This window comes from Parasteatoda tepidariorum, chromosome 2 (genome assembly GCF_043381705.1).
Source record: "Parasteatoda tepidariorum isolate YZ-2023 chromosome 2, CAS_Ptep_4.0, whole genome shotgun sequence".
Taxonomy (NCBI): domain Eukaryota; kingdom Metazoa; phylum Arthropoda; class Arachnida; order Araneae; family Theridiidae; genus Parasteatoda; species Parasteatoda tepidariorum.
The window spans coordinates 48,051,535-48,123,623 of NC_092205.1; the positions used below are offsets into that span (position 1 = coordinate 48,051,535).

A 72,089-nucleotide genomic window follows, 5' to 3' on the forward strand; every position below is an offset into this window, starting at 1 on the left:
TTTATTATGGGAACATGGAGGACTTTGCGACTCGACAGATTTAACGTACATCAGTCACCATTTACTACACGGAGAGTCTTCGGCCGGGGGGGATCGAATCCACGAAGTCTTGGACATGGGTCCAATGCCCTACCAACCAGGCTATCCCGGTCCAGAGTATACTATAAGAGTATAAATTATACTTTAAAGGTATATTATAAAAATTTATAGCATCATTTGAAACTAACATATTGTAGCCGCAGTGGCTCAGGGGATAGAAAGTTCACTTTCTAATGAGTTGAACTGGATTCGAATTCCCAGCGATAGTTGGTCGATACGAATTTCGCTTCCAGCTTGCACTGACCACAGAAATGACGTAAAACATCATCACTGGTAGACGGATCATGAGTTAAAGTTCCTTTGCCTTCAAGCAAACCATGGGAGTTTTCCGTGCTTTTCCTCTCCGTGCAACGCAAATGAGGGTAAGTTCTATGAAAAAGTCCTCCACGAAGGCTACTTTTTCACTCTAATTGATTCAGGAGTTCCCTTGTCTTTTGGATTGTGCTTGAAATTACGTGGCTATGGGAGAAGTTACAGAGGACAGCAAAAAATCACCATACTATTATTAAAGTCAATGGATGGCTTAATTTTGGCAACCGATACAACTGGGTATTTCTTCTTTTGAGACTTATCCAACCCTGCTCTTCCTTAAAATATACAATTTCAATTATTAATCTGCCTCTAGAGACAAATTACGAGTCTAAATCAAAATTTAACATCCAGCAGCAATATGATACAATGCTTTTAAAATTAGTTTCGCAGTCAAAAACTTTATTGAACCATATAAACCACCATAGAAAATAATTAAGAACTGTGAATCAACTATAGAATCATGGTTTTTAATATTAATTTTTAAATTATATTCTTCGTCAAAATTTGGTATCGCTTATTTATTTAATTTCTTATTATTATATTTAATTATATATTAATTATTATTATATTAATTATTATATTTCTTATTATTATATTAATTATTATATTTAATTTCTTAGATTCACCCTTTTGGTAAATTAATTTCGCATGTTTTCTTGATTAAATTTCTTTTAATTTAATAATGTATTTTTAAAGCAATATTTTCTAATTCTTTTCATATTGTATAAATTTAGTAGTATTGCACGTAAAGGATATCTTAAAAAATTTTTTTAGATAATTTAAATTTGCTCTTATTTTGAGATAAGAATACATAAATTTTTATCCAAGTTAATGTTTTATTCAGTTCGAATTTAAGATTACACATTTTAAACACAAATTTTTACGATTAAAACATTTTTATAATATTTAACAGGAAATTTTGCTACATGCTTTTAAAATTATGAATACAATAACTCTAAGCATCATGCGGCCTCAATACTGTCATTCAAGTAGATTCAAATATGATATATGAAATGTGTTTATGTGCATTTTCACTTGTTTGCTATATAGTAAGTTGATTGTGAAACCAGCTCAACTCGTTTTTTTAATTTTAAGAAAAAACTCACTAATGTGCTAGAATATCGATAATTTTTTTTCTCCTTTTTTTACTGATATTATTGAACTGAAGTTTATATTTGCGCAAAATTTTATAAGGAAAAGAATTTTAATTTCCAATTGAGCTCATAAAATTTGATTTTTCTTTTAAATGGTACTTGTTTAACTTTACGTTTGAGCCGCACACCAGAAAAAAAAGCTTAAATTACTTTTGTTATTTGAAAAAAATGTTCCTTCTTTAAAAGGAAAAATAATACATTTTTATGCATTTTATTTAATTTTTCAAATAATTATTAAAAAATATTTTTAAAAAGGATCAGTTTCAGCGAAATGGTAAGAACGAAGAAATAAAAACGCAATGTGTATTTTTTCTCAAGGCAAAATACCGACTAGAAGGCATGAGTCATGACATAATTGACAGAGCAGAGATGACAATAAATAAATAAATACTTTTAAAAAACGTGAATTCAACTGACTTTCAAAACAAACGCCCCAAGAATGAAATCATAGAGAAGAGAAAAAAAATCAGGAATATCGTAAATGTTTCAAAATGTTTATTGATAAATACAACATTGATTAAACTTATGGAACAATACATGAACATTTAACATGTCATTATTACTCTCCCAAATAACGCTTCTAAGAAAAAGCTAGTCATCTCACTATCTTGTCTGAGAAGCGTATCTAAGAAAGCTCTATCACACGAAATAAAATAACGAATGTACGTTACACCAAAGCCGAGATTTGAAAGACAAGGTAAACATGTTCACCAAGAACTGAAATTGACTCGTAACATGGCCAACGCGGCGACACACGTCTCCCACCCAAACATCAATCGATGAACAGAAGAAAGAAAAAAAATATACCCTTTTTGTCACCGCGAAACTACATCGATGAAAACAAATAAAAAATGAAATAAATCTTCATCGGCTTTCATGCTCAAGCATGCCTGATGGTGTTGAGGTTGTTTCGAATGGAATAAAGTCCTTGCTCCATGGCAGCAAGACCTTCTTTCAAGTATGCTTCTACGCATGGTTCTTCAACGCAGATTTCTGGATTGCTGCGCTTGTAAAATACTCGCCTCTGCCTCAGAGGTACCACCAACAAGCTGGCCGTACTTTCACATGGTGCATCTCCTCGACAGATGGTTTGTGTCTGTTCAATGAAACTACCGTCACAGCTTTCTGATGTCAACCCGTAGGCCTTGCCCTGAAACAAGAATACAAAATAAAAGGAAAATTTACAATTTACTTACTCTGATACACTTTTCGTTCTTTTTCTGATACAAAATTCGTTCAACGTTAAACGGCGAGAATTCACCGCAACCTCGAGAATGTGTTAAATTGAATCTTAATTTACATTCAAAGTGAACCACAGTATCGTGTACTCAAGGTTAAGAAATACAATAATATGGTTCAATATGGTATTATACACTGAAGAGCCATTACATTATGACCATACTCCATCTATAACAATGGGCTCGCCCAGGTTTTCATGGTTTCTCGTCCAAGAACAATGTTTTCATGGGGCATATTAGGACCCATAATCCTCATAGAACAATCCCTGACGTCTGTAAGCTACTTGGACATAGCTGCAGACCAGGTTCACCCACTCATGGCAACAGCTTTTCCTGCTGGGGAAGGTGTTTACCAACAGGATAATGCACCATGTCATAAGGGTCGAATCGTCATGGATTGGTTCGAGGAACATTCCAGTGATTTTCAAGTCATGTCTTGGCCCCAAATTCACCTGACCTTAATCCAATAGAGCATTTGTAATCCTACTTGGAAAACCAAATTCGTGCTGCCACGCTACCCCCTCGCAATGTGAGGGAATTGAAGGACCAGTTGGTGAGCGCTTGGTGCCTGATACCTCGGACTACCTATCAGCATCTTGTGGAATCAATGCCACGGCGGGTGCTAATAGTTTTGAGGGCTAAAGGTGGTCCTACATGTTATTAGCAGGATGGTCATAGTGTAATGGCTCTTCGGTGCATATCTACCAATACATGGGTACATATATAATGCCATATTAAACCATATTATCGTACAAACTTTCGGAAAAATTCGTTCAATCTTGAACGAGTCAAATTCTTTGCAATCTAAATAAAATTTAATTTTAATTGTGTTTTACGCTCAAAATGAATCATAGTTTCGCGTACTCAACGCAGTCACGGGACAGATTTAATTTTACATTAAATATTTTTTGAAATTACGTTTTTAAATTGCCTCTTTGTTGCAATTGTTTTGGGAAACCACACTGCTTTAAAGATGACTTTCTCACTTTTAACACATTTGAAACTCAGATATTGAATTTACCCTTAAACAGTCGATTACAATCGCTTAATTAATATCTAGTCTCCTAAAAAGGACAATTTTTTGTCTGAAATTTCAAACAGCGAAAAAGAAGAGAGTGTTATTAAGTCAGATTGTCACCCATGACACTCCCCTGATCAATATTCTTTAAAATCACTTAAGTGCGAAGTCATGTTCTAGAACTTGGACTTAAATTGAAGCAGAAAGACTACTAGGGAACCTCACTAATGTTTTTACAAGTTGAACTAAATTAAAATGTCTCCTGACGGCGCATTTTTCATAACTCCAATTCATTAGGTAAATCCAAGATCAAATCTGAACTATTTTGATTTTCAAATAAGTAATTGAGTACAAAAGATCAAAGATCATAAAACAGAAAACCGGTCATTGCAGCTGCAGGCTTTCCACTGACAGGAAAATATGCTATCATTTTCTTTTTCTCAGAAAATGCTTAAATCACTTTGAAAATCATATTTTCCGAGACAAGAGTCATCTGAATAGTCGTGTTGAGGCTTCAAGAAACAGAATTAGGAAATTTCGAATTAAATTGAGTGTGAAACTGAATTCAAAGTCACTCGAAACTGATGTCCTTAATTTACAGAGTCCACTTTATTTCTCTTCTTTTTTTTTCTTAAAAAAAGTTTAGTAAGAATTATCCTAAAATGTTCCCCCACTCTTTCTTCTAAATAGGAATTTTGTACTAAAACCAAATCAGTTTTAGATCGAATACTACGGTTCCAATATCAGTACTTTTTTAACGGAATCTCATTTGATAACAAAAGAGATGCCTACATAGAAAAATGTTCACAGACAGATGCAAAAATAACTTACAAACATTGCGAAGTGGGCAATATATAATATAATCAAGAACAAAATTATTTTTAAAATTAATAAAATTGTTTCAAAATCTTTTTCGGTGAAAGAATCTTTCGGTCATTTCGAAATTTTTCGGTCAGAAAGAATAAACATTTAATTGCAAAACATGTTTTTTTGATTTTGAGAAATTCTTAATTTTCTTACAGCAGAAAACCTTTATCAAAAAAATAATATATTTATTTTTAACCTAAACCTAGGTAAATCTATATTGATCAAATTTATTACCATCTTCCAAACTAATCATTTCCTAATAGCTCTACTTTATCAGCCATTTTTATTAATATTCACTCCTCATTTTAACAGTTATTAACATCCACCCGAAGAATTTTTATCAGATTTTAACTCAGTAAGAAAAATAAAAACAGCCGAAGTTTTAATATCAGCGGTCCATCATCAACCGAACTGCTCATTTCGGAAGAATAATATCTCCCTTATTTCTTCCAGGAATATAATATCCATCATAAAACTACTTGAAGAGAGTGAATGGATGGAAAACGAATGAAAGTTGACCAGTTACCATGGTAACACCGTTAAGAGACCGGAAGCATTTCACTTTTGCCTATCTCGGTCCTAATGCTTCGTTAAATAGCGAAGAAATGGTAACAATGCAACGTCTGAGACCTGTTACTTCGGCAACCGAATCGTTCTGTGATGCCTCAATGGCTTCCATACCATATGGGGAATGGACTTTCCATTAAAGAATTTTCATACCCTTCGGCTGGGGAAAACAATTTAAGTAGTTTCACTTCGAAAGGAGAGCTATGGGAATATTTGACTTACACTCAGTGGGACCCAGATAGAAACTTTATCAAATCTTAGTAAAAACATTGTCTGGAATGTTTCCAGAAAGTTTATCTAGATTGTTTGGAATGAGACATCAGTGAGATTTAATTTATGTGAGTTATTTTCGTTAATTTGATGAATGAAAGATTTATAGATTGTTATTGTTTGGAATGAAACATCACTGAGAATTTAACTACGTAGGTGCTTATTGTTAGCTTGACAAATAAAAAATTATCTCAATTGTTTGGAATGGCATATCAATAGGAATTTAACTACGTGGAAGCTTTTTGTTACTTTTATGAGTAAAAGTTTTTTTAGACTATTTGGAGAGATGCAACATTGACAATTTAGCAACGTAGGTGCTTTTTGTTAGTTTAATGAGAAGAAGTTTCTCTAAATTGTTGAAAAACACGCCATTAAGAATATATGTACATGGGGGGCTCATTGTTAGTTTCATGAATAAAAAATACTCTCACTTGTTTGGAAGGACATATAAATGGGAATTTAAATATGCCGGCTCTTTGTTAATTTGATGAGTAAATTTTTTTCTAGCTTGTTTGAAACGATGCAAAACTGAGAACTTTATTACGTAGGTTCTTTTTGTTAGTTTGACGAGAAAAATACATCTAGATTGTTGGAGAGATTGCTGATTTGTCACTGAGAATTTAATAAGTGCTTTTTGCTAATTAGGTGAATACTAACTTAAATCTTTATAAATATTTCAATATATTAATCCATACTTAAAATACTGAGTAAAACTTTATTACTTTTCCTTTTTACCCAATTTTGAAAGTTGGGAAGCATTTATTTTTATCGGATAAGTACAATTTATTATTACTTAGAATACTTATTTAAACGTAGACAGTTGCAAAAATTGAAAAAAGAAAGTGGAGTTTACCAGGATATCAGGTTTTAAAAGAACTAGGTACTTATACAAAATATGAATTTTAAAATGTTAAGAAATGGGATTGAAACAAAAACAAATATTCTAGTTGGTATATTTTTATAAATATTGTGAAAAAAATTTGATGTTCAATGTTTAAATCCAAATTTTAACAACTAAACCAGGAATTTTTCATACATTTTAAAGATAAATATTTAATACGGAACAAATTCTCCGATTTCGGGGTTGAACTGGCGAAATTCTTTAAAAAAAAATTGAAACTAATGTCAGCAGCAAGAGAAAAAAACAAAGAAATGAAGATCAATATTATTTATTTAATAATGTAGGAAGTAAATAAATTGTACTATACTCTTCATGACTTTAATTTTTTAATCAGTTAAGTTTGCTGAAATATTATATTAATAATATTTTCTTAACTTTTTCAAACTGTTTAAATACTTTCCATTGGCACGATTAAAACTTTAGCCATGTCTGATTTTGTCAACTAGGGGAAAAACGAACAACAAATTCACATTGTGTATTGAAGAATTCTTTAAAGTTATGAATAAATAAAATAAAATGAATATTAATAGCTAAAATATTATAAAAATCATATTACTTATGACAAAATACAGATTTAAAAACAAATATTTTATGTTGTTTCAGTTTTTAAAAAAATTGCTGATTTTTTAACATATTCTCCATAATTAAAAATTTATAATAGATTTTTTTTAAAGAAAAATGGAGCAACCAAAGTTTAAATCTAAATTTTTTAAACTATAACTTCCAAACAAATCATTTTTACTCACACATGTGTAGCACACTTCATGCCAATTGCATGCTCGACGAAGAAGACGTTTTAAAGGACCTTCAGGCATTATATCACTGAGTGCTGAACAGTCGCTAGTTAGCTGATCCAATGGTGGGCATTCACCACCTGTAACACAATAGGAGCACTTACACATCTAAATTTTCAATTTTACCTTAGGATATCGGCAATTAGGGAAAAAATTCTCAAAAAAAATATTTTATAAGTCTTTTAACATTAATTCAAAGTTTAAAATCTCTTTCTTTATCTTTAATTCAGACTCAATTCCCTTATATTTTCATCTTTATTATTTTCTTTTAAGTTAAAAAAAAACTTATTTTTAGATTAAAAAAATAGTATTTCTTGTTGATAATTATTTTAAAAGCTTTTCCTTTATTTCTCACCTTTTAATGAGGAGAACTATCCAAAAGTCTTAATTTTTCTCAACCTCCCCCCCCTGGTTAGGGTTCTTAAAACATCTTCCCTAGATAATTCCTCCAATAAAAAGTGCTTGGATATATATATATATANGGATAATTGGTTCTCTACTGTATATATAAAACGTATATATATATATATATATATATATATATATTAGACAAACATAGAAATTGTTTCCGGTGAGCTTTTTACTCTAATGAAACCAATCTCGAGAAAGTTTCTAGAAAGATTGAAAAAAGTAATTAGGGTTTTACGTACAAAAAGTGCTTCTGATTGCCAAGAATTTAAAAACTTCTGTTCCAAAACAAAATGCGGAACTAAAAGTTTACTTTGCAGATGTAAACCAAAACGTATTCCAATTTATCTCGCAGTTGCAAGAAGAATTAATAAATATATCTGATTATCTTAATTTAAAAGAGTTGATGTGTGTGATAGTAAAAATATTCGTAAAATAACTTTGAACATAAAACTACAGATTATTATGCATGCGGTAACTTTCTAGTTTCCTTTTTAAAATCTCTAATTATTCTAAGTTTTTAATAATCGTGTAAGAGTTGACATTAAAAACATAAGTTGTAAATTTTATTATTAAAGCGTCACATAAACAAATTCTGATTGTTTTAATGCTTCATATTCCATGTTTATGCTAGGAAATACATCTTTTTTCTATAAAAAAAGTTTTTCTTAAGAAAATAGTTGAAAAAATATAGATGATTTTGCAAATTTCCTATCATGACAAATAGTGATTCTTCTCGATTTCCTACGAGGCGCATCCGGAAAGTAAGTTTTCCTAATTTATTAAAAAAAAACGAACTCGCACTTTCAGGAACATATTTATTGGCAACAAGTACACCAATGTTTAAGCTATTTTTCAACATAACCACCACCAGAATTGAGACACTTGCCGTATCGTGGGATCAACTATTGTATCCCTCTGTCATAGAACTCTGCCACCTGTGAATGAAACCAACGTGTGACAGACCTCTTCAGTTCTTCGTCGTTGCCAAAACTCTTACTGGAGGGCAGGAATTTCTTCAGGTGCAAGAAAATGGGAAAATCACTGGGAGCAATACCAGGGCTGTATGGTGGATGATCAAATAACTCCCAGCCAAATTCCGTCAAAACAGCTGTTGTGCGTCATGCCGTATGTGGACAAGCATTGTCATGGAGGAGCGCAACACCTGCAGTAAACATTCCACGATTCTTGTTTTGAATGGCAAGTCACAATTTCCGCAGTGTTTCGCAGTAACGGAAGACGTCTGTCACACGCTGGTTCCATTCACAGACGGTACAGTTCTATGACAGAGGGATACAAAAGTTGATCCCACGATACGGCAAGTGTCTCAATTTTGGTGGTGGTTATGTTGAAAAATAGCTTAAACATTGGTGTACTTGTTGCCAATAAATATGATTCTGAAAGTGTGAGTTCTTTTTTTTAATATATAAATTAAGGAAACTTACTTTCTGGATGCGCCTCGTATATTAATAATTGCAAAATTGTAAAGAAAAGAAATTATTTTTTAGCACTTATGTAAACTATTCATAAAAAGAGCAGGTTTGCAGTTATGAAAAATCTTACAAAGATAATATTTCAAAACAAATACAAATTAAATACTCACTTCTCTTTCTAGTCATATGATACATATCCTCTTCCTCTCCAACCTCTTCATTTTCCATGTTGCTTAAAGTGTCCCTTAGCCGAAAGAAAGCATTTCTCATCGTTTCTAAATCATAAGCGAGATTAAGATCATTACTGATGCGATTCTGGCGCTGGACATCATCCTCGTACTCATCCCCAGAATCCCTCATCACTTGAAGGGCATCCTGAAAAAGCTGATCCTCAATATTGCGAAGGTTGTCGGTGATATCATTAATGCTGGTAGAAGGTTGGATACTTTTCTTTTGTCGTCGAACAGGCAATGCCATTGGATAGCCACCTGATCCATCTCGCTTGCGTCGCATAGTTGCAAAAGACTTGGCCATGTTTCTGTAGTATTCTTTTCGAAGCCATTCCTGAGAATGAAAGGTACTTTTTTTTAAATCTTCTTTTAGGAGTATATTTTAAATGATTATGACAGTTGCAAACATTTTACAACATTTATGCTAGGTTAGGTTTTTCGTTAGGTAAATGTGCATTGGAGTAGTGGTTGAGTTGTGTTGTGTCTAGTAAACCGTGAAATGTGACTTAATTAGATTATTTAGTGAAACTATTTTGTCTTAGCAGTTCTGTGATGCGTGAATGAATAGATAAATGCGTGAATGATAGTTTTGTATTTAATTAGTCCAGAATCAGCGATTGAGAAGTGCCGGACACTGAAAACTCTTCGTGTGTTGAAGGAATGGAGTAAGTATTGGTTTCACCACCGAACCATTCACAACATTCGTGACAGATAAACCTTCTCGGCTAATGTATGTACTTGGCAGCAAGGAACTAAGTGGCTTTATAAGGATTTGATCGCACACTTCTTAGTGAAAACATAAGGAGCTGCAGATTATGACTTACTTATAATGTTATAAGGCGTCCATTAACAAAAATCTATATATCAATTCTTAATCCTTATTACATGGCTCAGCTTCCAGATTTTGAAAAACTTGTTCTCGATTTTCATTGGCTGTGGGACTAGTTGACGCAGATAAAATTCTGGTTCTTTCAAAGTATTAAGTGAAATCCGTCAATAAATTATTTTTTTTTTATCTTTAAAGGTTTGTATAATTTTTTTCTTCGGTTACTTTTGTTTTGATTGAATATGGTAAAATAACAATTAATTAAAATTTATACCAATTAAATAAACTGTTATTTAACCAATTTTTTTCAGAGAACTTTCTAACTGTATAGATCACCACCTACTTGTTAAAAGGCTTTCGAGGCCAGTTTGAATCTTAAAACCATGTGATGTTGTAACAATTTACATAAAAATGTTTTTGTTTCTTTTCTCGTTTGTTGAATTGTTTCATAGTTTTGATATTATACGCATATTGAAAATTTCTATTTCTCAATGCATTCCTATTGAATACTTTTTCTAACAATATCGGCACTTACGTAATGATGAATAAAACTTTGTCTTAACATTATAATTACTATATTGCACGATACTAAACGAGAATTATTTGCTCTGAATTTCTGAATGTAATATAACTTTTAAACAAAAATTAAAATAACTATCGTAAAATTACAATTAGTAAGAAGTGCCAAATTTTTAAATAATGTTCTCTTTTAAAATTCTTCAGAAATCAAATAAATTTAAAAAAAAAAGATTAAAATTGAGTCAGACTTTTTAGTGGAGAAAATGTTTCCTGTGCTAAAAATATAGCAAAATAATCGTATTTTTTATTTATATTTATATTTGTTTATTTATTTAATATTAAAGAGGCTTACTCAACTACTTCCATGTTTGCTTCGCATTCACAATTGATCTTTTTCTTAAAAGTAGATTTCGTCCACAAAAACAAATGATTATAAATTTATTATTTTAATAGTTAATTTTAAATTTCAAGGTTGTATACATACGTTTTCACCACTTTTCTAAGTTATTGTAATAACTTTGAAAAGTTTTAAAAAAGTGCTCAAACACAACATATAAAATTACGTGAGGTTTCCTACAACTGAAATATGAAATTTGCCAGTAAAGTTCAGTAAAACACATTTCATTAATCAAAGGAAGAAAAAAATAATTAAAAATATTTTTTTTTGTCTGAAGGATGCTTAAAAATTATCACATTTAATAATAAAAATGAAAAATTGTCTGATTCCCTCAAACCTTTTAGGAAACTTTTTTAACGTAACACTTCGAAAAAACAAATTAAAGAAAAAAGCTAGGTCTATTTTAGAATTCCCCTATTAATCTTATCGTTATAATAAAAGATAGTAGTTAACTTTAAGGAACGTGTTTCGGATGTTTTTTAATAGCGTTTGTAAACATCCTACTTCAGAATTATTAGAGGTAGAAGTTTTTTGTAACAAATATATCGTAATACTTATAGAATCATACGTAATTCCGAGAGTAACTCATTATTTCAAAAAATCAGAAGCACTTTGGGCAAAGAGTTGCGATTTGTTGGTGATGTCGAAATATTATTTTATGTCAACTTTCTATTTCATTCAAACTGCCTTTTATTAATTCTTAGCAGTTAAAATACAGATGAAATGTAGAAGTAAAATTTTTTCAGGCAATGCTTTGTAAAATACTCTGTATTTTAGGCTATAACAGTCTAATAACAATCAAACCAAAGAAAGCGTAGAAAGAGGATCACGAGATCCTTTTTATCCAATGAGATAAGCTGCAAGTGGTATTTCTGTTACATTTAACTGAGAAACATACAGTGATTGGACAGAATACTGGAGGCACTTCTGTACTAAAACATTTTTTGTTATTTCTCAAAAAATACTTGGAGATAGTAGTTTTCTTACTTTTTCAGAGGGATCTCAAGATTATAAGGGGTTTCCACAAATTTTATTTTGCACTATTAAACAAGATTTATTAATAAATGATAATTCCCCTCTAATGATGATCCGTACAACAAAGTGTGATGGTATTAAAGTAAAACTTGCGAAAGAAAAGATAATTTTTATGAGGGATGATCCCTAACAGTGTCTGTGTCATTTTTTAATAATATAAATTGAAATTTGTGGATAACCCCTTATCATTTTGAGTTTTTTTTTTTTTTTTTTTAAAGGAATAAGAAGATTCAGAGAATTGCTTGAAATTCTTTACATTTTTGAGCTATTCAAATCAGATTTTTTTCATTAGTTGCCAAATATGATTCACTGCAAAATTAATAGAAAAAAAAGTTCTAATTTTTCCCTTGCATGCACATTATAAAAAAACTACTTTAATTGGCTCATATTTTGAGCCGTTTTTAAAAAAAATTTCTCAAATTTTAAAGCAGTAATTTTCAGATTAATTTTAAATTAGTGCAAAGGTTTTGTTTAATTTTATTAAATATTTTCAGAGTTATAGCAAAAAATTCGTTTTTTCATGAAAATGTTCTTATCTCTATGAATACATAAAAACTAGGTTTATGAAAATTTGCGTAATTATTGCGTATAGTAACCAAAATAATAGCTGTAAGTTACAAATTTATTGCTATTTTATTTGGACATAAGGTGTTCATAAGCATTTCTTTCCGTTTGTAATTTATTGACGGTCCCTCAAACCTCAAAAAGCTTTAAACTTCAATGATATGTATGAGAAAGGACACGTTCTAAACACATCTAAATTTACAAACTGATTCTCTGTGTAATTTTTAAGAAATACCAAAAATGTGTGAATATCGAAGTGTTTCCATTATTTTGTCCAACCGTGTATCATTTGCAGCTGTTTCAATTACTACAATTTATTTACACGTTGGTATAAGCTATTTTTTAATTCGAACATCTAATATGATTTTGTATCGTTATATCAATTACATGTTACTTAAAAAAAGGTGTTAATAAGATATCTTATTCCACCATTTTCATATTGATTCGCTCTATAGGAAAAATTTTAGAATTTGCATTAATATGCATTTTAAATGTTGCTATCGGTTCTTAATTAGATTAATTGTCAAGATAAAACTTTTAGCTTTCAGATTTGTCAAGAAATATCCTCGGCGATTTTATAAATAGTGTTTGCTGCCTAAAACCGAGAATTAAATCATGTTCAGTTATGCCAAATGTATCGATTTTGATAATATTGTAGAATTGATTGAAAATTTGAAAGTAAAAATTTAAATAAAGGTTAATGTCTTAGTAAGTGCACGTAACGTCATATTTTGACTGAAACTTTGCGATGCTCCTTTTATAAAAAAAAACATGATGTTCCCGGTCAGTAGAAAAAATATAAACCATACTTTTAAAAATTTTCTTCTTTGTCATAAATCAATCGATTATATAGTTTTGTTTAGACATCCACCAAGCACAATATTTTAAAGCTATTTGAAGCAAATTGCAATTTTGAATTTTGTCTAAAAATTAAGCACTTTTCACAGCAAACAAAGTTTAAACATTCAAGATTTTATACAAATAATACATCACTTACGAAATCCTTGTGAATTGAGTAAAATATAAAATCGTATTTATATAAATTGTTACTATGTGGCATAATATTATTTCTATATTTAATCCATTCTATATTTCTATTCTATATTCTTTCTATATTTAATCTATTTCTCACCTGGAAATTCTCTGTCTTCTTAGGTTCTTCCTGTTCTTGTTCCTCATCGTCTGTTTGTTTGGAATCAGGCTCATCTTCTGATTGTCTCTTCTTCTTGAGGTGTCTCGAGGTGCTGTTCTTCTTGACGCTCTTCTTTTTCTTCTCCTCCTTAGAATCGTCCTCGTCGTCATCCTTAAGAATGTTTGCCAGTTCCTCTTTATCTTTTTCCGATGTCTTAACATCACCACTGTGTTCAGATGCGGCACGTTTGCGAAACATTTTCTTTTCTTGAGTAAAGGGGTATATTGCTTTCCATGTGGGTTTCATTAAATAGGGGGCTATTTGTTCTGAAAGAAAATATAAATCAGCTATTTTGATGATGTTACTGCAGTTATTTATGGGGGCGACATTTAAGAATATTTTGGATAATATTATGTTTTACTGTAGAACGAGTTTCTATTCCCTGTTCCGGCCTATATCTCACCCAGCTACAGATGGATTGGCATCAGTTTGTCAGGGAAGTATAGGGAGCCGGTGTGCATTGCTGCCCACATTGCCAACTTCATGCCATCGGTCATGAAATTGTGGAAATTTAACTTCCTTGACATCCCTGGCTTACACTTGGCTATAGCGGGAATGCTTTTTTTGAAGTTATACTTCTTATGCGACTTCCAACAAGGTTGCGTTAAACGTTTAACGCTACATTTTCATTGGCTGGGAAATCACGTGGTAGGATCCAGTTTTCCCTCATTCATTTACATATTGTTTTGGTTCTCACTAGCATAAAAATAATAAAAGTCATAAAAGTATTGTTTTTCCATAAATATTTTTTTAGTTTGTTTTGATACACATATAATTTAATAGGGTAGTATTTTTTATTTTCAAATTTAGTGGATAACAATTGTAAAAAATGAGTGAAAGCAATCCCACGGACAATGCGACAGATTTAAGGTTATGTCAAGGTACGTCTATTGTGAATATCAATTGTTTGTTACTCTTCTGAAATTACATTATGACGCATTCACATACATTATTAATACAAATACATTTTCCAGGGCGCGACGATGAGGCAACCACAAGCACTGGTTGAAGAGGTCCGCGAGGGAAAAATGCACAATATTACCGTGATTACAGAGCACGGAAGCGAGCGGAGCAGGAAAAAGAGTCGTTGAATAGAACTAGTGATCCTTCTACGACTGCTGATTCTTCTACAATTAACGTCGCAGGTTGCGAAGTTTAACTTCTTCCCCGCGGAGGGACTCCACGCACTATTTTTTTCCTTATTATTATTATATTTTACTTATTTTCTAGTTCTTAACACTCCATGTTCGAAAACATGTTGATGAGATATGTATTCTGACGTCACTAGCCTGAAATAAGTCTCTCGAATTTATACTATTCTGGAACTCGTGAACGTCCTACTATGTAGAATAAAAAAAAATAACCACGTGACGTAAAAAGCCTATCACCACGCGCTCGAATTCCTGACCTGACTGAAAATCATCTTCACCCCGCACGTGACTCTCGTGACGTCACGTGTCTGATGTCAAGACTCATGTATAAAATGAAATAAAAAATGGGGAGTAAGAGGCACAACATAGTGAAACTTCAAAAAAAAAATCCCTTTTAAGATTATTTTTTTCAAAAAACGTGATAAGTAATTCAGAATTCTTTTCCTTGAGTTAAAATTCATGTAAATAAAAGAAATATAGCGTTTTTTATAATGACGTAAAATTTTAACCAGTGTTTTCTTAAAACATAACTTAGGCTTTAAACTCAATTCATTTAATTTGAAACCGTATATAATCTTATTTATCTCGTAAAAAATACACATACAGAAATCTTATGTGTAACATTTGACTGTATTAATAATGATACAAACGCAAACAATGTAAATACAATGACACATATTATTTCAAAACGTTTAGAAAAATGAAATAAAAATTTTATTAATTATTGAATTAGTCTTTTTAAGATTGATTCTAAGAAGCGTTTCATATCGACCAGGCACTGATTTTAATTTCACATGATTTATTTCATAAACTACAAGCTGAATACTCGTTTTTTGATGGAAGTAACAGAAATCGTTGCGTCTTTCATTTTTGAGCAAGATTGAAAGCAATGCTGATTCATTTCATGCTTACGAATTTAATCCATACAAAGAATGGATACTCAACTAGCAATCCGTTTAAAAAATATTATTCTGCACATTTCAAACAACATTGTAATCGAAAAACTCGGTGAAGAAATTTTATACCCTATTTACTCAAAACTTTACCATCATCTTTATCATTGATTTATTTTACGCTGCATATTAATTTCCGAGAAAGTTTTTAATGAACACTATTTTTCTCGAAAAGGTTGCATGACGAAAATAAGACTAAAACTCCAGGATCAACCATTTAATTAGTCAAAATCAAATTAAAAATTAAGGCACCTGATTTTTTTTTTTATATTTTCATCGCATTTTTAAATTTACTTTCTACATATATTAAAGTAAAAAATTTATATTAAGCCATTATTAAAAGCTCGAATCTCAGGAATTATTGCGAAATTTACAAAAACTCTTTTTAAGTTTAAAATACTTTTTCATAATTCAAATTTATTAAATATAGTGGGCTATACTATTCTAATAATTATATAGCTTATCAGAGAACAGAAAATTCCATCATTTATAATATTAAAAGCAATTGAATTTTTGAAATTTCAAATCTCTTGAAATAAATATTGCATTAACTGCTTACGTATTTACATTTGTAGTGAAAATCGACTAACACTATTTATTATTATTATTATTATCATTATTATTATTGCTGCTCCCATAAATTTGAATTAAAATGCTTTTCTGGTTCTGTTGTTCCCGATCGCAGTCTTTTGCCGAATACTGATGTAAAGTGTTTTTGTATTGGACTACTTAATTAAGAAGTCAGGGTATTTTTAATTTCAATCAGACTTCATCGATTTAGTACTATTTTTTTTCAATGTTCTTTAACTTATCTAAAATTTAACTTGAGATTCTAAATTTTTTTATATCAGTTTAACATAAGCACAGACATTTTTAAAATGCAAACTCTCTGTGAAACAATGCAAGGAATTTTTATAATTTAGTTTTTTTTAAGCTATTTTGTAGATTAAAAGATGCTATTATGTCTTGCACGCGCGATAAAAGTAATAAAAATCATGTTAATGACTTAAAACAACTTTTAATGCGCAGCCAAATATGCTTTTTTAAAAACCATTCTAGCTCAAAGAAATTGAAAAATAAAATATATTTTTTAAATTATTTTATTTATTTTAAGTTTATTAAAAAAATTATTTTGACAAAAAAATATTTACCAACATTCTAGTTCTACTATGAATTTACGCAACACGATATACTCAAACCGATAATCAAATTTTAATTTTATAGGTTTATTAGAAGTCGAGTAATCTTACTCGCCAAGTGAAATAAGTTGGAATTGAAAAAACAAATTTAAAACAAAAACTTAAAATAAGCAACTTTATACAAAATACTTTAGTTAACAGACGATTCCAATTTACAAAATGCCTGTGTTGTTTTCAGTGAGTGATTTTCAATATTTTTCTGCATCTTGAAAAGTTTGTGGATTATCTTATACTTGATGTCAAAATGCTCAAAGTAAAACAAAGTAAAAAAAATATAGTTTTTATCAAAAATATAATCGAAGTTTTTATTGGAAAAACCCTTTAGTTTGTTACCTTCGTTAATTATTTATGAATCTTATTGATTTACCTGGCTCTGGCAATAACTTCTTCTTTTCAATGGAGGTATCATATGTATCTACCAAGTCATCGTCTTCTACTCCATCTTCATTAAAACCATCTTTGGAGAGTGGAATATGTCTGGGAAGTCTATCCAACATCAAACCATTACAAACATTACTAATTGCAATAATTAATAAGCAGAGTGTTGTCACCTGTAAAGGAAAAAAGAATACACTATTTATTAAGAAGGCAATGTTTAATAAACATTGTAACCTATACTAAGTGAATTCTCGATCACTCTTTTTTGGGTAAAACGGTTACACACTTTTCGATTCAGGTGTATTATAAAATGTTATTACTAGGACTAGGATGTCGATGTTCTAAAAATTCTTATAAAATGTTATTTAAAGAAATACAGCTTGCAAAAAACTATCAAAAAAGACAATAAAATAAACAATAATATCCAATTAAAGTTTCGAAAATATATTTTGTGTTAGTGTTTTTAAAAACAAAAATTTATAAATCCTAATGATAAATTAATAAATTAGGTGAAAAATAAAGTATTGAAATAAATATTCAAATTATGTATAAAATGAAATATAAATAAATACCTGCAGTAAAAATTAGTATTCATTACAATTATAAACATTTTTGTCCTTACCAGAATTAAGAAATAAAAAAATTCAATAATCTTAATAATAATTTGCATAAAATTATCTCCATAAACCTCTTATTTTATAGATTAGGAATCGGAATCTCTTGGGGGGAAAGGGTAAGCTTCTTCAGAGTAATTACGTTACTGTACCTGATTTTTTGCTTTAAAATATCAAATTACTACGGTACAAATTACTTTATTTAAAACTAGACACTTAAACCATAAAGATAGCATCCTAGTAAGTGAAAATCAACTCATTAGATCAAAAGTTATTCGGGTATTCCATTTTTTATTCTATTTTCCCCACTGAAATTAAAAGGTTAGAAAATAGAAACAAAAAATATAATCATACCCAACGATTACTACTATTTTTCTTGAACGTATATTATTGAGTGGCTCCTCGGATAAACTTTCGTGTTAATGATAGTGCTAATTAATAATGAAAACTCAAAATGCAACGATCAATACCATTTTTTTTGAACGTATATTATTGAGTGGCTCCTCGGATTATCTTCCGTGTTAATAATAATGCTAATGAATAATTAAAACACAAAATGCATCGATCACTACTATTTTTCTTGAGCGTATATTATTGAGTGACTCCTCGGATATCTTCCTTGTTAATAATAATGCTAATTAATAATTAAAACACAAAATGCAACTTTCACTACTATTTTTTTGAACGTATATTATTGAGTGGCTCTTCGGATATCTTCCTTGTTAATAATAATGCTAATTAATAATTAAAACACAAAATGCATCTATCACTACTATTTTTCTTGAACGTATATTATTGAGTGGCTCCTCGGATATCTTCCTTGTTAATAATAATGCTAATTAATAATTAAAACACAAAATGCAACGATTACTACTATTTTTCTTGAACGTATATTATTGAGTGGCTCCTCGGATATCTTCCTTGTTAATAATAATGCTAATTAATAATTAAAACACAAAATGCAACTGTCACTACTATTTTTCTTGAACGTATATTATTGAGTGGCTCCTCGGATAAACTTTCGTGTTAATGATAATGCTAATTAATAATGAAAACTCAAAATGCAACGATCACTACTATTTTTCTTGAACGTATATAATTGAGTGGCTCCTCGGATAAACTTCCGTGTTAATAATAATGCTAATTAATGAAAACTCAAAATGCAACGATTACTACTATCTTTCTTGAACGGATATTATTGAGTGGCTCCTCGGATAAACTTCCTTGTTAATGATAATGCTAATTAATTATTAAAACTCAAAATGCAACGATCACTACTATTTTTCTTGAACGGATATTATTGAGTGGCTCATCGGATAAACTTCCTTGTTAATAATAATGCTAATTAATAATGAAAACTCAAAATGTTTTCGGGTTATATTTAAATCACAACGGGATTGATTTCTCGTTGAAATTACAATCCGTAAAAGAGCAAGAGATCCCAGAATACGTTCCTAAACATTTCATTCGTGAAAACTACTGGAAGTTATGGACGATAATTTTTGATTAATTGAAATCTTTTCAGAAAATAATATGCCTTGAATAATTTAATGTCGAAAGTTTTCTTAAAAGTATTTTGAACTGCTTATAAACTTCTGCTTTCGAGAAATAAAGTATTGCAACAAGTTTCAGTTAGTTATCTTCTGCGGTTGATTTATCAAGTTACACATTTAGATTTTGACGCATATTAATTCATAATGCATGTTATAAACCTCCTAGTAGCATCTAGAGAATTTAAGAAGCACGTCGAAATAGAGTTCGTTAGGCTTTTAAAAACGTTATTTCGATACAAATTTCCAAATCAAAACTACTAAATATTATAGTTCAAAACTTCTATCGTGTTTAATTCAGGAATAGGAAATCTATCTTAAAAAAATTAGAAAAGAACCTGGCGGAAATAAGTTTCTTCCAACCAATGTGAATAGGACAGAAGAATTACTTTTTCAAAAAGATATCAAATATTAAAAATAATTTATTTTTAACTGTTTATAACTATCATCCAGTTTAAGAAGAATATTAATTCTCTAACTATTTAACATACTATAAAATAATTTAATGAATTTCTTAAAAAGTTAAACTAACTGCAGTTTTTTAATATTTTATTTAAATAGTATAGTAAAACCCAATTTAATACTTATATAAGGAGTTGTTAAGATGACATAATCAAGTTGTATTAATACCCCTAAATTTACATATCACATGCTAAACGTAAACAGTACTAAAAATCAGTTATCGAATTAAAATTACAAGTAGCATACTAATTTTACTAATCAAATACTGAATGTATGAACAAAGCAACTCTTAAGTAGCATAGTATGCAGATTTTCATAAAGATTTAAAAAAAAAGTTTCATCCGATAGCGGTAATGGGTTTTTCTTTTCAAATTTAATGAAGAAGAAGATACGAAATTCAAGAGTTTCATGCATTTACAGCAAGAGCTGAATTTTTTCCCATCAGTTAATCAAAGAATTTAATAGTTTTTATGAGAAGAAACATTAATACTACTTTTCATTTTCTGAAACTAACTACACAAATAAGACATTCTCTTAAAAAAATAAAAAACAAGATTTTTTTTACCTTTTTATATTCACAAATATTTAACTATTTAACGCAAATTTCAATCATTTTCCTTTTCGTCTTCAAAGTGACAAAAGAATATTTTCCTTTCAATATAAAAGCGAAGATAATTTCGTGTTTTACACTTCAAAGAAAATTACTTTTTGCAAATTCTTTCGAATCGCAATCAGTCTAAACCTTATGATTTCTTTTTCAAAGATTTCTTGCTGAACGGTCAAACAAAAGTTGTTTTCTTTCCGTTTTTTTTTTGTTAGTTCGAAGGCGATTTGTTTGGAACCAATCAAAAAGTAAAATGTGAAAAGAAAGTCCCATTCCACAGGCTACTTATGTAGTCCCAGACAGGCTTAAGAATCGATGTTTCCCAGGAAATTACCACATCTCGAAGACAAATGAGCCAATAAAAATAAAACCGGTCACGAAAGGCAATGAAAATTACTTTCAGAACTGTCGTTAGTAACGAAAGGATATGTTCAATTGCTGACTTTCTGAATTAAATGTGAGCTGAATCATAAAAGAAAGCATTCCCGCTGCGGCCCATTGTGGATCAGGGAAAGGTTAAGACTCACAATTTCATGTCCAATGGCAGAGTGGTAACAATTTGGTTCGTATTGCGAATAAGCCGCCTTTACTTCAACCAGCTGATACCCATCGATAAAAAGATGGGTGAGAATTAAGCCTCAATTGGGAATAGAACCCTATTACTAGCTGCACTAACGTCAAAAGAGTATCTGATTCATTTTCTTTGCAGATCAAATAGCCCCCCATTTAATAAATAAATGCATTGTGAATCAGCCGCCTTTCGTTCCGCGACAAGCTGATACCCATTGATTTGAAGCTGGCTCGGGTTCAAGTGCCACCTGGCTGATCTCCCTGGAGATCAAATCCTAGTCTTTCATTAAGTGCTTTAATGTACCATCATGCATCAAACGAAATATGTCACGCGACATAGGGTAAAAAGAAGTATGGAAACGGTCTAGTATCTCTAGAAACATATAGCGAACCGAAAAACTTGTAGTGACCCTACCACTACAAAAATATTATTCCAACTCACTAGTATATAAGACATGTTAACTCGATTATATGGTGAGGTACCTTTTCATAGATGAAGGTTGACATGGTAGATGTGACCATCCCCACATTGGTGACCTTCGAAAGTGGTGTGAACATGCCTGCCTTGACAGAAACTCCCACTTCGATATGAACACTCCTATCTTGACAGTAACGCCCACTTCGATCTGAACACGCCTACTTCGATGGATGGTCCACATTAAACAGTTGACTTGTTACACGTGACTGCGACATTATCCACCTCCTCGTACTGTTGCTACTCAGTCTCGATCACATACAACGTCGGCCTGCATACACTAGACTACAAATGGTAACAGGAGCGATCACGGCCCTTAATTTAATCACGATCAGCAAAAGTACGGTGATTTTAATACAGCTCTCCCGGCTTCACACAAAATAGCAATGAATCAACTAGTGGTATCCGTTTGTCGAATTCTATCACAGATATAATTCTGGTAGGGGAGTACTGTAGTGAGCCTACAACTTTAAAAATATTATTCCATCTCACTAGTATATAAGACATATGTTGACTCGATTCTATGGTGGTTTACCTTTTCATAGATGAAGGTTGACATTGTCGATAGCTATCATCCCCACAAACTTTTTGAAATGGAAGTAGGGTAGAAGAATTTTTAAAATCTTAATTATGATCAAATCCTAATTTCCTTAAAATAAAAAAAAAACTAATTTAAATTTTAGGTTTATACATTTTGCATTAACGATGGCTAGCAAGCAACAAAAATTAAAATGGGGTACAAGCTGTATAAAATTATAGCGAGACCTATTGGATTAAAAAAATAGATAAAATTGTTTCGGATTTTTCTTTTAAATTATTAAATAAAATCAGTAAAAAAAAAATTATATAAAATATGGTTATTTTTATGATCTTAATCTGATGGATTTTTGAAATATCGCCATTTTACACGACTTGTATTCAATTTAATTTTTATTAGCTACCAATAATCATAAATCAGTAAATCGAATTGAGCTACTTTTTACTGGAACATCCATATTAACACTAAAAAATAGGGTTTCATATCTAAAATTACAAAGTTGCCCTTCACCCACACACAGGAGTTGGAGGTGGATGATCAAATTCGGTATCATTAAGTAGCTTTTAAAAGATAACGAATGCATCTGTTTTAAGCTATTTGGTTTGATGTATTTTTCTTGAAATATTTAACCGTTTTTATATTAGTTTTACTCAATATGGTGCTTTCTAGACACCATCCTTAACATATATTTTTAGAAACCTTATTTGGCCAATTATAACTGAAGTCATCACGATTGAACTACGAGCATTTATGATGGCAATTCTGTAAGAATATGTTGAACCATAACATCGTTAAAATTTGCTGCAACCTTTATGTGAGGCTATGTTGAAACACATAATAAAAACATAGTTTAATTTAACACCTAATTAATTCTAAAGCAAATTTGAACCGTATTATGGTTCATGATACTGATTTAACTGCTCAACTTATACGTATAGCGCCTAAAATTCAAAAAGACAGATTCAAAGTAAAATTTTATGTGTCAAAATCATTTAAAAAAAATTTCTGTGTATTTTTATTCAAAATTATAACATGTGATTAAAGCACCATATGTCTGTTGTATTATTACGCACTGTAAGAACAAGCACTGTAAGAAAAGGTGTTAAAAATAAGACTAAGAATGAAAAAATTTGAATACACACTGCAATTTTATTTTTAAATATATTTTGCACAGTGTAGTTTTATTTTTGCTTTTCTGTATTGACGTTGTATTTTTGAGTTAACAAATGGATGACTGGAATTTCATTATATTAAAATTAATGAATACGGAAACTTGAAAAAAGAATTGTATCCAAAAGGTAAAAAAAAATATATCCAACAGGAAATTATATGCACCTGTGCAAGTTCACTGAAATACTTAGCTCACAAAATAAATAAATAAATAAATAAAGCCAATGAGATTTCTTTAATAAAAATTAATTTCTATAAGGGTTTTGAAAATATTATAAATGACATTTAAAATACAGGGTTATATGCAGGGGAAACAGGGGAAATTTTACCAATTTTTGCAAAAATATTTTTCTAATTTATTGTGTGCTTGATAAAATTTTTTGACATTATTTGATAGCTTATAAAGTTTATTATCCGTTTACTCATATTTTTTTGCTTATTACTTTATTCATAATAAATTACCCTTTTCACTACTAAAGGGTGTTTTTTGAAAAAATGACCCTTCTTTTAAGAGTGTACAAACTGGTTCAAACATCCCTATTTAGAAGCAGTTTGACCCAGTATGAGGGAAACTTGACCAGCATGGAGTAAAAGAGTTATAAAAACTTGCACAGCTATAATTATTAATAAATATTAAAAATAATTGTTAAAGTCAATAATTGAGTCTTTGGGATGAACTTCCCTCTATAGATGTTATATAAAAAAATTTTAAAAAAAAACCATATTAAAATAGTAAGAGAAAGCAAACAAAAAATTTTAACTGCTTTTAGTATGTTAATCAATGTAAATAAAGAATTTGACTTTTTTTTCTACTGATGTATGTAAATTAGAGTAATATATCACAGAAAAGAAGAACTTGCAACAACACAGTTATTTTTCTTTAGAAAAATTATATGAATGGTGCCTTTCTTCTAAATTTACTTTCAAATGGCTAACAGACAAAAAATACATGTAAATCTGCTTGAGATTACCCCTATATCCTATAATGAGGAAAAAATTCTGATAAAATTACCGTACTGTATGGCAATGACATTTCTAGTGAAACAAAAACCATAATTTTGGCAATAAAACCAAAATTTATGGCATATATAAAACATTTATTTGGTAATTTTTCCATTCATATTACCATATGGTCATATTACCATTCCTATTACCATCAACGGATTACCGTTGATGGTAATTCCTATTACGTTTACGTTTACATTCCAATTACGTTTGAAAAGAGACACCCCATTGGAATATGTTAGGAAGGAGGGGTTTATTGAATTTGAGGTCGTTCCTTCAACCACTCTAAATTGTTTGCCTCCTACGGTGACCCTTAGGGGCATCAGTTTTAATGACAATCTGAGATCTCAAGCCAATAAACAGGTGGACCATCCAGACCTGTTGAAACAGCTGGCCTTAGAGGTTGTCCCCTTCTGGCGCCATGGTCATCTACACTGACGGTAGCAAGTTGGAAGATGGTAGAATCGGGAGTGGTGTTTTTGTCAACAGCAATGATAGTGAAGTCAGGATCAGCATCCGAAACCCTGACAATTGCTCAGTCTTTAGAACTGAGATCATGGCTATTGGAACAGCCCTAAATTATGTCCAGACAACTGATAATAATTGCATTTGGATATTGACCGATAGTAGGAGTTCTATTCAGTATTTCAAGAACTGGCTGGAAATGTTGGATATTCCTGGCCAGAAGATTATGAAGCTTCTATCTGAGATAGGCCAGAAGACACTAATAAGCCTCCAATGGATCCCATCGCATGTCGGGGTACATGGCAATGAGACAGCCGATGTGCTCGCCATGAATGGCTGTGATCTTCCTATGGACTGTTTGAACCGTATTACTCCCACTGAGATCCACTCCCTGGGAAAACATCGTTGGCTTCCAGTGTGGCGCCGTACTCCATCCCATCAGTGGTATGCTGGCAACCGCCCTGGCCTATCATTAACATACAGCGGCCCTCGGCCTATCCAATCGGCCATTGCCAGATTTTGAAGTGGCCATCTTAAGTGCTTAAGGTTTCAAAATGGGGAGAAGACTTTCCAACTAACTGAACTATAAATGAATGAACTATAAATGAATTGTTTTCATAAAAGTAGAAGCAGTATCAAGTTTGATCTAGTTTTAAAATTCTTACATAACATGTTTTGTGATTCCATACAGCCAGAAACACGGTAAAATTTTCCATATTTTTAGTAGAATCGCCCATATTTTTTTCCCAAGTAAGTGCGTGAGTTTGAAAGAGAATTTTCTTAGTTTTTGCCATTAAAATATGTTTTTTGTTTATTTAATTTCAACATATTAGTTTTACATTCTGCTTTCACTTTAATGCTGATATGCAAAGCATTTTACGAATTCAAGCTGTGTACAAAATGTTGATTAACATAAAAATTAATTTTCATACGAATTCTGTAAAAATATTTGGATTTTTTTAAACACAGTAAGTTTCAAATTAAGTTTTACGGTTTGCAACTTTCTGTTCATTATAATGACTATGATTTAGTGCAGGGCTGTCCAACTGCAAAGAGCCCACGGGCCAGAATTCCTGTCACTGATCACCTGGTGGGCCGCAGTTTGAAAAAGTTGAACAATAACATCTTACCTCTTATACAATAACAATTAATAGTTGAATTATGAATTATAAAACAATGGAACAGAAGGATTATAAGACAATTTGCTTACATTTTAATGGGAAAACTGAGGCCGATCAGCCTGAATAAGAAATTGGCGGGCCGCACATTATGTGTTGGGGGGCCGCATGCGGCCCGCGTGCCGCCAGTTGGAGAGCCCTGATTTAGTGTGTCTCAATGTTAACTTCAAATAATATGAGTTTTTCCAACATAAATATAATATTTTATGATCAAATATAATAGATATGCTTTGTGATTCATATTTAAACATAGATTATAAAATATTAAAAAAATGTCTAAAAGGCTAGAAAATATTGAAAAAGTAAACCAAATCGTTTTATGTGAGCAATAATAAGCTAATTTCACAAAAAATTTAAAGGATTTATTTCATTTATAGTTATAAAATTGGTCTTTTTTCAAGTAGAAATGATCATTAAGTAATATTATAAAGTCAATATCACTTAAAAGAAATGCCAAATTAAGTTAATGTCTGCGTTTGCTTGATTTAAAAATTTTCATTTAAAATTTTCATTTTCAAAAAAAGAACTGGAAAGAGCCGGCATCTTTTTTTAAAACCTATATAAAAAGAAATGATAAAAATGCATTAGTTAAAAGATAAAGTAAAAAAAAAAAGACTCAAGTTAAAATGTCTTGAAAACTAATGAAAATTAATGGAATTATATAGTATTCTCTGAAGCCTTAACTTACAACACTTTAATTGAAAATGTCAATTTCATAACATAATATTACAGTTTAAATCATTAATTTTAAGTTAAGTAGACAAATTTGGTTTTTATAGTTTCTTTCTACGATTTTGATGTAAATGTGTCACAATTAAATGTCTATAATATGCTTAAATATTATAAATATTAATATGTTTTATACTGTTAAAATTTTCACTTTAAAATTACAGTAAAATAACATACAAGCGTTTAACTATACAATCAAATCTGAAGGTTACGGTTAGGGGAATTTTTTACCTATATTATTTTTTAACCATTTGCAACTAGTATGGTTTCAAAGCCATAAAAAGAAAATTCAATTAGACATTGGAGTTAGGCTTTTCGTTAGGCAATGGATATTGCGTTCAGGCTGTATTTGAGTTGTGTTTCGTCAAATAAATCGTGGAATTTGGTTTAATTAGTTAATCTGGCGATGCCATAGATCGTGGGAGAGTGAAAATACTATACTTTTTTGTGTTAAGCAGCTTTGTGATGCTTTCATCTGTGCGTGAATGAGACTATTGTGTTCTAATAATCCAGAGTTACCAGTTGGGGATGCAGAATACTGGAAATTCTTCATGTGAAGGAATGAAAGAAATATTGTATCAATACTGGGATTCGAACCCCCGTTCAGCCTTTCAAAAGATAGGCAGATTAATCTTCGTTGCTATAATATGTAACCTGCTGCAAGGATCTAAGTCATATCATAAAGTGGGCCTAGTTAGCGCGAGTAAAATTCTGCTTAACCATATTAGGTGAAAATAGTTCATAAATGATTTTTTTCACGGTTAACAGTTTGAATACCATCTTTCGTGTGGTTATTTGCCTGCTTTGGTTTAATATGGTAAAATTAAAATTAAACAAATTGTTATTTAACCATTTTTTAAGAGAAATTTCTAACAATGTCGTATACATTTACATACTTTATACGAAAAATAAAATACGCTTAAAATGTTCTGTTGCTCGTAACGTTTTTATTTCAAAATAATATTTAATTTTATATTTTAAACATATGCTTTTATGACTTTGATAATTGGATACTTTAAAGCAACGTCACGCGTGGGTCAGCCATTTAGACTTGACGCACAGGCATCACGTCTTTTGCAGTTATCTAACTTAATCTTATCCAAAAATTGATTCAGCTTGATAATAAACCCAAGGCTCAAAGCTGTAATGAAAACAAACCATGCACAAACATGTTATTAGATACAAGTACCCGATTGAACCAAGTTCTTTATTTTTATTAAAAAAAGTATTTAAAAAACATTTAATAGCACATATTTATTAATGGTATGCATAAGATTTTATGTTAAGACATTTATTTGATTTTGATAACAGATTAGTTTGTTATTGCAATGCCTAAATTATTCCTATACTTATATTATTTGAACTCTTTTTAAATGATTTATTCTTTACTCATTCATAAAACATACGTAAAATTTGTTTGAAGTTCGAAACATTCACTGCAAGGAATTTTGTATATCAAAGAAGTAAAGTCACTGGTTATGAAATTTTGCAGTGTAATTTTGTATTTGATTCGAATAATTAATAATATTTTTATGGACTAAAATGATATTATTTATAAAAATGTATTAATTTTTGTAATAAATCGAAATGCTTAATAGACTATAATAATAAGAAATACATTTATTTCAAATTATTTTCGCATAACATAATAACAATTTTTTAAAAAAGAAAAAGTCAACTGAAATAATAATATTTAAGAAAACATTCCGAAAGAGAAACATTCCATAAGAAAACATTCCAAAAAGGATTTATACATTACCACAATGATTTATTCTCCATCTTAATTTTTTGAGAGAATGTAAAAACTATTGTTTTGGAGATTAAAACGTTTATGAAACATAATTAAGGTGAAGGTATTTTTTTTTCCAAATTTGTAACCATTGTAATAAAAATAATCATAAATGTTACTTTTGAAAAATTATATTTTACTTATTGAAGAAATGTAAATTAAATGTCTTTGTTCCATAATGAAAATAACAATTGCAACTAAAAATAATTACTGGCTTACGGTGAAATCTTTTTGAATTTTACGTATCTTGAAATCTTAACTGTTATACAAAATGCCCATAATTGAACAAAAGTCATTGTCAAAATACCAATGTTTTTAATCACAGCCACTATAAAGTTATTTAAAAATAAAATAATGTTTTTCATGTGAACTAAAAAAAGTATATAATTTTATTTTTGTCACATCTAAAACGAAAGCCGTAGTCACATTAATTGTTATAACTGAAAAATTACACTTTTTAGTAAAGAATAGTTTAATAAATAGTACTTATTTTAAGGTATAAAAAGGGAATTAAGATTCTATATTAGTAACGGTAACAAATAACGCTTAAAATATAATATGCCTTGTATATGAATTAAACAATTAGTATCTGCGAAAGTGTTATTTAATAACTATTCACTAAAGAGTTAAAAAACAACTATATCGTTCTTTATTTCTTTTCTTTTCCTTCTTTTTTTTTCTAAAAAGAAAATAGCTTAAGAACAAATTTAAATAGAATTGAAAGAGATGATAAATTCTGCATACTTTTAAAGGCAATTAGTGAAAATAATTAAGTCAAAATCTTATCTTCGAAGATTTAGCGGCACTAATTGATAAAAATTTATCCATGGCATAAGTATAGTACTTTTAATAATTACACCGCTATTTCTTACTTGTTTAAATGTAAAAATCTTAATGGAACCGTCACAGAAATTCATTATGTAATTTGGTAAACTTCTTTTTATTACTTCTTTTATTTTTCGCAGTTAGAGATTGGACATTTTAATTGATTCAACGAATAAGTCCATTAGTCAAGCAAATTTGAGCAAATAGCTAACACCTTACATATAATAATAAAATGAAGAGTTTGTCTGCGTGTGTCTATTTTTACTGTTGCTGAACCCTTTGTTTTATCATACTGAAATTTAATCTGCTCATGAACAGGGTGCGTAGCCGAATCTTTCAACAAAAAATAAGCACCTTTTAAGAACTTTTTCAACACTCAAACACTATTTTTAAGCACTATATACATTAACAAAATACAAAATAATTTTCAAAGGTTTCACGTGATCACAATAAAATAACTAGTTTCTGACAAAGAACTCTTTTCCTGATTATATTAGCCATTATAAAATTATCAAGATATTTTTCGGTTCGATATCAGAGGGCGGAAAATGAAGCCTGACATTGAGAATACCTTGCAAAATGCAGCAGAGTTGCATATGAGAGTGCAATAATCTCACCAAAACCAGCTCAGTCGACGCACATGCGGAATCGCAAGTGCTTCATCAAACATGTAAAATGATTGGCGCCTTCATACTGGACCGACGGTGAGCCGAAATAGATTGCGGCTGAATGAATTGTGAAAACGTTGAATCGAACAATGTGGAAAGCCCGCTTTTGCATAATACATGGCGAAAATCGACATGGTAAAGAACAGAAATCTCATTTTCGAAAAGGGAAAATTAAGCACTTTTTAAAAACACCCAATGAAAAAAGCAACCTTAAGCACTTTTTAAAAACGCTACGCACTGTGGAGAACCTCTGTCCCCGATCCAAAAAATCGTTCAAAAATTTTAATTAGATTGTTTTTAAGAGACGTTTGAAAAATGGATTTTTCTCATTCGCTTAGAACTAGTTACTGATATAAATTAAATTGCAGACGATTATATTTTATCAAATATTTTAAAGATAACATCAGTGATGGTTGCTACCTTATAGCTCCCAGTAATAATAAAAAATTGTTTATTGCACGTTCCTCACCATTTAATTATTTTTTATTCGTTATGTCAGATTAAAAAAAGTCATTATGTTATACTCAATTATCAACGTATATAAAGTAGAGTAAGCGGACAACGTCATCAAATTAGTATTCCTAAATTAATCTGAAACCCTGTGCTTATTTTGTTTATAAACTAAACTCAGCGGCGCGACAGTCCAAGAGGGCCAAGGCCCACTGTGCCCATCTCAGTTTTCTTGACCTTGGACTCTGGGGTGCAGCAGCAGCTGTTCCGGTCAGGTGGTCAGCCGAACGTGGAACCCCTAGTGTTTAGTTCCCAAGCATGCTTGGTACTCATTTATCGACCCACTGAAGGGATGAAAGGCTGAGTCAACCTTGCCCGGCCCGAGGATCGAACCAGGGACCTGTGGTACGACAGCGTGAAGAGCTATCGCTCATATTTTGTTTATAGTTAAGCTTTTAAAACATGTTTATATATTAAACTAAGTAATATAAAATAAACGGTAATTGAAATTAAAATAAGTAATGCACTGATAATCCAAATTATCGGAGAAATATTACTAATTCGTTTAGGAAAAACTCAAAAAGAAATTCCATACTATTATTTACACTAATGAGACTTGGTTAATTGTGGTAATATTTTATATTTGAAACATTAAACAAAAATAATATAGAAGTTTTACAAAGTTGTTTCATTTAGAGAAAAAATAAGAACTCGCCATTCTATTTATGATGCCAATGATGATTAATAAATCTTAGTAATATGTACTAATTGAAACAAAAATAAATTACACACTAAAAAGCAAAATCCACAGAGATATAGTGCTAATTTGTTTAGAAGAAAAATTTAAAATCTCCAATTTATTATTAAAGCCAATGATGCTTAATTAATTTTGATAATAGGTATTAATTGAAATAAAAAATAAGCTATGTACTAAAAAGCAAATTTAATTGTTAAATGGCGTTCAGGCGAAATGTAAAAACTATGCTGTGGAAGGAGGTTTTTATGGCCACTTGAATAAATAAGTACTAGAGAAAATTGCTTGATTGTGGTAAATTTTAATTCTCTTGAGTTGGCTTCAAGCAACACCACCATGCCAAATGATACTGAATGGTGGCTCAGTAGAATGCCGTGGTGGCACAGTGAACGGAGAGCTCACCTCCCGACGAGGTGACCCGGGTTCGATCCCAGCATTGGCTGGGATTCAAATTCCTCTCCCGGCTCGCATCGATCACAGTGCTGACGTAAAATATCCTCAGTAATAGACGGAATATGGCTAGCCGTCAGGCTAATCATTAGAGGTTCTCATGCTCTTCCTCTCCACTTAACGCAAATGCGGGTTTGTTCCATCAAAAAGTCCTCCCAATACTTGATCCAAGAGTTCCTTTGTCTTCTGGATTAGATCCAAAATTAAAAGGAACATTGGTAGTCTTAAACTCAAAATTGGGTCGGCTGTTCACCGACTGTCATAAAATAAAATGATACTGAATACATTTAATATTTATTTTGATGTCAAGAATTATTTCAAATCTATTTTGCTAATTTTAACAATATAAAAACAGCTGGAAAGATAAAATAATAAATAAATATTGGAATTAATTTAGCTTAATTAATGGTCTATGTATATGTCTTTAAGTTTTGAGCATGAATTCGCAGTGTACTGATTTATTGATTATTTTTTTCCTTTTCTTTACTCTGTACGAAAAACGGGTATTCAGTAATAATAATAATAGATCTAAAGCTGTAACTATTTTTAAGCAACCAACTGTAGTAAATATGTTACCTACTATTTAAGACGACGTTGTTGAACTGAGTATTTAAACGATATGTTATATTCAAAATTCTGAATTGTGTAATCGAAAATCGTAATGCAACATCTTTAAAACGTAATTTCATTTGAACCGTATAAAACTTTTCTCTCTGATGCATTCTCGAGTTCAATTATTCATATTAGATGGTTATGTAATACAATTACATGTGAAATGATACTGAAATGACGCATACGAAATAATAGTCTCGTCTTTGCAAATATTAATTTCTGGCTTAAGACTACAATGTACAATGTCATACAAAAGTAAGTTTCCGTTTATCAGAAATAAACTAATTTATGTATAAATAAAAAGCAGACAAAAAATTACAATTATTCACATAACTTATTTTTATTAAAACAAAAATAATGCACACCTCAACTTCAGTAAATTCTTTTCTTAACTGCCGCGCATGCAATTAATCAAAGAATTGAAATGCATTTTATATTTACTAATGTAGAAATTATTGATATTTTTAACGTTTTCTTTACCGGATAATGCCAAATGTTTACAAACTCAAAATTATTTTTCAAACTAATTTCTCAATCCTGGTATAACTAAAGTACATTTACAGTAAAGTTTTATCAATTAATTATTTCTTATAAAAAAAAGGAGCATAGCGTTTTAAACTGTTCACGAGACAATATTTTCTGGAGAGAAAAAAAAAGCATGCACAATGTTTGATGACAACAAATGCTTTAAGTTTTATTTACATGCAATTTATCAACTCAGTTAAAAGTATTTTATATTTCTATATTTAAGACTGATGTTGAAAATAAACAATTCACTTGCCGTTATTTCGTATAATTATAAAAAATTTGCGTGCAAAATAAAATTATTTTTAAAACTAACTTTCTGCATTAATCTATCACGGATCACTACATCAACTAGATATGGTTGTACAATTTTTTTAACTGTATACTATTGTATCACCCATAATCTTTCTTTGAGCCATTATCATTTTAATTTAAGCCATCATCATTGAATGCACACATTTTGCATAGCAGACATTTTTAATCTCCGGTGCTAAGATTAGATTTTAATTCTCAACAAAATACATAATGCAAAATTACACAGAAACAACGGGTCATAACAAGGACGTGCATTTCGTAAGGTCTTAAAGTTTTAAACAAAATTCAAATCCATTCATTTCAATTTAGAATGATTAGTTTCTTCAATATTATACTTACCACTCTGCAGTGTGACATGTTTTATCGTGAAATGTTTTAACTAAACGAAAAGCAGAGAGTATTATGGGGAGATCTTCTTAGGGGATAGACGTTTTAAGTTAGTATATTTACCAATGAGACTTAGTCACTACCTTCGCTATCGATTTTTGAAAGATTGGTGGCTGTGTGGGTGGCACATGCGCAGTAGTGTCAAACTGAATAGCTCAACGACGCAGGAAAAAGCGACTTTTTCGTAAGGACGCGCAAAAGGCTGAAATGCAGAAAATCTCCTTTCTAAAATCTTAAAATTAATCACATCACCTAAACATACTTTTATTAAACTTGAAATATGACCCTAATCTTTGAAAGAAAAGGAAAAAATATTTTTTTCATTTAGTTTGCATGAGGTATTTGAATTTGGATTAAATCTACTTATAGACTTTTAAGATAATCCGTGGTATTTTAAGAGGAGTTTAAACTTTATCTCGTCAGTTAAAAACTCAAGTTCGTCTGATTTATTTTTGTCAGAAGTGAAAGTCTGAGCAAAGTGGCCTATCTAGGGTTTGGAGAATTTTTACAATAACTTTCCAATCAGTTATTGAAAATGTCCTACAATTACAAGTGTCTACTTTCACCGTTTCTCAATGTTTGAATTGTACAACTAAGATTTTAAAAATAATAAAAACCATATAAACTGAAATTTAGTGACTAAGTAATAGAATAAAAAAATAAAGGCACTTTTCTTCGTTTTTTAAAAAAAATATGAAGTCGTCCTACACTTACCAATTTACATGCACAGAATGTTATGTAAATTGGTGCTAAAATATATAAGAACAAAAAAATGAAACAAAAATATCGTTAAATATGAGTTAATAACTTAATGAATAGGAAATTGACATTCCTATAATTCTCCTTTGTTAACATGGGACGTTGGTTATATATGAATGCAGAACAACTTCCTTGAAATGCAAACCAATCATAAAAACATTCCATTACGTTTTAATTCCCGCTGTAGTTTCTACACATATTTTTTAAAAGGCACATGTTAGATTTTTTTTCTCTTTTTTTAAGAAAAATACGAAGTCGTCTTAAACTTATCAATTTGCCAGTACAGAATGTTATGTAAATGGGCGTTAAAATATTAAATATATTAGAATAAACAAAATGAAACAAAAATATTCTTAAGTATGAGTTAAAAACTTAATGAATGGCATTCATATAGTTCCCTTTTTGTTAACATGGGACGTTGGCAAAATATGAATACAGAACACGTTCCTTCAAATGCAAACCAATCGTAAAAGCTTCCCATTACTTTTCAATTCCTGCTGTAGTTACTAAACACATTTTTTTTTATGCCACGCACGTACCAAATTACGAAATCAAATCAAGTCGATAAAAAGTATGCCTTCAAATACCACTGGCTGAAACAAGGCACACGAAGAGTAAAATTTTACGTTTACCAAAAAGTTACATTTTTACACAATATAATAAAAACATATTTTTTATCAATATTACGTCGATAAATGATTAGGTGCTATTGGGGCCCATTTGTATTTTGTTCACTCTAACTTATATTTTTCTCACATCACAACAAATTAACAAATTATGTCATACATATTACATTGCTTTCCATGTTGCAGTTTGACTATAAATGCAAATCTGTTTTGTTTTTTCTCGCTACTTGACGCTATTATAAGAAATGTGTTCAGATTTGATGGCTTTCTAAGTTTGAGTAGATTTGCATAAAGAACTTGTCACCTTGCATAACTTTGCTTTTAATTCGAAAGAAGTGCTCTTGCAAAGCTAATTTGATACATAACTTAATATTTTCGAGCACACACGAATTTCAAAAAAATATACAGGAAAATAAAAAAAAATATATATATATATATAAAAAAATCAAAATATACATATATTTAATTTCATCTCTCTTTTAAAAAATTTGTTTAATTTTTGGGTGGAAATTTAGTGTAAATTTTTAAATGTCTTATTTTCCATTATAAAAATCTAGTTCTTTTATAAAATGCATCTCCAAAATTTAAGTGTTGGCAAAAAGTACACATAAGGAGGCCGTTTATCAATTTTAATGATGGTAAACTTGAATTTCAACGATTAACAAGAAGTGTTGAAAAATTCAATTTATTGCAAGATTTTATTTCTCTTTCATCGAATACAAAAAACCGTATTATATTTAAAATTAATATGCATTTTCCCATTGATGCATAAAAATTTGTATTTTCCATTAACAGCGAAATTTAATAAGAAAGGTGTTGAGTCTCATTATACTACTCATCGCACTACTGTACGAGTTGAATTATTTATATACTGGATGAAGTTAGTGTAAATGTTGTTCAGTGAGTCATAGTGGCTCAGGGATACAGCGTTCGCCTTCCAATGAGGTGAACTGGGTTCAAATCCTAGCAAAAGACATGTCGATACGAATTCCGCACCCGGCTTGTTCCGACTACTGTGCTGACGTAAAATATCCTCAGTAGTAGACGGATCAAGGGTTAAAATCTCATTGTCGTTGAGCTAACCGTGGGAGGTTTTCGTGATTTTCCACTCCATGTAATGGAAATGCGGGTTAGTTCCATCAAAAAGTCTGCCACGATGGCAAATTTCTCCTAAAACTTGAGCCAGAAGTTCAATTGTCTTCTGGATTGGGTTCAAAATTAAAAGGTTACGGGGAGTTGTTGAACGTAAGTAGTCATAAACTCAAAAAAAAAAAATGAGTCGGCTGTTCAACGACGGTTATGAAATATAAAATAAAATGTTGTTTAGCGTTATTTAAGAATAAATTAATAATTTCAGTTCCTGGATAAAAATGAAAAAGTTGCAGAGTTTAACCATAACAGAACAACATATACATAGCATGAAAGAAGCCTTTAAGATGAGATGACAAATTTAATTTTAGTTATTTTCTTTTCCGTCTTTTATTTTCTGAAGCTGAAATGCAGGACTCATTAGCTATGTATAGTCATTTGTTATTCTTTTTATAAATTTAATCGTTAGTTTAAATAATTTTAATCGTTTTCCTACCTTAAAATATTGTTTTTGAATAAAATGCGACAAATCAAAAAACTTTTTGATCAGTAAATAATTTTACAGAGTTTATAAAAATTTCAACACAAATAAGAGCAAACTTCTTACTGAAAATGTGCAAAATAGAGATTTGAATAATACTTCAAAACTAAAAGAACATTAACGATGAAACAAATCAAAGTACCAAATAGTTTTTAAGTAAGAAATTGCGCATCGTTTAAGACGTAAGGAAACCAGATAATTACCTGTGCTGTTAATTCCAATAGTACTGTCTGTTGATTTAAATACTGTAAAATACCGTCTGCTGATTTAATTAAAGTTGTAACATATTGATATTCTAACCATTTACAGCCATACTTAAGTCCTAATTATATAATCAGTAGATTAGACGAGATGCAGACGATTTTATGTATGAATGACGCATGTAATGAAATGACCAGACACGATACGGAAGGAAACAATTATAATGGAATACAAAATGTGAAAATGTTGGGATTCGAATATGCTGTGCAAAGAGCTAAATTTAGCCATATTGGATGCTTTGTTTTAAATACAAAGTGGTACCCCATTTAATTAACTTTGATATAATTTATAACTTCTACATATGTTTTTATGTGAAAATAAGCTTTAGCGATGCATCGGAAATGCAACAAAAAAAAACTGTTTTCGATTTCTATTCACTTTAAGGAGCTCAACGATTTCAAATATCTTAGAAAAATTTAAATAGTTTCGTTTATGAAATAATTTAGATTAAAATCTTTTTGATTCTATTATAATTTGATTTCTAATTTGTGCCAATTGGGTATACTATAGCCTACGTCACAGGTTGTGTTATTCCTACTAAATTTAACCCGTGAACGGCATTTTCTGCGAGCCTAACTTCAAGCCAAAAATAAACAAACGAAGTGTTTGATCGTTTAAATAGCTGCTCGCCAGATTTTATTGCATTATAAAGAAAAGTAATTGATATTCGATTTTTGATTAATAATTGATTTATGTGGATAGTGGCATTTATGTGGATAGTGGCATAGAATTTAGCATTGCGTCATGGTAAATGTTATTCCTACTAAGTGGAAGTAGTTGTGTTTTTTTTTATATATTATATCCAATTGAAGATCATGGGAGAATATGTCGTTTTTCACAAAAGTGACGATCTGTTGCAATTCAAGGATTACTAAGTTTTGACAACTCAATAACGTGAAAAATTCATCCCCCCGAGAGTTATTGTATAATGAAGATGAACTCAACCTTATTCCAAATAGTTCCTCAAATCTTGAAATTGATCTTTTTTTTTCAGAATCAGATTATAAAATTACGAGTACAGTGATGGTTATATTTGTGATACACAGATTAATCACCTAAATTACACATAAATTATCTTATTTATCAATTATTTTTTAATGTTATGTAAATCTTACTAGTAATTTCCTTAAGGTTAGAAGAAATTTTGCTTCCAAGGATAATTCAGTCTATAAAATATATCTTGGTTTTATATTCGAAAAACTTTCAAGTTTTCAAAACTTAAAATGTTTTGTTAATTTTATTAATTTTTTAAAAGGTTGCTAACTAACCACATTTTTGACGTGAACTACACTACCCTACAACAATGGAAGAGACACTTTGATATCTTGCACAGTTTTCAACGATTTTTTTTTTAAATTCTAATTTTAAATTGCTCTAATAATATTGTTTGATTCCATTGAATATTTATAAAATTATAGCAATTTATAAATTATAAAAAAAATTGGATTTTTATAAAAATGTCCATATTTCCATAAATTTTAGGCTTACGGAATTTTATGCATTTCAATGAACAACTGAAGTAATCGATACAAGTTACAAGGTTTGATTTTCTGGCGAAGCGTATTTAAAAATACTTATTTACTCTCATAATTTTCTGTCGGTTACCCAAACTTCTGAAAGCTCTGAATTTTATTGCTAAATATCAAAAATCACATGAACTAAACATTTCTACAGTTATACAATTGTCCTTTAAGTATTTTTTGAGAAATTCGAAAAAAATGACAAAAATTCGAAGGTCCTTTATTGAAGGGTAGTTGCATCTCCAGTAGTAGACGAATTAAAAGTTAGAATCTCCTTACTGTCGGGTTAATAGTGATAGGTTTTCTTTATTTTCTTCTCTCTGTAACAAATATTAATCATCAAAGTCCACAACGAAGGCGAGTTTGTTTCAATGCTTGATCCATGAGTTCCATTGTTTTCTGTGTTTGGTTGAAAATTACAAGACTACGGATTTTAACATTGATAGCTATAAATCCGATATAAATTGACTGCTCATGACGGGGAAAATAAAATTAATGTAAAATTAACAAGAGCAGTTTTATGAATTACTATATTTATGTTAAAATATTTCTCAGAAAGTTTTAAAAGTATAGCAAATCTTAACATTTCATATCTTTTTAAATTCGATAATAGAGTCACAATGTTTAAAATAAAATAAAAATTTAATTTATCGTTGACAGTTGCACAGTTATAATTCAAAAAATTCAATAGTATAATAATATTAAACAAGTATAATATTAATATATTCCAAGTTGATTCTCAAATAATTTAGTTTTCTAGGTCACATAGAGAGTTTCTCTTTAAATTTTAAAAAATGTAATACATTATTCATTGAAGAAAGGAAACTTCTAGTATCAAAAGAATAAGTATCAAGTTTATTCCTTTTATTTGGCACATCTTTAAGAAGTCTGCGAGTTTTCTTTTTCATAGTTTGTCCAATTTTTGAGACATTTTATAAGCCTGACTGTCTTTTGAGCTTTGTGAATTTCCTAAAAAATATTTTTTATATTTAAATTTCGTACTTTCGTTTTTTAATGGCAAGGATTAGGATTGGAATTTAAACTAGCAAATTTTTACTAATTTGAATAGTACAGTATTATTTTAATGAATGGATTATTTAGTTTATATAAAGAAAAATATTACATTACACGACAGAAATCGTGAGATGTTATTTTACACCTAAACTATAACATGATCTGCTTCAACGAACTTTTATAAGTATTCGTGTACGATCAACCACGATGTCATGCATATTTGATTCAACCTTAACCAGGTATGAAGTTCTGCTTACTTTTGGATAAAAATTATCCGCATTTGCGTTGCATGGAGAGGAAAACCAAGAAAACCTCATACGGTTAGGCCGATGGCAAGGGGATTCTAAACCAAGATCCATCTAATACTGAGATTATTTTACGTTAACACTGTGCAAAGCTGGTACAATCCAGAAGCGGAATTCGTGTCTATCGTCTGGGATTTGAACCTGGGTCACCTCATTGGATGGCGAATGCTCTATCTTTTGAGCCACCACGGCTTGATTTAGGAGCTTATTTGTCTTCTGGGTTAAGTTCAAACTTACAAGGCTACGGATTGGAATATTGGTAGCCGTAAATCAAAGGATAGGTTAGCAGTTTAACACCGGTTATAAAATAGAATAAAGTAATTGTGTCCGTTAAAATCATACTCATCCCTGTGGTTTGTATTAATTCAGAAAAACGGATATTGACTACAGAAAAAATATTAGAATAATAATTTTGAAAGGAAACTATTCCTTATGGAGATTTTATTTCTAATTAAAGATACTTTAATTTAAAAGCATTGCTCTTTGCATCAAAATCTTACTGTTTACAAAACTGGTATATTGAATTAAAATTAAATCTTTATTCTAATACAATTGTATTTAAATGTTTTAACTTGTTTGTTCGATTTTTACTTGCTGCTTATAGTAAAAATGGTCACTTATTTGTATGTAAATGCAATGATGTAATAAAATGTATTGTTTTATGATTTGCGATCTTAGTTTTTCATTTTTTTCAACGTATATTGTAACAAAAAATTATGGTCTTTTAGAAATTATTTTATCAAAACAATTTTTAAAATAATTTTTTTAAATTACTCTTTTGATTTTCTGAAAACTTCTTTTACCAAAACTATTTTTAAACTTTTCTTTAAGAAATTTGTAACATCTTTATAAATTAAGTCTTTTAAAGACGAAATGTTGCTAACCGATTACGGCAGCTTAAATATCTTTAAATAGAAGACTTTTTTTTCAAATAGGAAAAGTAAAAGATCTTTTTCCAGTAAATTGCACTAAATTAAGGGTTTAAAGCAATGTTGATGCGAATTTTTCAAACCAACAAGCAGATGTAATTTTTTCTCTTCGTAACTACTTACGCTAAGTATTTATACAATTATTCTCTTCGTAAGTATTTACATTTCAAAAAAATTAAGATTATGTTGTGTTACAAAAGTAAATAAATAAATAAAATAAAAATATAAATAAAAACTTACGTTGTTGGTGTAACTTGAGTATATAACTTGTATCTATACACTAGTAAAAGCAATTAAATGGCTTACTGTTTTTTTTCCCTTCCAATAAAAAAAACTAAAAAAGCAAATAAACCAAACCTGGCCAAAATATCATTCGATATTTGGAAAAACAAAAAACCTAAATGAGAAAACTTGTCCCTTGCCCAGCACAATAAGCTGACTGACACCTTGCCATTAGTGAAAAACACGTGTAATAAGGTGTAAGATGACCTCTAGCACAACTATCGCATCGACGTTTCATACTGTTTACAGAGATCCATATCAATTGCAATGTGACAACCACACCCACTTTTAAACCAAGGTACCTTTTAGCTCATCGATTGTAGTTGGAGCTGGTCTTAAAGCTGCAATTGACCATCCAAGGACATTTCATACGTGTACGATAATACTAAGGTCAGGGAACATCACAGGCCACTCCAGTCGTTGAATGTCCTCCGAATGGAGGTATTTGTCCAACAACTGAGTCCTGCGTGGACGGATGTTATAGTCCACAAAGATGAAATTACGTCCATTTCAACCTCGAAAAAGTCTCACATAGGGTGCAAGAATCTCGTCCCTGTACAGCTGAACTGACAAATTACCTCTATTGAACACATTCCTGTCGGTATTCCCGTCAGCCATGATGCCTAACCAGACCATCAAACCACCTCGGACATAGTGGCCCTTTTCTACAATGTTAGAGGACCCATGTCCACCCTCGGGTTCTCTCCAAGTGAGAACACATCCCAAGTCGCTGTCTTATCTGAATCACGGCTCATCGCTTGAAAAACCTGATTCCAATCATACTCAGTCCAATGTAGGTATAATATATTCTTGCTACCAGCTAGACGATGTTTTTCGGGGTTCGTAGTCAAAGAATACAGACTATAATATGCATTAAGTCTCTGGGCGGCTGTTATCTGTGAAATGGATGCTCCTGTTGTATTTTACAATTTGTTAGATAGTTGTGTCGTAAAACTATTTCTTCTGGCTAGAAGTCTCAAATAACGGTTTTGAGCCGGCGTTGTTGCTCTTTTACGACCTTGACCAAATTGAAGGACCATTCTTTCTGTTTCTGTGAACTGTTTCCACAGAGTGGACACCACATTTCTAGAAACACCGACATCCCTACAACGTCTAGAAGATTAGCTGGAAGATTGGCCCACCCCTATTCTTCCAGCTATTCGCCATTTTGTAACAGACGGTGATTACTGGCCATACTAACGATGGGTAACAAAGAAATTTTTTTTAAAAAAAGGATTAGGCTGACATACAAAAAAATGAGGAACTTTAACACACACAGCGCTGTTGCCCTACGGCGCCATTGTCCTCGAAGAGCTTAGCTATCATCTGATTCTTTATTTAAGTATCGGCGTTACTTACTTTTTTTTTAAATAACCATTCCACCCATTAACTATTTCCATCGGTGTAATAAAATGGCTTTCAGAATTACTTTTTTTAAAATGTTAATTCAAATAATTCTGCTTTTGTCGTATGAAATTATTCAAATATTCCATTTGAAATTCAAATGATTAGTAGGAGAGAAACGACATTTCATTTTTAATGTTGCATTTTAACGAAACTTATGAACACTTATTTTGAGAAGCTAAATAACTTTCACAAATGTCTAGCTTTGAAATGGTATTATACATTAAGCATTCAAGCTGAAACTTTTTTGAAAAATGGTAGTCGAATTTTTAATTTTATAGAAGGTAACGTAACTGAACTGGTAATATTATATTCGGGTCTAAAAATTCTAGCATAATCATGGTCATATTTTAATGGAACTAGACATAAACATGTATGCAAAAAGTTATTTTAAAATAAGAGTCTAATATATATTTTTTTATTTAAATATTTTTCTATATTAATGCTTTTTGCTATGGCTTAATGGTTAACACATTGAACTGTCATTATGAAGAACTGGGGTTCAATCCTCACAGGGGCGGTTTGAAGCCCACCCAATTTCAGATGAATGGACATCAGCTTGTCTGGGAAGTAAAGATGGCTTGCTCGTAATGCTGACCAGATTGTCATAATCAAGCTGTTGGCCACGAAAGCTATTTTAATTAAACGCTGCTTCCTTTTTGTAAAGGCGACTTAAAGTTGCCTTAAAGAAAAAGCAATATATTTTTCCTTGCTTTTATTTTCTTGTCACTACTTCAAATATATTGATCACAATTTAATATCTTAGACAAAACAGAAATTCAAAGGAAAAATTCTTTCAACTTTATAGAAAATAATGACATAAGTTTAGAATTAATTTTGATAAAACTGTCAACGATACGAGAACTAGCGTATTTCAAACTTTGCAGACAAAACCAAACTTTAATGGAACTAATGCACACATCAATCAGCAGACTTTCTTTCAAATACTACAAATTTCATACTAAACAACAAATAAAATCTTGATTTAATCGAGTAATATGTATAATGAATAATGAACGCAAGAAACATATTAGTTATAGTAGTTTAGGTTCTCAAAAATTGATACTAGAACTAAATGTACACATGAAATCAATTACTCCATCTAGAATTCCACCGTGTTATCATTTTTTCTTTCGTCTTTAATGTGAACACACTCTTTTTTCTTTTAAAGTTCAATTTCTTCAAATGACATAAAAAGATAATAGAGTTTAAAACCACTCCTTGACATTGTTGTCAGTGCAATATTATTCGACTGAAAGGTTGGCGATGAAACCATTAAATAATTAAGATTTGAAGATATTATCCTGTCATCAACATAAAATTAATGAAAGTTGGAACTATTAATTAATAAAAGGTAATTCATAAATTAAAAAGTATCTCTAAATTAAAAGTACTTTTGTTCCATTCCAGTTTAATCACAGAGATATTTATTATTCATTTGTTATAGTTATCTTCAACTACTTTTAACTATATTTAACTATATATTGTTTATATTTATCTTATTTTTTTCATTTAAACTGTTTATGTTACATTTTTAATTAAAATGAATAGTGCATCATTGTAGTCTTATTCAAAGTAACAATTTAATTAAAAATTAAAGGCTCGAAACTAAAATGGAGTTCTTTTATTATACGTAAGGAGTTATATGGTGTTAACTTAATGTGCAACACATGAATGAATTTGCGTTAAAATATCTTTAAATAAGTTATAAGTTTTTAATATTTATTACGCATGTGATTTTATGCACGTAATGTCAGTAAATGCATTTAAATAATTATTGCAAAATTATTATTTGAAATTGCATAGAAATACTAAGAATTAACTATCCTGAAAAATGTTTTTGAATAATATATCGGGTGAAAATAAATTAAATAAACAGCTTTTTATGTTACCGCTTTTAAGTTTAAATTTTATCTCAATAAAATCAAGTAACAAATCTGTACTATAAATAAAAAATTTAAAAAAGAAGAGCTTTTTTAGTTAAAATAATTCTTAACTTTGATATAAAACTTTATAACTATGATATAAATATATAAAACTTTGATATATCCTATTGTTAGGAAATAATAATTATTGTGAATCAATTATGGGGTTTGATGATTGTATCCAGTAAGAGGAGAGTTTTAATAGGGTTTGTTAACACAATTCCCCAAATACCTTGATTTGTCTTAAAAGCAGTTTTTTATCAATTGCTAGTCGTCGACGATTTTTCATCAATTGATTCAGCAACTGAGATAAAAAAAAGTATACGAAGATTTGTAACAGAACTGTTAATTGGTCAAGTTGAAAATGGTTATAGTTATCCATTGTTATAATAATTTTAAAATAAATAAGCAAATAGAAAAATAAATAAATAGAAAAAATTTTAATTTATTAAACAATTAAAAACAAGTTTTTCTTCGAAATAAAGAAATTGTTTCAAAAAATAAAAGAATTAATAGCCTTAACTTATCTCCGTAAACTTCGCTTTATAACTAATTGTATTTACAAAAGTTTCATTTAAACTGTATTATACGAAAAAAAAGCGAATAGAGTTTACTAGATGTTCTTTGTTGTTAAAAAAAAATTCCTCATTTTACTTCGTTCTCATTGTTTTAGAAATTTTAAATCTACCTACTACTTAGATTTCTAGAGACTGTTTTTCCGAAATTACGAAAAGAACGTTTATTTTTCGTATTAAACTTTTTTCCAAAGCCACCGTTCCTTCGGATTATTTATGAACCTCTTTTATCTCTATAGTGCTCTCAACTTTCGAAAGTCATTTAAATTCAGCAGGATTTTTTTTTCAATAATTTATGAGAACAATCAGCTACGCCTTGAATTTTCCTCTGAAATATTTATAGGTATATATTTCTCCAGCAAAGCATCCAAGGGAAAATATTAAACAAAATAATTTTTTTAAAGTTAAGCACACTTTTTTTAAATTTCTTTTACTATTACAACATTCTCAATCAATTAAGTTTTGCGTAAAATCCTATTTTAAACTATCATTCTTTATAATTGACTGTTATATTTTAAATATTAGGTTATACAATTACGTGGTTAATAGGAAAATGTAAATTATTAGATAATTATGTATAGTAATGTAATAATATTACTTGGTTAATACAAATTATTAGATTATTGTTTACATGAACCTAATAATATTATTGAGTTAGTATAAATGTTATTATTAATCGACTAGGATTCGTTTTTCAATAATTTATAAAAATAGTCTGCTCCGCTTTATATTTTTCTCTGAAATATTAATAGGTATATATTTCTTCAACAAAACATTCAGGGTTATTTTTCATGGGAAATATTTTACGAAATAATTTAAGTTAAACACTTTTTTCTTAAACTTTTCTTTACTATTACAACATTCTCAGTTAATGGTGGCAAAGTTTTGGTGTGAAATCCTATTTTAAAACACTATTCTTTATAATTGATTGCTATAATGTAAATATTAGGTTTATATATAAGGTTATTTGGATAAAATAAATTATTAGGTAATTATTTATATTAACCTAATAATAATTATTGGGTGAATATAAATTATTAGGTTATTATTAATAGACTGAGATTTGTTTTTCAATAACTTATGAAAGTAATCACTACCGTTTAATATTTTTCTCTAAAATATTTAGAGATATACATAGTTCAGCAATAAAGCAGTCAAGGTTATTTTTATGGGAAATATTTAACGAAATATCTATAGAAGTTCCTTTATCTTTTCTTAAATTTGGCAAAACACATTTTAATATTCATAGTTAATGTTGACCAAACTGATGGGAGCATATCCTGTGTTAAATACTATTTTTTTCATTCTTGTATTTTTGTTTATGTATTGATAAAATTTTTAAAATGTTTGATTTTTTTGTAATAAACAGATGAGAGCAGCGATTGCTCAAGGGATAGAGCGTTCACCTTCCAATAAGGCGAACGGGGTTCGAATCCCAGTCGATACGAATTCCGCATCCGGCTTGCACCGACCACAGTGCTGACGTGGCGTTTCCTCAGTGGTAGATGGATCATGGGTTAGAGTCCCCTTGCCGTAGGCTAACCGTGGGAGGGTCTCGTGATCTTCCTCTCCATATAACGCAAATGCGGGTTAGTTCCATCAAAAAAAGTCCCCCACGAAGGATAATTTCTCCCAATACTCGATCCAGGAGTTCCCTTGTCTTCTGGATAGAGTTCAAAATTACAAGGCTACGGAATTAAACATTAGTAGATGTAAACTCATAAAATTGGTTCGGCTGATCAGCGACGGTTATATATATATAATTAATAGATAATTTTTTTTACTTATATTTGTGTAGAGCTGATTTCATTGTTTTTGGGTAATAGCTATTAAAAGGAAGGAAGGCGTCATGAAGTAGGACGCACATGAAGCTGTGCTGCATCAATCGTTCTATCCACCGAATCAACTAGTAAAAGTGCGTCGTGATGCATAGGGCTAAAATTCAATTTCAATTAAATATTACTGAAGCATTAAATAAATTCACTTAGGCGTATATATTTATATATATTTATAGCTTCAAGTCGCTTCCCAAACTGACTGTTATACGGTTTCTACAGTAGCACCTTCTCCTGAATTTATATATCTATACGCATTTTAAATGCAAATCAAAGGGATAACTGATTGATTGTTTTAATTGATTTATATAAGAAAAAAACATTTGATACTGTAAAAGACAACTAGATCAATAAAAAAAAATAATTATTTCAATATTAATTCAATCGAAAGGCAAGGGGAAAATGTAATGATGAACTACATTTTTTCTAAAGTGACATTTTCTGCATCAAACTGTTCACGTGTATTATTTCCAGATAGGTATTTCACAAGCTTCAGATTTTTCTTTAGATGGCAGCACTAGACACAGAAACATCTTATTATCTATATGGAAATTAAGGTACTTTTCACCAACAATTAAACACTCTCCTGAACAATTTGAAAATGCTTATTTATTGTTTTAATTCCCTAAGCCTTTCAAATCATATGAAATCATCGATGCTCTTTGAGAAGAAATATGGGTTCTTTTTCTTAAACTGCTTAGAGTAAGACAGAAAGACAATTTTTTAAGGCTACAGTATTTAGAGATAAGTTTAGGTAAAAAATTTGCTGTTTTATTTAATTAAAATTTTTCAAAGGCTCAGTAATTCGACAAAAAAAAGAAAATAATAATAATAATTACCTCGTTTGTAATGTAAGCTTTTAAATAAAATTTATGGTAAGTTTTTAAGAAAAAGTACATTTAAAAAAAAGTAATCAGAATGACGTTTAATTTCATGATCAATTTCTTACATATAAAGGAGGAAAAAAAGTGCCAAAATAATGTACATATTTTTAAAAAAAAAATTCTATATTTTTGGTTTAAAGAATGCAAACGCCCTTAAAACAACCATAAAAAGTAAATAGTTAAGGAGACAAATATTTTAGTTTGTTCTCTATAAAAAAAAATAACAGAATCTTTCATAATTTTAACGAAAAAGCTTTTCAATAATTTAAAATTTATTTATATTTCCGTTTTCAAAAAATGAATTACAAATAGATTCATACTAGTAATGATCCAAATAAGTTCTTGATGATTTTAGTTTTAAACATTTCTCACATTAACTTATTCAAATGTAATTATTATTAACACTTAAATTCATTTCATCAATACATCAGGGGAGTACTTTAAGGATTAGAATTCATGATGGTAAATAATTTAGTAATTGAAGTAGCGAAGAAAAACAATTGAAATAAAGATGAATATTTTTTCCAAGCCTGTTGCCGAGGGATAAATCAAATGAGCATACTACTTTTGTTTGAATATTGTTTTTATACTCTCGATAATTAAAAAAAAATATTTCAATTATTAAAATATTTCATTATCATTAAAATATTTGAATTTAGTAAATTTCATATTAAATTTGAAAGATTTTCTCCCATTGTATTCTAATTGTATTTTCTAATTGTATTCCAATTGTATTGAATGCCATGTATTCTAAAATGAAAGTTTTATGAATAAGTATGTTATTTATGATAATTAAATTTTCTTTTTCAGCCAGACACAGACAAAAGCTATCCTAGTCAGTTCTTTTCAATTCCATCAACCATGATAATCTGTCAATAGAATTATCTAATATAATTTTTAAGAAAAATTTAAACATTGACCTATCATACAGCCACAAAACTTGCCACACTTTCTTTTTTTTTTTTAAAAAAAAAAGGTTGCTATTTTTGCTGGGATCGGGTCCCTATAACTGAAAAAATCTTTAAGTCAATTAATGAACAATGACGTGGTTGAAGATATTTGGTTCTCTGAAATTTAAAAGGAATGTCCAAAAAACGGTCAAATATCTTAACAGGGGTGATTGTGAGCCCAAGTCAAAATTCCGGAAAATTTCTTGAGTTACAAAAAAAAATTTTGAATTCAAAAATTAAAAAAAAATTTAAACCAGGTTTTTTTTAATTTTTCTCAATATTTCTTAGTTTACTTAAAACATATTTAAAATTTTACACATACCTATACCATTTACACATACCTATGATAACCTGGAGAAGTAATTAAAATTTACAAATAGGTCTTTCTTTCTTGAGTTTATGATTAGAACAACTACTTACTGATAAAAAATGAATATTAATCATAAATGTAAGCTTATGAAGTATCTCTCTGTCTCTCCCTTACAAACAAATAAAATAAACTGTGTTCTTAAGTTCTACTTTTGAAAATTTGATTTCCGGAAACTTCTGTGATCAATGATTTTTTGAAACGTTTGAACCTTCGATCTCCGGAAACTTCCGGATCACTGTTAGCGAAAAATCCGGAAATCCGGATTTCTTCCGGAGCACAATCAGCCCTGTCTTAAGAAATAAAAATAATAAACAAATAAAAATACGTAAAAAAAAAAAACTTATCAAACGACGCCAATTTTGACCCCTACCCAAAGCTTGCCTCTCCCGAATTGGGAGTCGTCCAAGCCCAAGACCTGATCATCGCCTAGGCCCGATAGGCATGGGCCTAGGGCCCACAATTTCTAAGGGACCTCAAAAATTAGTAAAAAGTCTAATATAAGGTAGGCTAGTTTTGTGTTGATTTAAGTACTAAATAAAAAATAATTACAGCTTACTTTAACAAATAATTCCGCTAATCCGTGACTTTTAGCAAAAATCACTGATTTCAATAGTTTGTTGCCACCAAACTATTTTAATTTTGACATAACATTGTTTTGTTGTTTTATATTTTGCTTAAATTCATAGTTACGTAAATTTTATCTTAGAAAAATAATCTTCAACTGTATGTTTTCAAAATTTCCTACAATCTTTTTCTTGAATCATGCACTTCAATAGATTCTAATTTTTTTTGTTAGGACTACTCTTCAGTAATTTAATTTCAAAATATTTTGTAAGGGGCGTAGAAAATTTGGTTGGTCATGGGCCTGAATTTGTCTTGATCGGACCCTGGCCCTAGATGGTAGGATAAAGTCGAACTTGATATCATTAAGCGGGTTTCATCATGCATCAAACACGACCATTTTTGTTTTTTCGATTGGCATGTATTTCTCGATATATCTTCAGTTTTAAACAAGATTTCCGTTTCATCTGTGAACCTAATTGTCAAAAACGTATATGTCAACAAGTTTTTTCTGGAGTATACTAATCTGAAATTAAAAAAGGAGGGTTCCTAATTGAGGATTGCGAAATTGACCCTCGCAATACTCCCCGAGTGAGGAATGGGTCAAGTTGGAGAATTTTAAACACGTGTTTTATTTTATTTTATAACTGTCGTTGAACAGCCGACCCAATTTTTGTGTTTACGACTACTAATGTTCAAATCCGTAACCTTTTAATTTTGAACCCAATCCAGAACACAAGGGAACTCCTGGATCGAGTATTGGGAGAAATTTGCCTTCGTGGAGGACTTTTTGATGGAGCTAACCCGCATTTGCGTTACATGAAGAGGAAGACCACGAGAACCTCCTACGGTTAGACTGACGGCAAGGGAACTCTAACCCATGATCCGTCTATCACTGAGGATATTTTACGTCAACACTGTGGTCGGTGCAAGCCGGATGTGGAATTCCTATCGACTGGGATTCAAACCCGGTTAGCCGCATTGGAAGGCGAACGCTCTTTCCCTTGAGCCATTGCGGCTCACACGTGCTTTCTCAGTCAAATGTGTATTTCTCCAGTTATTTGACCTGTTTGAGACATCCTGTATTCAATTCAGTATTACAACAGATTCGCCAAATATTAGCATTAACTGCCATATTTTTCTTCAAACATGAGTTTATTTTTCACAGTTTTATACAGTACTTTCTGAATACCCGCTCTTCGTACAGGGTGCAAGAAAACATATCAGCATTGAACAACGCAACGAAATCCTACACAAAACTTAAACTGAAAGACATATACCAACACAATTAATAAATCTAAAATAAATGAATTTTTTAAATTTATTATTTCATTTCTTCTTTCGCGTGGGCTTTATGTTGTTAGATTAAGCAAAACATGTTTCAGTAGTTATCTAAATTAAGATCAAAATTATTTTGAAAATTTTGAATGAAATTTAGGATAGGTGGGAATTTGCCTCTTGCAGGTGCTGTCCAAATTTCAGAATGATAAAGGGTTCTGTAGTTATAAGAAAGAGACATACACAGACAGACAAGCTCTTCATTTTAATATTATAGATAAAGCTTTTAATTCCATACTCACTCACATTTTTAACATATTAATTTTGTTTTATATCTTAAAGTATTATGATTTTTTTTTTTAATTCTTAATCCACAGAAACATTCATTTGCCACATTTAATATATAGTATTAATTGCAATTTTAATATTACTATTTTTTGTAACAATTGAGAAAAGATATTTGAACTGCTTAATATTTATAAAACTGTTATCCTATGGGATCAAGTCTTTGATCAGAATCTTTTTTCATTCAGCTCTTTTCCTCAACATGGTTGTTACACTGTGTGATAGTAAATTGAGAAGGGAGAGCTGATAACGTAATACATTTACTATACATAAACAGTGACTAAATGAAAGCGTATTACAATCCGTGTAAAATTGTAACTACATATGTAAAATTGTGAAATAAATCAAAAACGCATTTCTACGTTTTATAAAAGTAAAGAACTGTTTTCGCTTTTCATCTTTAATTAATTCTAATAGGTTAAATACACCGAAGATTTATCTCAAGTATTAGTGAATTTATCCTTTTTCTCATTTTCTTGATAGTACAGGAAAACTACGCAATAATTACAAAGGGGTAAGTAACAAATATATATTTATATCGTTAACATGATCAATATGGAACAATGGTAAACATTACTACTACTACTACATTACAATGTAGATGTTCTTGTTTTTTAACAAAATCTTTTCTACAGTTACGGTTACAATTTAATTGACAATAAACGCTGCCATCTATCGGTGGTTTAACAAGTATTTCTACAACTGTCTCACAATCCAGAACTAAACGTCACCCATGCTAATCTGTAAATGCTTATGCGATCCCCAATTCTTGATATCCTTTCCGTCCTGGTCAGTATCTAATCCAGCGCCCTTAAATGACCCGCTCTCCTATTTAGTTTTTTTTAAATTCGCGATCGCAACGCTCGAGTACGCCGTCTAGCGGGAGCCTGTAAATATCGGACATTAACTTAATACAATCACATTTTCTGCCATCAAAGTCATTGACTGAATCAGACGCCATTTTTTAGCAGCAAATAAGAAACAAAATTTCCCTAAGGAAAAGGCCGAAGAACTTGAAAAAAATCTCCAGAATATTAGTAAATCTTTCAGGAACAGAACACGCCAAACATTTGAAGAAAAATTCCTCAATAATTTTTAATTTCTATTATCAACAAACTTGCAACTGATGACTTCCGATTTCGGATACTGTTACAGATGTGTGTATTAAGGTAAAATGCATTTCTTCTGTCTTCAATTCATTACGAATTAAAGTGAAGTCAACATTGCTTTCGTCATTCCAGTGAATAAATATGAATTCAGAACATACAGAATTGTAATAGTTATAGCATATTCTTCTTCGTTATAGAATAGTATATATTTCTGTATCCATATAATTCGGAAAACAACAATAAAAAATTATCCAAGTTACTTGAAATAGTGCCATTTGTGCTGATTCTTAATTAATTTAAATCGTTTTCTTGGTAAGTTTTTTTTAATTTTGAAAGAATAAGTTCAACTAGAATTCAGCTATTCTGTTTTTAGCTACATATTCAAATTCATATCAATTATAAAATTTTGCTGTGTAGTATGTTATCTAAAAGTAATGAAGGTATAAACTATGTATCTATTATTTGAGAATAAAGTTTTCAAACAAGGAACTTATCATTTTGGAATTCTCCGGGAATCATAAATCAGGTAAGTGCAATGATTTTTACAATAAAAAATTTGCTTGTAAATATTTTTTTTTCATTTGATGATGGTTCTCTACAGAATGGTTTTTTACGTCTGATTAAGAACTATAAGAATAATAAAAAAAGAAACAATATGAAAGTTTTTATTTCAATGTTAAGAATTCTTAAAATCGTTTTTTTTATCCTAAGAATTCTTTATTTTCCGTTTTTTAGTTTATAATTTTTTGATAAAAATTGTTCTCAAAATACTTTTTTTGAAAAATTAAATGGTATAACATTATGTGTTTATGTATACTTCTTGTATATTCCAATGTTTGAAGTAATATGATTCAGAAAAGTATGGAATAAAAATTCGGTACTTACGTATTAACGCCACCGCCGCTACAGATTTGGCGGTTTTTAAGTGCCGCCAATCTACACTTAAAATTTTTGCGACAATTCATAAAATAAAACACTTTATTTAAAATCAAAATAGTCAATCGGATTTCGGTGGAAAATGAGCCGATATAGAGTTTAGCATAGATTCAAAACAATCATATCGCCATATGAACTCTGATAAATAAGATTCCAAATGAAATAACATTTCCAAAACGTACGTTTACCAAGATAAAGTTTTATGTTGTGGGAATTGGTACATTTTCGTTTTTTCGGTAAAATATTTCCCTCCTGAAAAAATAAAATTGCATCTTGTTTTGTTTTTGGCAAATCCCAAAGACGAATTTTCGTAGCACTAAAAATGGCGACAAAAAAGAATTGTTTTTTTGTTTTTGTTTCGTCAGCATTCTTTATTTTACTTTTCTTAGTTTCTAAATAATGTTTTTTATTGAAACTTGAAATTTTTTGATAAAAATTTTTGTCAAAAAACTTTTTTTACAAAATTAAATTTCATAAAATTATAAGGCTTATGTATACTTTTTGTTCATTTTAATTTTTGAAGTAGTAATATGATTCTTAAAACTATAGAATATAAAGTTTAAATGGGCCTTTCATGATATATCATTAAATTTAGTGAAACTATTTCTCGGGCATTAGGTTTTAACTCTTATAAGAATATACATATTTTTTTCTGTTAATGTACAAATATTTTTCCGATGGATATTCTTTCTCTAATAAAAAGAGATACCATTTTGTTTTCGTTTGCATAAGAAAGAATACCAAATATTTTTCTTTTTTAAATTTAATTAGCCACAATAGAGAAGGAACATTGCAATGCTACGTGCTACATTAAAGACCTCTCTAGAGTAACTGAATCACTGTTCATATGGAAATCGCAGGTATCCGTCTCATACAACAACGCCCCCTATAGTTCGTTGCGATCGCGAATTTAAAAAAAAAATCTTAATTCTTGGCATTTTTACAGTTCAAGTAACAAATTTTAAAAGAAATGAAAGCTGGAATTACAATTGGGACCAACTACATTTACCAGGCAAATTTCCAATGAAAGAGAGAAAGTCCTTAAAACACAGCGGCATTGTAAATTAGCGTCCTGGTCTATCTCCAAGAGAATAACCAGTTGTATAGGATAGGACATGACAAGATATAGTCTCCGCACCTCAAATGGACAGCTGACTCCATCTCGCCCAAGTATTAATTTGAAAACAAGAGCTTTTTCCACATTTGCGAGGATGAAGGTCTTCCTGGAGAAGTACTACAACGCGTTCTTTTAGCTTAAGCAACTGTTGTGTTTCTAACTTCATATGATAGCTTTTCAGTTCTAACAAATATTCTTTTAACCATCTAAACCAAGAATTGTGGGAATCGTATTGATGTTTCAGTTGTTCCTTTTTAGCCCCCAAAATACAGTCTAGTTTTTGATTCTTTAAATTTCGCAACAGAGGATGTTTTACAGGATGAGGTTTTTACCCGTATACTTAACCACCTACCAGGAGGACCACGATGTTACTCTTTGTCTGATACCTCACCAACTATCAGTCAGATTTGGGAGGTTCCAGCAACTAAGTTACCGCCGGCAGTGCAGCTTAGACACATGCAAGCTCATCAACCACAGCAAGGTGATAAAAACCAGTCTGGTGGAGCAATTGTTTACGGAAGTTAATTTTTATTTTTGACTCAATTGTTCCAGTACCCCTTTGCATAAAACTTGTGCAACATATTTATTTCTTTACTTAATAAAATGCATTGTGTTCGATTAGATTCATTTAGTCAACTTTTTGAATTTAAAGCAGATTTAAAAATTTTAAAGTAACTGAAAAAAAAGAAGAAATTAGATAATACAATAATTAATCAGCTTCGATGGAAATACAGTCAAATCCCGCTATAGTGAACCTTCAAGGGACCGACATTTCGGTTCACTATAACCGGGAGTTCACTATATCCGTTACTCAGGCAATTAAACTAATGGTTCCTCAACTCCTCCTTTTTATTACACATTATCCAAATAAATGACCGAAAAATAGTATCTAGTAGCAAAACATGTGTTATTTTTTTATTACTCTTCGTCTTACGTACAAAAAAAAAAAAAAAAAAAANATGCTCAACATCAGATATGGAAACACTTCCCGACTCTCAGATAATTTTTCCTGAATTTCTGTTATTCCGCTTTTTAAACCGGTCTAATCTGCCATTTTAGCATTTAAAAGTTGTCTCATGAAATTGCTTAGCAAATTCATCGACATTTGTTTAGATACTGGAAGATTGTAGCTTCTTCTAATGCTGGACCACTTCAGTAATGCTTGTTCAACATCCTTGTGATCTGCTTTTCTCAACTTTTTCTGGCTACTAAATTTTCTTTCCTGAGCAGAAATTATTAACTACCTATTTTTCCATGTGTTACAAACTGCAGATTTGGATAGTTTATATTCTCTGCAAATATCAGTTGGATTGCATCCATTTTCAATTTTTCTGATTATGCCCATTTTATCATCAATGAAGATCGTCTTACATTTACTGGTCACATTAGTTAAATTTGAGAAACTTATTTGCAGGCTTTTTTTAAACTGAACTGAAAAAGGAGTAAAACGAGGGCCTTATCAACACATATTAGTGTCCAGCCTTTTGACCAATATCGACTCTTTCCCTCTGACAGAAAATGCATATTGATCCCACTGACACCTTACAGGTGCATCGTCTTACATAATAACATCGGTAAACATCTGCTTGGTTTGTTTAGGGATGGGAAAGTGAGATAAAAAATACTTATTGCTACATTCCCCTCTATATATGGTTTTGAAAATTGGTATAGGTATTTATTTTGAAGTAGAAACTTCAAAATTATTACCAAAAAAATGAAGAAAAAAATCAGTCGCAGACAGAAAAAAGTTCATTATATCCAACTTCCTCACTTTTTTGGTTCACTATATCCACAAAAAATAACATTATACGTGTATAGCAAGGCACGGGACCAAACATTTCGTTCACTATATCCGGGAGTTCACTATAAACCGTGTTCACTATAGCGGGGTTTGACTGTATTGTTCTTTTTACCCTTAATATTGAAGCCAATAAAAAAAAAATTAGGTCTGAAATTTAAAAAAATAAGAGGTATTATCTGTTATTAAATTTTGCTGTTTGATGTGATTAAATTTTGTAAAAATATCATTATATTCAAAAAGTTATTTATGGAATTTATATAATCTATCACAAGTATAAGTAATTATTATATTATTAAATTAAGTAAAATTACACAAAAAAACGACAAATTTTGAAAAAACTTATTTGAAAAATGTTTTAAATAAAACTTAATCAGAATTGTGTCTACATTTTTTAATGGAAACAACAATCACATAACTTCAATAAAATAAAAGAATTGTTTATTAAAAATATTTATTTACATTGTAATTATTTACAAATTAATAAAGAAATTCTCTTTGACCTTATTTAGAAATATTAGGAACTGCATTGGGAACTTCCACATCCTCCTGAATTACATTTAGATGAAATATCATTAATCTATAAAAAAAAAATCTAATAATAATAAACTGTAAAGAAATAGAAACCATCATAAATGCTGTAATAAATAAATAACTTCAAAATTATTCTAAACATTATTATATAAAATAAAAGTTTCAATTATACAATATCTACTCAAAACATCAAACGCTCTTATTTTTCATAATATAAAATTAAATTAATACCTCATTAAAAAAATAATTAATTTTTTATAAAATTATACTAAAATTAAAAAAATAACTGTCACTTATAGCATTTAGAAGAATGTAAAATATTACAATATAAAATAATGTAAGAAAAATGGGAAAAATAATACCATCAATAATTTTGCCCTTTCATAATTTTTAACTCTTGTGTCTATAAATTTTAACTCTTTTTGTCAAAAATAAAATAATTTGGCTCGCTAACAGATTATTATCAAACTTAGAAAGTATTATCAAACTTAATGAGTATTAAAAAATTATTACATATAAAAGGATAATATTAATAATTTTTATTATAAAATATAGTAATATTTAGTTCATATTTCCCATATCTGTATCCTTAAATTTTTATTAACAAAATACATTTCATCAATCTTCTTTCACATTACATGAACACATAGTTCAAAGTTTGCAAAGGAAGCACATATTTGTATGTTCATATTTCTTGGTTCTAAAAACTAAAAATGATTAAAAAATCATTTTTAACAAATAGATAGAAATAAAAATCTTTAAAAAATTAAAGAATTTATAAAAAGAAAATTTTTTTTATCAAAATTTTACAATCTGTAATAAAAGAGAGACAATCAATTAAGAATTTATCAGTCAAAACTGCCTGTTCTGCACCAACATGTTTATTTAAATCACTTTGTCAAGAAATTCCAAATTAGATAACAACTTTTTTTTATGTTATTGTTTTAAATATATAGTTCTAAAAAATTTGGTGTTTAATGTAATAAAATAATGTGTTCAACACAACTGACTTTCTTGTTTTATCTACAGACATCTATTTGATTTTTTTTTTAAAATAAATGATTGGAAAAGTAATATTTTTCTTAATTTATTCAAAAAATATTTTAAATAAACTACTATAGCAAAAGAATCTATACCAAAATACAAAATTACTTTGTGTACTAAAAGTATATATAAACAGAAACACTTTCTAGGTAAATAATTAATATTCAGTTGCTCACTAAGTATATTACCTTATTTTTCACTTTACTGCTCTTTTTTACACCTAGCCTAAAATAATAAAAAAAATTATGTAAATAAAATAATAGGCATATGCCTATTTTAATAACTTAAAATATATAAACAGAAATAAGATAATAAAAAAATGGAATAGAGCAAAACAACTTATAAAAGTATTAACATTTACAGAATAAATCAGAAAATAAGATAATAAAATAGTGCAAAAGAAATTATAAAAGTATTAACATTCTATTTCATACATTAATTTTCATACTTAATTACAAAAGAAAACTGTTACTAGATTACCACAAATAAATTTTCTTTTTTGTATTCTTTTCTGTTTATATAGGAAAGATAAGCATTTTTCTCAATGATTTGAAAAAATAGCAGCATGTGAGGAAATAAATATATTCCAGTCTAAATCAAGGTTTATTCCAGTCAACCTAAAAAGTTATTTTTCTTTTCTTTTTTTTTTAACATTGCTCAGTTACTTTGTTTAAGCAAAATTTTTTTAATTGCACATATTCCCATCCTCCTATTTCAAATCAAGCCAAATATATGGGAGAGTGGGATAAGAGTGGGTAGACGGGTGGGACCGAGTGCCTTGATTGTGTGTACTTTAGTTTATTTTTTAGTGGATAAACTCCGAATTACACTTTACTAGTAAAGAAGAAGAAGCTACTACATTGGTGCAATGCTGTTGATGAATTTTTGACATCTGTGTAGATATGTTTGTTTTACTATGTCAACTTATTTTTTAAGCTATCCTTGTGTATTATTGTGTATTACACTTGTGGATTGCACAATACACAAGTATCCTTGTGTTTTGTGCAGTCCAGTTTTTTATATGTTTACGAAAGATTTAAACTCTAACAAACAATAAGGATTTAGTCTAATTTCAGCACTGTTCTATTCCGTTTTGATAACCTCTGCTCTCAAGGTACAACCTAATCATGTCCCCCTTAGACATATGCCTATTTTAGGCCCACAAAAGTTGCAGTGCAGCAGAGGAAGGAGATAACTACATCCAAGGCTGAATGGATGTTTTATGACCACAAGACAAAATTTATTGCAGGTCTATTTCTCGCAGCACAAAATGCCTAATTTTCATATTTTGTAAAATGTTTGAAGACCCTTTATACAAAATAGCCATTTTAATATAGTTATAAAAAATTTCTCTGCAATTTACTTTTAAAAAAACTAATTAATAAGCAAAAAAAAACTAATTAATAAGCACTATAATTTCTGTAAGGAATTTCTGTCTGGCCCTCAACTTCCCCGGAGCCTTAAAGCAATTGTCCCCCTTTCTCCCCTTCTTGAGCACGACCTTGAATACATTGCATGTAAATTACATGCATAATTATTTTAAATGGCAATAAAAAATAGAAAAGTCTGCAACTTTTTCACTGAAGTTCTAGTATTCCTAAGTATTTCATTGAGTACCCAGTCTTACCTCTCTAGTGGGTAAGAGTTAGTGATTTGACTTTCTCTAGAAAAAATAATTTGTAAAAAGAATAGTACATCAATGACTTTTCCAAAATGATGTATTGAACACAACTAATCAATTAATATTGTGATTAAATTTGACAGTTTCTAGGTTGAACAGTTTAGCTCCAACAAGCTTTTCAATCTTAGACACCCAATCCCACTTTCCCTATACAATATATACTAAACTAAACTACTACTAAACTCAGTGGCGCGACAGCCCATAGAGGGCCAAGGCCTACTGTGCTCATCTCATGTTTCTTGAGCTTGGGCTCTGGGGTGCAGGAGCAGATGCTCCGGTTAGGAGGTCAGTCGAACGAAACCCCCAGTGTTTAGTTCCCAAGCATGCTTGGTACTCATTTATCGACCCACTGAAGGGATGAAAGGCTGAGTCAACCTTGCTCGGCCCGAGGATCGAACCCAGGACCTGTGGCACGGGACGTGAACCTCCACCAATACAATACATAAAAATATTAAATCATCAAATAGTTAAACAAAATAAAATTAATAATTATTTCTTGTTATATAACTATTTTTTACTTTCTTTGGATTACTTAGAAACAGAAACAACAAACAGAAAGAAAACCAGATATTTAATATTATCTAAAGAAATAAAAATATTTATAGATGATTAAAGCTTAAAAGGCATACCCTGGTATTCCAGTATTTAAGCCTTCAAGCATGACACATGCTTTACACACTGCTTGACTTGAAATGTATCCACATTTTTTACATAAACCTGTAAGAGATTTACAATTTAAGTCTTCATGGGCACAAAAAATAAATAAAATACATATTTTTCATTTTTAAAAATTTTAAGAAATAAATATTATTATGTATTAAATGTTACAAGAAATAAAAATTGAATCGATGTGAAAAAAAAACATTAAAAAATAAAAATAATTAAAACACTGTAGAAATTTATATTAAATAATTTCAACAACAGAGGGAGCTAAATGCATTTTTTTAACTTAGAGCTTTTAACTTTGTTTAGAAGTGAATAAAATCCTAATTGATGAATAAAATTGAAATAAAAACTTATACCAAGTAAATGATGATAATAAAAAATTTCAAAAATGAGGCATATTACTCAGGAAAATACAATAAGAGTTTTATACAATTTAGATCTTAGGTTTACTTTTTTTTAATAGTGAGAGCAAAAGAAATGAAACCACAAGAAAATGTCTCAAAAATCTACCTTCCTTACATATTCAAAATGTTTCATATATTTCATACTTTATTAACAGTATGAAATATAAACTGAAGTGAAATTTTTGAAGCAAATCAAGAAAGGTAACAAATTTACAAGTTAATGAGAACATTTAAATAAATTTTTAAATTACCTTGAGTTGGCAATTTTATTTCTTCTTTCAGTCGCATACATTCACCAGAATGAAGAATATCTGCAAAAATGGAAAAAATATTAAAAGCAAAGAAATTTCACATATTTTTAATGAGTGGTATAAACAAAAATTTAGACAGTAAAAATTGCATTTCTTCATTTCATAAAAGTAAAATGTGTTTCAATACCAGTTCATTAGATCTTAATATCATTGTAAAATTTTCTGTGAGAATAGTTTTAACTTCCCTTTTTCAAGAAATTGAGAATAGAACTGAACTAACAGCTATTATTTACCTTTACACAACCAGCAGTAAAATATATGATATATTTTAAAAGTATCTTAAAATATTTTATCAATATTTTATGTAATTGTAAAAGACTTCATGTTTTAAGTGTCACTAACATTAAATACCAATTAAATGCATCTCAACTTAAGGGAATATGGTTGACAGAGAATTTGAATTAGGGAGGACATTAGGACATTTGAATTTGTTACAGTATCAGTTAAACTAGGTATTAAGATCTAGATACAAATTCTAGGTATTAAGATTCTTATCTTATGTAAGATCTTAAGATCTAATCTTTTTGACAATTGTGTCAACTTTGTGTATTAAAAATTTCTGTGAGAGGATTTTTAACTATGATACTTTTTAAAGAAATTAAGACTATAACCTTGATATTTACATTGAAACAACCAGCAATATAAAACATGACATATTTTAAAAGCATCGTAACATAATTAGTCACTATATTATGTGATTACCTAAGATTTCCGGTGATGATAACAGAAAATAACTATGTAACTCAACTCAACTAAGGGAAACACAAATAGTATGACATATGAAATTAAATAATCCTTACTTTAAGAAAGGGTGATAAAAAACATTTTTCCTCCTATGTTATTTCCTCAAAAGAATGTACAACTGTTTTTTTTTTTCTTTTTTTGTTTTATTTTCAGTTATGAGGTATTCTAAAACTAAGGTTTATTTTTGTAATACAGATTTATAACAGTATGATAACAGCTAGAACATATACTTAAAAAAACTTCTGTTATGACTGTCTTTAGTGTTTTATGTTTTAATAAGGTATGAATAAGTTCATTGGTTTTGGAATAATTCAATTATTGTTGAAACAATTGCTTTAATAACTTACTCGAATTGAAATTGTAATTAGAATTTGTTTAACACAACATAAATAATTTCTTAGCAAAAAACATGATTAAAAAATTTTCTTTTTTCCCCAACTACAATTAGTTTTTCAGAGAAAGCAATAACTTTCGTTAAGAAAGTCAGATTTGAAATTGAATTAACAAATTATTCTGATAAATAATTATTTTGGAGCACCACTGGGATAAATCAAAAAGTCTGTAAACTGTCTTTGAGAAAATAATAATTATTTTTGAGAACTTTGTGGAATTGAAAAAGTTTATAGCAATTAAACAGTAAATAACCGTTATTTAAACAAATCATAACAAAATTAAACAAACAAAAAAAAAACCCAAGCTATTTTCAAACAAGATTAAAAAACCTAATCTAATAACAACATTCTTCAAATAAAGATTTAGATTATTAGGAATTACTTGCAGGAATTTTGACACAATTAAATTTATATGAACTGCTATGGTATGTTAATTGAGGCACTGAGCTGTCATTAAGAAGGTTTAATGTTCTATCCGCGATTGCGATTCGAATTTCTCAACCTTCAGAATGGTGGGTACCAGCTCATCAAAAAATTAAAGACGAGTTGCGTAAAGTACTGTTTAGACTGCATAATGACCATTATGCATAGGATCAAGAAATTGTGGAGTCTAAATCTTCTGAACTTCTTGAACTTAGCCTATAACAGGCTGTAGTGACAATGCTTTTTATTTTATATAAAATAGACGGATACTTGTACTATGTCTAAATTTACAGTTAGTAATATAATTATAGTCAATTTATAGTAGTAGAGTAAAAATTACGATAAAAACTACCAAAAACACATTTTCTGAAATAACATAGATTGATTATCTCTCAGCTTTTATATGCATTATGAAAGTAAAGAGTCATTTTAAGGTCAATATTTTTCTATCTGAATATAGAATAGTTGATGCAAAGCAACATCATACAATAATTAAAAATTTTGCTTGGATCATTTTGATTTTTATAACAAAAGAGACTATTAACTTCTTCAAAGAAAACAACAAATAGTATACATATGTAACTCTTCACATACCAAGAATTATTGGAGGGGATATTCTTTCTAAATCTTTTAAGTATTGCCTAAAATGCCCCCTAAAAATAAAAACAATCATGATTATTACTAACTGATTATGCAAAATTTCATTGAGAAAAAAAAAGAAATTTTTTTTAAAAAATTACAAGACTCAAAAGAAATACCCATTTGTAAAAATACAAACAAATAAAAAAATGAATGTAAGTTAAAAGTGTTTTAGATCTTGCAAGCAAAATATATTTAAAAATAATAGAAACATTCTATTTTAAAATAAGTTTATAAATTTTTAATACAATAATAATAATCAAATTAGCATCTTTTAAAATGAATTTAGTCATCAGCTACATACTTACAATTATTTACTACTCGCATCAAATAAAAAATTTGAAAAACATAAAAAATGTGTCTTTACACTATAGAATTCTAATCATGATAAGTAGAGAATTAAATAAGTAAACCAAAATTTAATTTCAGATTTAATTTAAGGTAAATATCTAAAAAGCAACCCTGTAAGACTTACGGGGCATAAGGTGTAAAATTTTCAAATACTGGTTCACTCAATAACTAGTAATGCAATCAAGAAAAAAAAATTTAAAATTATTTCTAAAATGCTTTCAGAAGAAGTAAGTTTTCGACAAAATATTTAAAAGCCCTTTTAAATCAGTATTTTTTTTCCACTTCAAATGTTAGGCTTTGATACTTGCTGAAAGTAATTCTTATTTTTGAACATATCAACTGTTTTTAAATTAAACTAGATTCATACTTTTGTAATTAATTTGAATGCAAAGTTCTATAGAAAGATGCCAGTGAAAATAATATAGTAATGCAACCAACTTTCTGTTTTTAAGAATTTGGAAGAATAGTGTGCTAACCAGATATTCATCCTCCTACTTTAGTGACTAACAAGCACTAGCATGAAATCTGCAGAGATCATGTTAAGAACTGGAAAATAATTTTTATAAATCTACATATTAAAGCTATTAGCTGTTAAACATGATATAATAAAGGAAGTATCTTAAATCTCTATCCAAAAAAAAAAAGCATTCATATTAAACATCTATACAAAATTAGAGTGAAAATTTAAATGTATGTAGACTGTATATAAACATAAGAATATCATCTTTAAATAAAGAAAAAAAGTTAACAGCGATATTACTCCTAAAGAATTTTTAGAAGCCACAATATTTTTGAAGCAAACATTTAACTTACAATAAGTATCACATACGATTCAAAACAATGAAAAACAGATATGTAAAAAAAATATATTCCTTAAAATTTCTTCTCATTAAAGTGAGTTTAAAAATGATTAAATTCAAAAATAAAGAAGTAAATTTTGAAAGGAAAAAACTGAATATATAAACGTAATTTCTACAATAGTTCGAGAAAGCCAACCTAAACTACATTAAACTTGTTAGAAATATAAAGATAGCAGATAATTATTAATGTGAAGTAGTTAATAAAATAAAAATAAAAACCTAGTCAAGGACTAGAAGTTTCATAGAGTTGAGCAAATATTATGTAACAGATTATTATTTAAAATAATCAAATTATAGACAAATAAAATAATAGACATCAAATGATTTAAAATAAGAAAATATCATTATATATTAAAGCATTATCAACATTAGTTATCAATTGTTAATGACAATAACAACCTTACATTCAAAGATTTTTTTCATGAATAAAATCAAAAAATATAATTTATCAGATAAAACCAATGAATTATTCAGAATAAAATATGGTATTTGGGGGCCACTAAAATGATCTAAAATATCATACCTATAAGCATTGGGTGAATATATGCACTCAGTTGTGAAATAATTCAAGGGTTTGTGTTTAGCATATAAAACTATCTCTTTCTCATAAGTATATTTAAAGGGTTTACATCTAGGTATTAATCCCTCAGCATCCTAAATAAAAAAAGAAGAAAATTTAAAGAACAATAAAGTATGAAAAGGTAATGAACATAGTGTTTTAAATAATAGGCTTACTGGAACAATATGCTTACTGTTGTGATATTGGTGCATCTCTGAAGCCTTGCAACATCACCTCTTAAAACTGCAGGGAAAAAAAGAGATGTGAACATGTATGAAACAAAGAGTTACATAAAAAATTTTCATAAATATATAGTGTATTAAACATGTTTCCTCTCACCATTCATTAAAACTGTTTCAGCAATATCATCTGCATTATGCCCTAGATATTACAAAAATATATATAAATATCAGTAATTCAGAATCATATACAGGTTGTAAAAAAGTTTGGAAATATTCAAATATCTTTGCATTTTAAATTTGTACCTCTAGCTTTATTGCAGATTCACATTCTCCAGAAAAAAGTAACTCTGTTTGAGTTATGGGTTTATTCATTAAAAAGGGCACAAACTGTTTAAAATGGTAGTAACTCAAGACCCATCAGATTAAAAAATAAATGGTTGAAATATACTTCATCATTCAACTATATCGGTACAGCTATTAATGACTTATTATGAATAAAAAAACAAATTATAATCTACATTAAAAGTTTCCCCTTTGAACATCTTTTATCAAAATGCTGTTTAAAAACTATTCCTTTAACTTTAATTTTATAATTAGTCACTTATAATCTGTAATTATTTAACTATGAGCCTAAATTTTAGATCTGAAAAAAGAATTCTATAAAATCTACACACTAATATTTGGCTACCTTAAAAAAAGATAAGCTTAAATTATTGAAAAATAATTTGAATTAAAAATGTTTAGAATAAAGGATTTCGCTTAGAAATATTAATGTTTCTAATATATTAAATATTAGAAATATAAAGTATTAATGTTTAGAAAAGTATTTAAAATAAATGAATAAATATATTTTATGAAAGTTTTACTTATGAACTTAATGTTTTAATTATGAATAAATATATTTCATGATCAGAAGATTCTTTTAAATAAAACAAACCAACTAATTAAAAAAATTGGATTAGTAACACTTTTATGTTCACACAGTCATGTATTGTAAAATTAATAAAACACATTATGCTTTAAAGATTTATACTTCAAAATAAATAAAAATAGAGTTAGCCTATATATCAAATAAAGTTTTTAGAAAATAGTTGATGAGCATTAAGATTTCTTAAATGAACTGAATTTTTATTCCATGAGAACAGTATTTCTTTTCCTGAAACGGCTTTAAAAAAATTTATACACCAAAACACAAGAGTTGGAAGCAATTGGAGTAATAATCTCACATGACTAGAGTTATCATAAACAAAAATTTCAATTTTTTAAAATTAGCTGCTTTAAGAGTTGTTTAATTTAATTAAAATATAAATGCTCTAAACTGAGTTTCCATGAACAGAACCATGCTAAAGGAATTGATACTGAAAAATTAATAATGTTAAGAACTTACCAGTAACTAACTTGTTTACTCCCAAAAGTGCAGCACCTCTGTCAAGAGCTTGTCTTCTAAAAACTCCACAAAATGTACCTAGAATGATTCATAATTTTCATTATATTGTTCTAAATTACAATATCTATCTTTTTTAAGGTTAGATTGACTGTGTGATGAAAAGCATATTGAAAATGAAAAATGTTTCATTTGTAACATTTTATTACACCTTGCAGCTATTTTTCTATATCATTATTGCTAATTTAGACATTTATCATATAGAATGATGTCAATTTCTAGCAGCATTGTCTTAGAATGCAGCCGTTATGTTTTAAGTCAAGTCCTTAGCTGGTCTGCAGCTTATTATCTGTACCAAAATGATGTCCTTTTAACCAGCATTTCGTGCAAGAGGAAGTCTAAAATTTGTCTTGATCTCCAGTCCAGTTCATGAACAAGGTCATTAGTTGACAATCCCTTTCTTTCCTGACCACCTGTATGATGAATATTGATGTCTTGCTTAACAACTTTCAAACCACTGCAATCTCAGTATGTAGAAAATGCATTACAGGTCACACTTCACGGTTAGAAGGAGACTATCGCCTTAGTGAAGAGTTTACAGAGAATTTAGAGAACACATAACATAATTACAGTCATAGACAATCAGCAGGAATAGAGACTCACATATGTTTAAAGCTTCATCTGAGAGGCTCTACAGCTTATTACAGATCAAAGCTGCCCCAAGTAGTTATGGCCATATTGTCCTATCCACAACAATTCTTCCATTTTCCTTCATTTCTTATACAAAAGTCTGCCAGTACTAAGTCAAACCACCGAATCAGGGGCCTTCCTCATTTACTTTTTTCCATGGGATTAGTAAAAGTGAGTTTTTTTACAGGGTTTGTATTATCAGATCGGAATAGATGTCCGAGTCGTTGTAGTCTATTACATTTTATGACTTTAACAATATCAGGTTACTTCTACTTTTGATAAATTTTAAAGTTAAACAAGGATTTGCAGCCATTATTCTCATGGACTTCACCAAATACTCTTCTTAAGATTTTCCATTCAAAGGTCCATAATTTATGTTCATCTAACATGGTTATTGCCTAGCATTCTCTGACTCGAAAAGCAGACTCAGAACTAAATCTAGATATTTATCTAAATCACTTTAAAATCTAAAACAGTTAAGCGTATTTTTTAGGAAAATTTTTATTGATTTTTACAAATTGCAGTGACATAAAAAATCACTTTAATTGGAAAAAGCTGTTACTTAATTTGAAAGGTGTGCCTTATGTAAAGTAGAAAATTGAGTGCTGAGAACTTAATAGTGAGCATGATTGAGAAAATTCAAAAATTTTTAATTCTTTAATTTTCGTTAACAGTACTCTAGATCGATCAGCTTATCATACTTGTCAACATTGGCAAAATAAAATAACAGGGATTTCACTAGCGACATTATTTAGGCTACGAGTAAAGTTTTGATACATCATGCATGATCAAGTAAGTCAAAATGAGAAATTCAAAATTGGAAATTAGATAAGCGCTTACATTCAGCAATGTAAAAACTATGACTATAAATCTTAACCAAAAGAAGATTTTTTTAAACCATTATTTATAATTGCTTAAACTATTAACACTCAACATACTGCAGTACTGGCACTAGCACTATCTGTTGAGGAATAAGAGAAGTATTTTTGCCATCAGGCGGATATTTTATCATCAAAATTTAATTTTTAAAAAAATTTCTTTAGCAAAAAGGAGAAATTTGAGAATATACGGGTAAAAAGGGGATAGTTTTAAAATAAAGGAGTCTTCATTAAAAAACATGTACGGCTTCTGAGCTAATCACAGAAACTATTTCAAACTGTAATTATTAAAATAAAATAAACTTTTAAAAAAATTACAAAGTAAATTAATTGCAGTAATCAAGACACAGTAGTAGCAGTCCTGAATTAATAAAAAATAATAAAAACATTTCACCAAAATGTTAGCAATAGCAAAAGTGGTTAAGCAAATTTTTAAATGGGAATAAGTTAGTTTTTTGGAAAATATACCTCACAAAAAATAAGAATTAATAATGAATAATGTATTTCATGGAATCTGTGAAGCTTTCAATGACATCTCTAGGTCCATTGCCCATAATGTATACTGAACCAACATTTTGATTTTGTTTGGGTTAACTTTCACCAACATTTCAACTCAATAAATTTATGAGAAAACAATTTCTATAAATGAAGAGTTAATGTTTCAAAACCGAAAAAGACTGTTAAAATCTCCCTTTCTTGCATGAAATTGAATTTACTTTTACTAACACTCTTATAAAATTCAATTAAAAATAATTCAATATTTTCTACCTGTGACTCAATAATTCTCTGCACACTTCATAAAAATTACTTTTAAGTTAGCTTAACTAACAATTTAAGAACAATGGAAGGAATCAACATATTATTTAAAAGAAAAAGCATGTACTTACAATTTAATTCGCAGTTTTTTATATTAAACACAATTTACAATTTTGAATATCTTACTTGTATGCAACCAATATTTAAAATATTTATTAAAAAATTTATTAAAAAATTTTCCTGACATAGCAAAATAATTTTTTTCAAAATTTAAAATATTCAAGAAAAAAATATTATGCTTCTTTGTTGACTTGTAAACTTTTTAATCAAAGAAAACAATAGTAAATAAATAAAACTTGACAGTATGGGAATTAATTACAATAAACTTACAACCTGAAAAAATTAATCAAGCAAGGTTATGGATAAATTGAAATTTACAAGTTGTATAAATTTATATTCATAATTACAAGACAATAAAAAAGTATCATAAATAAAAATACAATTATTATAAATATTAGTAGAAAGTGCTCCAAATACAGGTATTCAATATAACAAAAGAAAAAAGTAAAATTCATAATTGACAACTTCAAAGTAGTATAATAAATACAAAACATAAGAAAAATTTAAGCAATCAAAAAGTTTTTAAAACTTTTTCTTAAATTTAAAATAAATTGTCAAAGCAATTTTTTTACTTAAAAAAATATCTGAGATTCAAAATAAAAACTAAACCCTTACAAGCTAATTTTTAAAGTCCATTTTGAAATTATAAAAGATAATACATACTAGTAACAGCAAAACTATTTAAATATTAAAAAATAAAATCATAAAGTCATTAAAAAATTAAAGAAGAAATTACAATTATTTTTCAAGCCTACTTGTTCCACAATTTTATCCATGGTCCATCCATAGAGATCCTAAAAGAAATTGTGAATGATATATTAATAAAAATAATAAATAATAATCCTAAAAATAAAAATAAGCAGCACAAATACTGAAATAAAAAAAAATAAAAAGTTTTGAACGCCATTATCAAGCACATTGTTTATGAGCGTACATTTTAGAAGTAAACAGATATAAATGTTACTTTTTAACCATAATTTAATTTATTTAAAAAAAATCACATTTAGAAATTTAATAAAAAGAAATAAAAATATATGTTTTGAATTAAAATTAAATTTTTTTCTTTAGCTTCACTTTAACAGCCATTTTTCCCCCCGTCGTAAATGTTGTATCACTCAATTTTAATGGTGCCTGTAAAACGAGTCTCATATTGACATGTTCAGAAATCATAAGAAAGAATATGGATGTTGGTAATTATTTTCTGAGATTTATTTAAATCATTTTAAAATGCATTTAATTAAAATTAATTGTAGTAGATCTGATGTATGATGTGTCATATTTTTGGTGCAGTTTATAGTTTGAGCATCACTGCTCTATATGATAAATAAAAATATAAGAAAAAGTGCATTTATTTTAAAGGCTTTTAAAAGTGTTATTGAAAAGGTTTTACTTTAGTTCTTAAGATCATGCACCCATATTGAATAAAATATGAAGGCTGCTATCAATCAATGCCACCTTCATTAAATTTATTTTTTCAACATTTTCTGAAGTCCCTAACCATTTATATTATTAATGCATTACTCTTACTCACAACAACACATTCATTTCTTTTCTCTCCTCATATTGTGGAAGCTTCATATTTTCATAGTCATAATTCATAGTCAACATAAATAAGTTAATAATACCTTTTCTTTATTAGTTCAGTGTTCCATTCTTATTAAATTTTTTTTTAAACCAAAGGTAGTTTAGCTCTGCTATTATTCTAATTTTTTGTATATTAAACATTTAAATTTATTTTAAGCATGTATAAAGTCAGGAGTTGACTTTTACACTAAATACACAAAAAAAAGAATCTATTTTTGAGTCACAAATCGACTTAAAAAAGATACAAACAATGAATGAATAGAATTCAGCTTACACAGTATAGCAATAAAATTTATAATGCCTATTAGAGTTATTTCTTTTCATTTTAGAAACTGTATACTTCACAATAAAAAGAAATTATATAATAAAAAATTTATTAAAAATGTGTATAAAATTTCTGCACAATACTTAAATACCACAAACAAAAAACTAAGATAGAAAATGATAATGAAAGCTCACATTGAAGTGTGGATATCATTGTACTGAAGAATTGTTATTGGTACAAAGCTTTTTTCTTTGTCTACTATAAACTCTTAAAGTGTTTTACTATAGGTAACTCTTATTTTAATTAAAAAATAAACTCAGAATATGCTGATAATATGTTATTTCCTCATGTCGAAAAGTTTTGTATAGTGTTTAGAAATAACTATGTGCTACAATAAAAAGTTTAATGACAAATAAAACCAATTTGAAGCCAATAAGTCTTAACATATTTCAGTCAGAAAAATATTTACAAGAAAATAATCTGACATTAATATGAAACTTTAAAAGATAAAAAGCAATGCAAAATATTTACAGAAAATTCAATTTACCTCATATGATAGAATTTTTAAAGGTATTTCATATTCCTGCTCATTTTCTTTCACTTTCTGCAGAAAAAATAACATACAAATATTATTATTATTACATACTGTTCTAGCAATGTTTTATCAAAAATTATATCAAAAATAATGTGTCAAAATTAGAAAGAAAATGTTCAGTTCTGTAAAATGAGTTTCTTGAAAAGAAAAAAAAAATTTTTTTTTTCATAATAATTGTATTTATTTATACATTTAATCATTTTCATAGGGTGAGAGAAACAAAAGCCACATACTAATCTAAGCCATTGTTATTAGTTTACGATATTAATATCACAATTCATGATTAAATCTAAGACCATCTTTGAAAAAATAAATTAATTTAGCCATTTCATACTAATTGAAACAATCATAACATGAAGTTGCTACATTGTGAGTGTGAAAAAAGTGATGCATATAATAGTTCAAAAACAGAAATATTTTTACAATATTTGTGCTACATTTAAGCAAGTACCAAAATTACAAGATGGTAAGATTGGAAAATTAAAAATAGCATGTTTTCTTAAAAAAAGGCCTTCAAAAATAGCTTTAACATGTTTTTAAAGAAAATATATATTAATAATGCAATGAACAGCAATGTCTGGGGATAACCAAAATCAAAAAGTTTATTCCTTGAAAATAGACTAACTTTTCACAGAAAGTGTAAACAAAAAATGCAATTAAACCTTGATCTATCATTCCGCATCTTTCATTTTCCTGTAGGCATTATTACAAATGATATTCTTATAATGTAAACATCAGAAGTGAAAAATGAGAATTTGTTACAGTTGGAGAAAAACGCCACGAGTATCATTTTTTAACATAAGTCGACGAAAATGTTCAAAGTTGAGGTGTAATATCGGATGAAAAAATGATTGCAGATACTGAAGTGGAGAATGATACCAATGAGGAGGGTGAAATGGAACCCCAACTAGTACCAACAATGGGGAAAGACTTCAAAACCTTTGAAATAATGAGAAACTTTCTGTATGCACACA

General features: G+C 29.2%; 2 protein-coding genes across 2 annotated transcripts in view; both read right to left on the reverse strand.

The window, feature by feature from the left end:
• Window positions 1-2,045: 2,045 nt before the first annotated feature.
• Window positions 2,046-33,797, reverse strand: LOC107437913 (uncharacterized protein DDB_G0279979). Its single transcript, XM_016050053.3, has 6 exons — window positions 33,593-33,797; window positions 17,495-17,678; window positions 13,765-14,090; window positions 9,232-9,625; window positions 7,173-7,300; window positions 2,046-2,715 (listed from the first exon to the last, which is right to left on the reverse strand). The coding sequence occupies exons 1-6, from the start codon at window positions 33,608-33,610 to the stop codon at window positions 2,446-2,448; spliced, it is 1,320 nt and encodes a 439-aa protein (XP_015905539.1). The 5' UTR covers window positions 33,611-33,797; the 3' UTR covers window positions 2,046-2,445.
• A 22,675-nt stretch (window positions 33,798-56,472) lies between these two features.
• The window catches only part of LOC107437914 (Cytosolic thiouridylase subunit 1), a 24,827-nt gene continuing 9,210 nt past the window's right edge, over window positions 56,473-72,089 (reverse strand). Inside the window, exons 4-14 of the mRNA XM_016050054.3 lie at window positions 71,068-71,124; window positions 69,408-69,465; window positions 66,231-66,308; window positions 65,001-65,042; window positions 64,855-64,904; window positions 64,626-64,756; window positions 62,847-62,905; window positions 60,634-60,693; window positions 59,942-60,029; window positions 57,820-57,856; window positions 56,473-56,633 (exon numbers count right to left, since the gene is read on the reverse strand). Of these exons, the coding sequence (XP_015905540.1) occupies window positions 56,571-56,633; window positions 57,820-57,856; window positions 59,942-60,029; window positions 60,634-60,693; window positions 62,847-62,905; window positions 64,626-64,756; window positions 64,855-64,904; window positions 65,001-65,042; window positions 66,231-66,308; window positions 69,408-69,465; window positions 71,068-71,124 (723 nt within the window). The 3' untranslated portion in view covers window positions 56,473-56,570. The remainder of the gene's footprint in view (window positions 56,634-57,819; window positions 57,857-59,941; window positions 60,030-60,633; window positions 60,694-62,846; window positions 62,906-64,625; window positions 64,757-64,854; window positions 64,905-65,000; window positions 65,043-66,230; window positions 66,309-69,407; window positions 69,466-71,067; window positions 71,125-72,089) is intronic.

Coding starts and splice junctions, on each gene's coding strand:
- LOC107437913 (XM_016050053.3), bottom strand. Junction 9,626..13,764: donor AGAAGACAGAGAATTTCCAG/GTGAGAAATAGA, acceptor TTTCATTCTCAG/GAATGGCTTCGAAAAGAATA. Junction 7,301..9,231: donor TCATATGACTAGAAAGAGAA/GTGAGTATTTAA, acceptor ATTGTGTTACAG/GTGGTGAATGCCCACCATTG.